Raw genomic sequence first — 72089 nt, forward strand, 5'->3', positions numbered from 1 at the left:
TACCCAAAACATAAGATTCACCAGATTAAGATATTTAACAAATTATCAAATTGTATGCAACACCACTGACTCCCCTACTATCAAAATACAATCAGATATTAATAGTGATCATTTAACAAATTTCTTTTCTCTGAAAAACTTTTCAATCAAATTCTCCCAAACCTGTTCATCATGTTCAGCACTCGGATTTTTGAAAATCAGCTCTTCAATATCAGTTGTCGAAAATCTTTTTGGATTTTTCAAAATTTTATGCTCAAACACACTGAAAATCTTTTTGGATTTTCTGAAATAAATGAAATGAAATGCAGTAAAGAAATATTTACATACAATATTTTTGTGAGTCTGTGTAAGAGGATCATATCAGTTTATGAGACAAATCACCAACACCATTAAGCTTTAAACATTTTAAGTTTTAAGCGATTCACTTAGATTGTCAGTATACTGATCCACTTAAATTTTCACACAAAGTTCAACTGTTTCGAGATACGAGATTAATGTCTTAGAGACTTAAACTTATTCGCGTGTTCCCACCTCAGAATATACTCCCGTATCCAGATCCCAATATTCAGTCTTACAGGTGAGTATACCTAGATGATATCTGTAAGGGGATAAATTGCGAAAACCGTGAGAGCTCAGCTCAGAACTTCCGTTCAGCAGAGAGATGACGGCTCGACTTTTGGTTGGTCCCCTTTAGAGGATCTTTTTTACAACAGCAATGACTATCAATTTTATTGTTTCATCAAATTGCTGAGGGCGACGCTGTATTTCAAGCTTTTTGCAGAAAGCCTTATCCGGGGACTAGGTCAGTATTTCCATACAGCAGAAGTCCCGGGATAATACCCCAGATATCACTAAGCATAAAGACCTAGTATCTCAGAATAAGGGACCTTTCAAACAAGATTTCAGGGGTTACCCATATATCCAAGAGATGTTACCCACGAATTAAGCAAGTTTCAAATTTAGGTTTATATCTCTTCACAGTTTATTAAATGTGCAAAAACCTACTGACACATCATCAGTGAGACCGTTTATCACTTTTTAACTTTCCATTTCTTTAGCATGCCGTGATCGTCCACTGATGTACTATCATTTCCTCTTTTATACAACAAAACTCATTTTTCATTTTATCATGTTTTTGGCTTTTTCAAATTTTCTAATGTTTTTGGATTTTCTGAAAATTTTTACTCCCCCTAAAATGCAAACACATTTTAGGAAAATTTGAAAATAAACTATACAATAAAGTGACAACTGATATCAAATCACTTCAAATCGCCATCCACTTGGCATAAACAATCAGAACTCCCCCTTACAAGAAACTATTTTCCCATTGTGATTTCAAAACACTTAAGTTTGTTTTAATCAAATGGTTTTTCCGGAAAATTAGTTTTGTTGATTTTCAAATCACTTGTAGATTAGGGGATAAACTCATCATTTGTTCTCCAAAATACCACTTGTAAGTATAGTCCAATCAAGTTCAAATTAATGACCTTGATTAACCACTTTGTCAATGAAAACCTCTTCAACCACTTGCAGGTTTACTTATCAACCACAATCACTTGTAAAACAAAATATAACAAATTAAGTATACCACCTGTACTTTACCAACTGTACCACTTGTAAGATTAATTGCTAAAAAGATGCTGATTCCTGCTCCACTCTTACCAACCTGGGAGCTCCGGCAAATCCTCAATTAGTAAAAATTTAACAAACTTTAAGATTCATTCACATAATAAATTTTAAGAAAGATGTCGATTCCTGATCCACGATTACAAACTTGGGATCTCCGGCAAGTCAGGTGTTTAATCAAACATAACATTCACCCAAGCCTGACCAGCCTTGGGTGATTTTGGAACACATCTGTCCCACCAACACTTTGATTTATAAAACTCTTTAGCACCCTTAACCTTCCTATCAACCATCTTCCCGAAAATGTGCTTGACTTTCCCGTTGAAAGCTTTCTCAACATCAAATTCTCCCTTATCAGCGAAGAATTGATTTGAGATCTCTACTTTTCCCACTTTCTTCATCAAATTTTCCTTTGACAATGGAGGAAAATTTTCATCGTTCACCTCAGGAACGGAAACCACAATCTTTTTATCAACCAATGACTCCTCTGATTTTATGGAATCAGATTCATTGTCAGAACTACTTTCTATTTTTACAATCCATTTTTGTTTACTCAAATCACCTCTTCTTTTGTAAAAACGTTTTGAACTTTCTCCTTTTTCAGAACTTGAATTTTCAAACAAATTACCATTTTTCACCAATTGTTCTTTTCTATCAACATAAATCTTTTTCAAATTAGAGTTAGAAGAAAATCCCTGTTTTTGATAATTGGTCTTGGGACAATTCCAAGCCATATGACCAACTTCTTGGCATTTGAAACAGGTTCTTCTGTCAAATCTTTGAGCAAACTTTCTCACATTCTTTTTCACTTCAACAAGAAACTCTTGGTTTGACTGTTTCCAGAATGGTTTCTTCTGTTTATCCTCTGAGCTTCCTCCTGAAACAAATTTTGTTTTTGGCTTATGAGTTTTCTGATTTTTATAATTTTCTGACGAACTAAAACCAAGACCTTTCTTTTTGAGATTACCATTATGGTTTGGTTTCTTTTGTAAATTATCACCACAACCGTAACCCATTTTCTTGTTTAGTCTTTGTTGAATCCTTGAAGTGTAAGGTTTTGGTTTTGCAGAAAGATTTAAATCTCTTATTTCAGAAATATTAATTTCTGTTAATTTGAAAACCTTTTTGATCATTTCAGTTTTAACACTTCTTATTGGGAATTCCTCATCAGAATATAATTTGTCTGAATTATTCAACATATATGCTACTTTGACTAATTCATCATTCAAACTAGAATTTGATAGCAGGAATTCTTTATTGTAAACCCTTGTAACCGGTGAACTCGGACTCTTCTCAGACGAACTCGAACTATCTGACTTAGACTCTGAATTTGACTCTTCATCCATATCCAACACCTGATCGACAACTCTCTTAACTAACACAGACTCATGATCAGTGTCAGATGCTGTGAATGTGACATCAATATTGTCTGGTAATTCATCAGTGATTTCAGACTTTAATTTGATGTTTAGAGCCTTGTCTACTTGTTCCTCATTTGGTTTCCTGGGGGAATAACTCTCAAAGATAGGAGGCGGACATCTGTTATACTTGACACTTGGTTTCTTACCAGTATCCTCTTCTTTTTCTTTCTTCTTCTTGAAAGCTTCAAGACCTGCAACAGTAGGATAAACCCGATCAATCAGATAATCACAAGTAGTATAACTCAAAAGTAATCGGTTAGTCCTTTCACTCTCAATTTTCTCAAGTTCCAGCTCCTTCTTCAGCTTAGCACAATCTTCGATGTAATCATTAATGACACTTTGCTTTGTCATCAAAGTTGCACCCATTTTGTCATTTGCTTTTTCAACTTCTGAATTTGTTCTTTTCAACCCATCAACAGTCCTGTTCAGTACATCGTATGACTCTTTCACGTATTTCACATCAGACAATAAATCTTCCTTAATCTTCTCTAACTCAGCAATCTTTTTATCTTTTTCTATACAAACATTGCAAGATTCTGAACATTTCTCACAAGGCTTCGTGACTTCAACCACCTTCTCAATTATCTTTTCAACTTCGACAGTCTTTTCAACTTCAACAAGTTTCTCGACCTCAACAATCTTTTCTATTTCAACAATCATTTCAACAATTTTCTCAACTTCCACGAGTTTCTCGACTTCGACAATTTTCTCCACTACTTTCTCTACTTCAACAATCTTTTCTATTGCAATCTTAGCAGTTGCTTCATCTTTTGTTTCTACAGCTTCAGTCTTTGCCTTTTCATCAGCAAGTAACTTTGCTGCTTCTAGCTCTCTCTGCAATCGAGCGATCTTCTTCTGATTCAGCATGTCAACTTTATCTGCATGGAAAAAATTAAAGCTGTCAGGATCAATGCTTTTTCTACATTTGTTAAGATACTCTTCCTCATCATCCGTATCAACATCACTTCCAAGATCTGGAAATAACTCGAATCCTTTTCTGACACTCTTCATTTTCACCCAAAATTCTGATAACAAGAGCCACACCAGGTATAGTCCCACCAGGTATGTAATTGTCCCAGCTGAATCCCTCTATAACAAACTCATCACCTTGATCGATTATCCCAAAATAAGCTTTCTTATTTGCTTCTTCAATCATTTTCCCATGAGCAGTTTTCTGTTCTTTTTGTTGAGGTTGTTGATCGATCTGATGAAAGATTGATTTCTGATAATAATTGCTCTTTTCTTGACCCCCCGTTGATTCTTGGTTTTTACACTCCCGTTTAAAATGGCCTTTTCCTTCGCATCGGAAACAGGTAACCTTTGACTTGTCAAAACCAAGTGGAGAGGTAGCCATTCCTCGAAACTCGTCTCTGCTAGTAATCTATTGAAATTTTTCAGCTCTCCTGCAGGCACTAGCTAAACACCACTTCACATCCATCAGCTCAAGCTCTTCTACATCGATTTGGTCGTAATCTTCTTTTGTGAGCATCGGATTACCAATTCTTCCAGCAATCAAACTTTCATACGACTCTAACATGGCTACAAGAGATGCCATGTGTTGCTTAGCCACTTCAGGAGAAAGATGTTGACCATTCTGAATGTTCAAGGTCACATTGCATTGCAGATTCGTAGAATTTTGCTTCTGAGGGCTAGGTGTGTTGCTGTTTGGATCAAAGCTTGAGAATGATGAAGTATATCCACCACTTTGAGTTGTAGTACTAGCATTTGGACTTGCAGAACCATCAGCACTGAATGCAGTACTAATATTTGGACTTTGACTGGGAGTGGCCTCAAACTTGTTTCCTCGATAGTACAAACTGACATCCTGTTTTGCATTTGGATTTGTCATGGTCGCAGTCTTTTGAATATCCAATTCTTGCTCCTCAATTTTCTGAATAAACTGAGCCAAATTCATACTCTCAGTCTTTCTCATGAGTTTCACAATCATCAAATAAGTTCCCCATTTCTGTTGGGGTAAAGCCTCAGCTAACTTATCAACCCACTCATCATCTTCTTTCTGAATATCCAATCTTCCCATTTCTAGAACCAGATGACAGTATCTATCTATGGTTTGCTTCGTGGTTTCATGATCAAATGCAGTAAACATGTCAAACGACTTCTTCAATAAGGCCTTTTTGTTTTTTATCATATCAGCACTTCCTCTGAATTTCTGAATTAAAGCCTCCCAGATGGATCTAGCTGTTCCGTTATGTTGAAGTAAGACAAAGATGTCTTCTTTAACTGCTTGCTGTAAAATGCTGATCATCATCTTCTCACTTGTGTATTTCAATTTGTCAGCTTCTGTAAAGTCATTAAAACCCTTTTCCAAACCGCGTTCATTCTTTGGCCTCTCGTAGTCTTTTAACAAAGAACACCAAGCATCGAATCTGTAGGCTTGAACCCAATTCTCAAATCGATTTTTCCAACCCTGAAAATCTTCAATATACATCAACTTTGGTGGTTTCTGATGAGTACCCGTCTCATTCTCACTGTACACTGTTTCAGCAGCAGTGACAGGTGCAACCGGTGTTGCAAAAGCATTGTAGAACTCTTCGGCCATGATTTGGTAGCACGTTTTTCAAAATCAGTCAATTTCGAGCGAAATAACAATTTGGGGGCGAAATCAGAAAGCTTGGTTTGACTGGAGCGAAATCAGATTCTTTGTTTGACTGGAGCGAAATCAGATTCTTTGACTGGAGCGAAAACAAGTTCTTGGTTTGACTGGAGCGAAATCAGATTCTTTGACTGGAGCGAAATCAAGTTCTTGGTTTGACTGGAGTGAAATCAGATTCTTTGACTGGAGCGAAATCAAGTTCTTGGTTTGACTGGAGCGAAATTAGATTCTTGAATTTGGAGCGAAATCTTCAAATTTGGAGTTTGGAGCGAAATCAGGTAAACCACTCAAGCGAAATCAGACATCCTCGAGCGAAATCAGGCATCCTTGAGCGAAATTAGACAATGTGTTTACGAACGAAATCACTTCACGAGTCCATTTTTGCTATTTTTAGGTTAAATTTTGACGTGAAACTTTCAAGGATTTGTTTATGTCCAATTTTAAACAGTCTGTGAAAATTTTGTCCAGTTCTGACCGTGAAATCTTCCTGAACAGAAAAAAGAAGGTGTAGAAGACAGAAAATGATGTTGTTTTGGCAAGAACTCCTCGTCCCGAGCTCTGATACCACTTGTAGGATCGCGTGCTGACCCAAACGAGTCAATCGGAGTTGTTCTAATCTGTTTCAGGTGCGGAAAACAAGAAACGGACACGGAAAACAGCTTGTTTTACTAAATATTGCCTTGTATATTGATTTCACAGCTTTTACAAGTCAAACGGCACTTCGGCAGCAGTTCGGTACCGGAAACAAGACATGTATATCTGATTTCGCACAGCAGGTATTTATAGGGGAAGGGGTTTCGCCCCTAATGACATGTAACCATTTGTAGCGAAATCAGCTATATGCTGATTTCGCTTGAAACTGCTTGGGGCGAAATCACAACCATATCCTGCTAGGAGCGAAATCAACATCCAATAACCCTAAGCTTTGACATTTTTCCATACAACATGCCCTAATCTAACAATACTAAACTAAGACTCGATACAAGATGAAGTCGACAGATGTATGCACCAACACGGTGCTGCCACCGTATTCTTTGTCGGGAGTCGCCGGCTCCACCGGTGACTCACCGGACCAGCTCCTCTCTCAGCCGCTCCCTCTTCTCGATTTCGTCACCGGTGAACACATCGGAGGGCAGTCTATGGGCGGGGAATAATCAACGACCGATGGCCGGAGATATGGCATCGACAGCCGGTTCATAGGGGTAGAGCAGAGATAATGGGGGGGGGCTTGCGAGTGTGTGTGGGACCGGGACTTCGAAAACCACCACCGCCGCTACGGCGGCTCAACCTGGTGGTTCGCCAGTCTTCGAAGACAAGGGGGGAGAGAAGTGTACCAGGGGGTGTTTATGAGCATTTGTGTTGAAGGTGAGCTATGTAAGAGTTTGATTTTGGATGAGGTCTTCATATGATGAGTTTAAAGAGAAGGCACAGGTTTGTGGATGCGGCTGATTATGTAAAAGAGATGGATTTAGGGTTTTGACCACGCTTATTTATACTTAGGTTAATCCTTTGTTTTAAGTGGGCTTGGGCCCAAGGCCCACAAGCCCAATCCCGTGTTTTGAGTGGCCCAATCGTACTTGCGAATTCTTTTTCAAAACTCGAAATCATCGGAACGTCATAATATATAATTTTAGTTTTAAAAATATGTAAAATTGTACCGGTAGTCATTGCCGTCGCGCTTGACCATCAGTTGCGTTAAAAGCGCGTAAAAACACGTCGTTTGACGTTTTTATTCCGTTTTCGATTTGATTTTCTAAAAATAGAAAACGAACTTGAATTTTCTAAAAATACGAAAATACGAAAATACGAGGCGTTACAGTCTCCCCTACTTTAGAAAATTTCGTCCCGAAATTTATTCAAGAGGAAGACCTTGGGGAAAGATGGCATTTTCGAAGTGTGTTTTGGGTATAACCAAGAAATAGGTGGTGTGTGATCAAAGTTTGTATTCAATAAGATATGGGGAAACACCGAATTTCTCATGGCATGTTTTACGAAAGTTTGGTAGTATGGTAGGAACACTTATATATAGGAAGTACCAGCGGCGTATCCACTATGTTCATACCATAATACGTCCGTTCGCTTTTCGATGTCATGTTACGTTCCGTGTTGCGATACACAGTAGAACCTACTATGGTTTTCATGTGCCTACCAATATAATATGTATGCATCCGTGATTATTTTGGTTTGTGCATGATCCGCATAGTTTGTACTAGTAGTGTACGGGTCGGGGTATATTAACGTATTACAACTGAGAATGATAGCGTATAGAAATTTGAGTATGCATGCATGAATTGTATTTAAGTATGAGAGAAGTTACAAGTATAAGTATGATTAAAGTCTTTGTATGTATGAATGTGATCTCACTGGTCAAACCATCATGTCCGCAAGTATGTATGAATGTCTTAACATGACCGCAAGTCCATGCAGCGGGCGTTACTCCTATAGCGCTACACGAGCGCTATATATGTTAAGGTGAGGCTTCATCCGAAGTTAATGACAAAATGTCAACCCAACGTTTAACGCAAGCGTCATCTAATCATAGCACATGTCATCATTTCGTTGCTATGAAAAGATCCGTAAAAGTTTAACTTAACATGACCCCAAGTCCATGAGGCGGTGCGCTACTCCTATAGTGCTTCACAAGCACTATATATGTTAAGGTGAGGTTCGAACAAATCGAACCAACGTGTCCGCTAGTATCATCTCTATAGCACATGTCATCATTTCGTTGCTATAAAGACCGTAAAGTTTAACTTAACGTAACCACAAATCCATGTGGTGGTGCGCTACTCCGATAGTGCTTCACAAGCACCATATACGTTAAGGTGTGGCTTCTTACGAAGCTAATGACCAGTTCATCACATAAAGAATGTCCAGTAGTCCCGAATCAAGTATAACGTATCAGTATGCGTGTATTAATTTATTGTGTAAAACGATGATTAGGTAACAAGTATTAAATTGCATAAAAGTTAAGTTAATATAAAAGAGAGGCTTGTTAAGTATTGGAGTGTTTCGGGTTTAGAAACTTCGACTAATCCAAAGTGAATCGCAAGTCCTTCCGAGTTAGGGAGACATGCTTTAGCCTAATAGGTATAATACTCTCGTCGCCAGGCAATTAACGGTATTTTACTCTTCCAGTTAGTACATGTCCCTATTTTGATTGAAAATACGAAACTTTGGCGAGATTGAAAATCGTAGAGCGGGACCAGTCACCAAGGTGTGGATATCAATCCTAGCTTGGCAATTTCGTCCCCAAAACGTGGTTTATTGAACGGAACAAGATAAAATCTCGTCTCGTCAATAAGGAACCACTAGAGTATGAAATGGAAATTCCCATCAAGATATGGATATCAGTCCTGACTTGATGGTGAAATTTCATGCAAAATAACATGTAAGGTGGATTGAATCGTCACCAAAGGCGGGAATCACCCTTATTCTAGTGAGTCGTTTCGATTGTGGAATATGAGTATCTTCAAGAAAGTATTGTGTGAAATGTTTTAGAAAAGACACATTGTTTATTTAGACAAAAGAAGAGGTAGAAGCAAGTAGGAAGAATTACATTTAATAATTGATTTTTTTACATTGCTTGAACTAGAAATACCACAATTTTGAAATAAATAAAATACAACAAGTATTCAAGTAATTAAGTTCCATTTCATTGTTTAATGGTCTAATACAAAAATTGGAAAAAAAAATAAAACATGTTTGGAAATAAATTACAATACAACGACTATTAAAGTTAAATGTGTTTCTAGGCAATCCTACTAGATTCCTTGCAGCTTTAATTTATATCAACAACCTGCAATACATGTTAAAACATAGTTCAATACAAAAAGTATTGGCGAGCATACAAGTTTGGATATAAGTATAAAAATGTTTTAAACAGATTTTTTTCATGGCAATGACTAAGTATAAGCATATGAATTTAAACACGTATGATCGCAAGTATAACACGTATGAGCATATATAGAGATTATTTGTATAAAAATTCTAGCATGTTTGTGTATTTGATTCAAAGTACATGTATAGCATCCCAAAGGTAATAAAGCGTAAAAAAGGGATCGAGTATGCTCACAGTGTTTGCGTATGGGGATTCCTTGAAATAACGCGCGAGGAAAAGATAGGGAAAACCGAACGCACGAGAGTGATTACCCGAACACGGTGCTGCCGCCGTATTCTTTGTCGGGAGTCGCCGGCTCCACCGGTGACTCACCGGACCAGCTCCTCTCTCAGCCGCTTCCTCCTCTCGATTTCGTCACCGGTGAACTCGTCGGAGGGCAGTCTGTGGCCGGGGAATAATGAACGACCGATGGCCAGAGATATGGCGTCGACAACCGGTTCATAGGGGGGAGAGCAGAGATGATGGGGGGGGGCTTGCGAGTGTGTGTGGGACCAGGACTTCGAAAACCACCGCCGCCGCTATGGCGGCTCAACCTGGTGGTCGCCAGTCTTCGAAGACAAGGGGGAGAGAAGGGTACCAGGGGGGTGTTTATGAGCATTTGTGTTGAAGGTGAGCTGTGTAAGAGTTTGATTTTGTTTGAGGTCTTCATATGATGAGTTTAAAGAGAAGGCACAGGTATGTGGATGCGGCTGATTATGTAAAGGAGATGGATTTAGGGTTTTGACCACACTTATTTATACTTAGGTTAATCCTTTGTTTTAAGTGGGCTTGGGCCCAAGGCCCACAAACCCAATCCTGTGTTTTGAGTGGCCCAATCGTACTTGCGAATTCGTTTTCAAAACCCAAAATCGTCGGAACCTCATAATACATAATTTTAGTTTTAAAAATATGTAAAATAGTACCGGTAGTCATTGTCGTCGCGCTTGACCGTCGGTTGCGTTAAAAGCGCGTAAAAACGCGTCGTTTGATGTTTTTATTCCGTTTTCGATCTGATTTTCTAAAAATAGAAAACGAACTTGAATTTTCTAAAAATATAGAAATACGAAAATACGAGGCGTTACATGGCAATCCTATGGTCTAATGGCAAAAACAAATGAAGAATACTAAACTACGGGTTGAAATATGTACCAGGGATGCTTCAATCGTCGAAAATACGGCTCGTATACGATCCCAGCCGCGTATTTTCGTATATGTAGCGTATGTGTGTGTGAGTGTTTGGTTTGGGTGTTATGCAGGAGCGTCTAGGTCTCCCCCTGTTATACGAGGCCTAGACGTGTCGTATAGACTTAGATGACCCGTCTGACCTTTTTGGATAATTACCATTTCACCCCTGTGTTTCCCCCAGTATAGGTCACATTCAGGGGTAAAATGGTAATTAACCATTCCAAAAAGATATTTCTGAAATGGTTAATTACCATTTTACCCCTGAGTGTGGCCTATACTGGGGGCAATACAGGGGTAAAATGGTAATTTACAAAACCTTTTTAATTATAAAAAAACCCCAAAAAGTTACCGCCCATCGTATATGACCCGTTTAGCTCTATACGCGGCGTCTACTTTTTAAAATTACCTTTATGCCCCTGGTTAAGGCCTATATTGGGGGAATCTCAGGGGTTTAATGGTAATTCAATAAAAATTTTTCAAAATTCAAATTTTAAAAAAAGAAATCTTGCTTCCCAAAATAGACGACCCGTCCAGAGCTATACGAGGCGTCCACTTTTTTGAAATTTATTTTACACCACTGGTTGAGACCTATACTGTGGGAAACTCAGGGGTAAAATGGTAAATGTTCAAGTCATTTTTAAAAATTCAAAACCAAAAATGCCGCTCAAAACTACGCTTTTAGCTCTGTACGGGGTGTCTGGGTTTTGTGAAATGACCTTTTTGCCCCTCGTTTAAGCCTAGACTGAGGGTATATCAGGGGTAAAATGGTCTTTTGACCAGCCATAGACGACCCGTCTAGCTCAAGACGAGGCGTATATTTGTATTTTTTTGTAATTATAAGAAAATGATAAAAATATGAGCAAAAATCTTATTAAATTGTTTTAATCAATTCTAATTATAAAAAAATGATAGAAATTAAAAAAAAAGATCTTATTAAATTGTTTTATGCAATTGTAATTATAAAAAAAATTATAGAAATTAATACAAAAAAATCTTATTAATTACAATAAGAATAATTATCGATACAAAAATCCTATTAATTACAAAAATCATTCTTCCGTATCACTGTCGATGTAATTAAGACTGGGGTTTGATCTTGGTGGCGGATTCATTATCGATGCCTACCATTCTAGACGTGGCAAGTACATATCTTCCCATTGTTCCTTATGGGGTCTTCGGTGGTTGAACCATAGCCCGTGTGTCGGTGGCATTGGATAATCCCCTTCCAGCTTAACATGCATGAAGTGGTTCTCATTAACATGTGCAAGCGTTATGAATAGTGGTTGTTGATTAGTCGGAGGACTTAGTATCGGGAAGAAAGTGTAACTCGCACCCATGCTTAACAGGTGCACCCCAATACCGTATGTTTGTGCAATAGAAGCCCTGCTAAGGGGAAGTCCATCCAGTGATCCGGGGAACAACCGGACACTGAATCCCAAATTAGGCCCTAACGATGCATGTAAAAATATCCTTCATCCCATGCTTCAACTATTGGGAACCAGATCGATTCGTTCTGATCCATTTCTTGGACAATGTCCCTTCGAATGAGCCCCCCTGAACTCTGATCCATACCTAAGCCCACAGCCACAGATCGAAACCCACAAAGACCGTCCGGCCTCACATCTCGTATGCACGAGATGTGCGGGTGAAACACTGGCGGAATGGCAGACTTAAACTGTTTGATGATTTCCACGTTCTCGTCCCCAATTATTAAAGGAAAACTGTGATCATCTCGTGTCTCTTTCTTCTTAGAACTCTTTAAACGGCTTAGGATCGCTTTGGGTTTTTGAGACCTTATAACCGACTGTTTAGAGGCCTGTGACGGAACGTACGAGCTGTGGCGAGGGTTATCGTAGTTACTTTGTCGGGAACCTTCAAAGCACGTGTTTGCAACACCGAAGGAGCTTCTCCTCAATTCTTCGTCTATACGAGAGGCCTCGTCCAACCTTTGTTGTACTTGCTTTGTTGTTGGTCGGCCACGAGTATTTTGTTGGACAACCGGTGGTTTCTTGGTAGATTTATGTGGAGTCAACACCGCTTTAATCTTTAACATCAGGCTTTTTTCCTGAGCTGGGGGTGCGACTCTAATTGTTTTCTAGCAATATTTAGCTCTTCGACCACATCAACATCATCGTCTATCAATTTACAACTTTGGAAGTTAAGCTTCCGCCAGAAGACGTCTATGTCTTCGAGTTGAATCGGACGCTCTGCAGGGTTAAAAACAACATTGTTTAAGTCACATGATTAACGGAAATATATCACACAAGTGTTGTACGTTTAACAATTATTACCTGCACGCATGTACTTTTCTAGCCTACAAGCACACGGCAAAACACAACTGTACCACATTTGGCAACCACATGATGAATGATAGCGCTCCAAGACATCTAGCTTCCTAAGTGCCTCTCCACTCAACAAGTCAAGGGCTGTATGGGATACTTTTCCGAGTAGGTGTTGAAACAACGGGTGTCTATGGTGGTTCATTCTTTTTTCGATGCAGTCTCGAAAACTCTTCCTTATTTCACCGTACTATGTCTCAACTATATCCCGGACACAACCAACTACATGGTCCAACGAGCTCTTATCTAGGACGTATCTCTTTAAGTTGGCGTGTTGGCTCTCAACTCTGTTTGTGGTACGATTACCAAAGTTGCGCCTCTTATCAGTCGACGCAAAGATGAACATCTCCTTATAGTCTTTTATCCAGTTATCATACACGTAATTGAAGACCCCTAAAAAGTAAAAATAATTTATTAAAATGTACATAGGTGAGTCGTATGTTATTAAAAAAACTTACTAGAACGTTTGCACTCCACAAGTCGCTTTTGCAGATTGCGCAAGTGGTACTCATAGATGGGTATGGATGGAGACTCACACAATGACCCCTAGAATGACAAAAAATTTTCCCAGTCTTCTTCTATGAAGGTACTCTTGAAGTGCTTCATAATATTTTGTTGTATGTGCCACCTTCAAAGAGGCCTAGAGGCGTCTGGAAATACTTTAGCACACGCGCCCATAAGGGCCAGGTCTCGATCCTTTACAATCACACGTGGCTCCATACATTCATCCAACATTGACTTGATCCTCTCAAGCACCCACACAAAGTTATCACCCCGTTCTTTACTGACAACGGCATGCGCGATACAAAACGAATGGTTGGTAGGCGTCGTACCAATAATCTAGACAAATGGCATATTGTATAAGTTTGTCTTGTACGTCACATCGATCAGCAAGACGTGGGGGAATGCATGCCACATGTCTCTCGAGTACCGATGAAGAAAGAAGATCTCTGTTACGACCTCTGTTCCGGGTTCCTCCCGTGTCTCGTAAATAAAGTCGTTGTTTATCAGCACGTTTTCTAGTGACTGCATGGGAGTCAATCCGTGTCTTTGTTCGGCTCTAATCTTCGCCACAGCGTTTTGAACATCTTTCTGAACATGAAACCTGTCGGGGTCCTTCTTCCTTATCGATTGAAAAATTTTGCGAGGCTCCATGTTTTGAGCTGTCAGCTGCTCGATCAGTTTCTTTTCACTTAGAGTAAACCTTCGCACAAACGCGTGGGCCGACAGATCCTCATAAAGTTCATGGTTATGTTCAATTTTTCCTTCTTTTATCTCCCAGGTTTCATACGGGTGGTCTCGCACAACCAGCAGGTAAAACGGGCAACCGGTTTTTTTGCTTCCGGCTTTTCTAATTGTTGTTGTAGTGTGGTGCTCACCACCACGGTCACATTCAAGCCATACCCTCCCGGTTCTTCCCCCAATTTTGATTGATCGACGTGTGACAATAACGAAACCATCCGCGTTTGCTATTTCTTGTATACGTTTCTTTAGTTCATCTAAAGAGTTGAAAACCTGTAACATCGACAATAACAACAATATTAATAACAACAACAACAACAACAATAATAATAATAATAATAATAATAATAATAATTGTTATACAAATTTCAATAATAATAATAGTAATAATAACAATTAATTTATCTGACATAACAAAATAAAATTGATACCTGGTTTTTTAAGTACGTATTGTCCGGGATGGGGGGTGCCTCACCACCATATCCTCCAATGTCCGGATTGTTTTGATAAACGTAAGGACCGCCTGGGGAAATGAATTGCTGATGACCACTATCTCCTCTGTATCCACCGTCTACTCCATATCCACCATCTCCTCCGTAAGAATATTCACACCCGTATCCATAATCCGGATACCCTTGTTGCGTCGGATAACTTGGTTGACCAGCATGGTATGAATCATCTACAAGGGATGTTTCATCAACAGGGCGATGCGTGTTCAAATCTATAAACGGTCTGTTTTGTTTTCCTTGTATACTAGACAAAACCTCCTCTTGCTCGTTAGAATCGGGAACGCCAGACTCCTCCAAAAAACAGTATCATCATTAGTAAATAATAAACTAAAACAACAAGTAATTAAAATAGTTAAACTAATAACTATTACCGTGTCACACCCCGATATTTCCACATATTACCGGTGGGCCCGACGGGGAGTATCGTGACGTAGCTGATATCATCATAGTCAAATATACAAAGTTTTTTGCACAGTGGAAGTCTTGGTAGAAAATACTATTACAAACCGAAATGTAAAGTACGAATAAAATATTGTACAGATGGTTGTAATATAGGATCCACAGGCGGATCTAAAATATAACACAAAAACATTGTTCAACAGACTTTAAGCATTAAGAACTTGCAAGATTCTTTAACTAACATCCAGAGCTCCCAGCCAATTACGAATAGCACCTGTCACTTAGTATTTTTGAAAAATACATCAGTTTACACTGGTAAATACAATTAACCGACTCTTTTGAAAATATTTATGAAAATTGATTTAAATGCACAAGGCACAAATATTCTTTTATAACTTGGGACAATTATATAACGATAATCTTATATCAGATTCACATGTTTGTCATACATTTAGGGCCAGGATAAAAGCCGAACAAGATTAGTCGACACACCACTAATATAATCCCACGGCGAGTTATCCTCAATAAGTGGGTATATCTTTTTACATACGCACTTCAGGTGTATGGCTACACCTCGTGCTTAAGTAGTGGCCATTTACGATTTTAAATGAGCCGAGGATATCCAGGACACGGTCGTTAACCCCCGATGTATATTTGTTATCAAGCAACACTGATTAAAACGGGATTATGCCATTTAACCATACTCGATTAAGTGTTTTTACATCCGACCAAGCGGTAATATTTTACCGTATCCCAAGCCCGTATAAGGGAAAATAAGTTAAAAGTATTTACCTGAGCTTAAAATGCAAGTTTTGTATATTCAGCCATATAATCTACTCAAACAAGTGTAAGTAACTTCTACTGGGGCTCCTAATCTGGAACAAAGGTTTTATTAACTTATTAGATTACTAACGGGTCTTATTTAATTTGTAAACTTAGACCGGTTAGTTTAAAGAAAGGCTTACGGCACAAAACACTAGATTAAGCGATGACCGGATTGGAATGTGATTTAGACCCGACAAGTATGGAGACTTGTATGAAGTTGGTAAGCTAAATACTTTCTGGATTTTGAAGTAAAAATGATAAGAATTGACCCGTTTCGGCTAATTTATGTAAACTAGTTAAATAAACCGTACCGAACGCGTATATGCATAACAAGTAGCCGGATGAGTCATGTACAAGTTCCATAAGTTATTATGCTTTAAATATGTTATGATATCAATAGGATATCAACAATTATTCCCAAGAAGATTTTAAAACCAAATTAAGTCCCGTAAGGGTATTTTGGTCATTTTAAGATTTATAAAAGAGGTTTAAACATAAAATGATGTTCTGGTCTAAAACATTCTGAAAAAATATTTATTTTATAATGTTATAACAGTAGGATATCATACATATGTGTGGTTTACCATTTATGGCCAAACTATGCACCGTAGGGGCATTTTGGTCATTTCACATATGTTTTTAAGGACAAAATTGGAAGTCTGAGTTCATGACTTATACCTACTGTAAAAATATTAAAATTTATTTATAAATTCAGTAGGTAACAAGTCTTAAGTGTTAAATATGGTTTTAAACCATACTATGCACCTAATTAGCGTAAAAATCGATAATTGACGATATTTGCGATGTTTATGTGATTCTGAGATTTTGACTAGCCTTGGATGGTTAAAATAATTTATTTAACATATAACATCAGTAGGAAAAGGTTTGGTATGTTAATCATATGCAAATCACAATTTATTAGCAAAAAGGGCATTATCATCAGTTATATAATTTATACGAGAACTCAATGATATGATCAGTATATAATCTGACCCAACATTCCAAAAATCCCTAAAAATAATATCATAACAGTAGGTAATGAGTTTGGTGCCAAAATTTGGGTTTAAACGTGATTTATGCACAAAAGCGAAATTAAATTATAAAAAGTTAAATTTTACGATATCTTGCATAACTTTAATTTGAGACCAGAAAATAAAGTCAAAATAACTTAGTCATATTTAAATATCAGTAACTAAGTTATTTGCATACTTACATATTCAAAAATCTCGTTCTTAAAACATAAGGGCATAATGGTCAAAGTTTAAGCATAATAACGGAAACAAACAATAAACTCAGATTATTAAGAGACCATGTAGTATAACCTCAGAGGGTTATACTAACATATAATATGGTCACAAAGGAACCTTAAGGAATTCGAAAACTAAGCTAATTCGGGTAAGAACTGAAAGTCAAAGCAAAAGTTAACTTTTGCGACTTTCGGTTGCGAACCGAGCCTAAACTCAGAATTGTCGGGTTGAACATGTCTAGACATGTTCTAATAATATTTACCATGTTATTAAAGTGATAAAACATATTTTATAGCTTCTACATTATCAGATATGAATTTTTAATAAAAACTGACTCGTTTGAATTTTCTGTTAATTACTTTGACCCGACAATTGACTAAGTAAACGTGATAATAAGGAGGTGCCCTTTTGAGGGATTAACACCTACTTAATTACCAACACATTTCCACATTCGTTTAGAACCAAGACTGGACCGTTAATGATTAAAGTAAAAGTCATAGCAGAATTACGATAACTTTGACTTTCGGTCCTTATACTCATAAAAACTGAACTATAGAGGCTAAGAACACTTACACAAGGTCCTAGCACGAAGTTTGAACTTATGAGGTTTCCTTTAAGACCAGGATGCTCCAGAGAGTGCAAGCAAGAGAGTAGAATTCAGATTTTTGAAATGAGCAAGTTCTAAAGCTCCAATTTGAGCTCTATTTATGGTGATGGGGGATGAATTAAGATCAATCCAAGTGTCCTCAGGTGTTATTTGATGCTTCCATGTATCCAAATGGTATTTCAAAACCATTTGCATGCAGCTGAATTCGAAACAGGTTGCAAAAGATCCTGAAAGATTCCAGGTTTGCATGCTGGCAGCTGCCAGTCATCTGCTGGAAATTGATCCCGCCCGCGACACGCGCAGGAAGATCCTGCGCGACACGCGGGGGAGTGCAGTTTCAAAACTTGCTTTGTTATTTACAAGTTTGGTCCCTGCACTTATATAACTCGTATAATTTTCATTATCAGCATTAGGTGTCACACCCTGGCTTTTGCGGAAGCGTGGGTTTAGTTGGTGTGACTTCTCAATACCATAGCAACAATCACAACATGCTATATGATAAAATATTTGATGTTCATCCATTAAAATAATTGAAAATGCATAACATATTGTTTTGAGACAACATCAACCCCAAGATACGTTTACAAACATGACTTGTTTAAAAAAAATGAGTTCATAAGACTCGATGAAAAACTACCAACAACACAAAGATTTGAGACAATGCAACTCGTCCAGGAAGGAGTTACACTTCCCAAACCTACGACTCCGGATGACATCCTTATTTAGTACGCAGCTAAACATGCATCACTTGCCAGATCCAACATAATTTCCTGAAATACATGTAGTTTAAAAGTCAACAAAAGGTTGAGCGAGTTCATGAGTAAGTCTTATGTAGATAAAACCGTTTAGTACGTCTGTAAGTAAAAATTTGTCCCTGGTATGTAGCAATAAGGAAAAAGAGATCACCGACGGTTTGCAAAGCCACCGGTATGTGTGAACAGGTGCAGGGAAACTCAAACCTAGCATATTTGTTACCGGGCTTCCGGCTGGAAGACACAGTCACCACTATGGGCCGCCCCGGCCTCACGGGTGTGGGCTTGCTACACCCAAATAGATCTATCACTCTTGTGTCCCTCGGTCCTATAACGAGGATTAATGGCCTCAAGTGTTGTGCCCACCCTTCACATGATCTAGTAGTGTAAAACCCTCCCTAAGCTAACCATACCATGTATATAAAAGTCTGAAATAATTTGTAAACATGTATTCCACCCCCGAAGTATAAAACTGAAAACAGTAAAGGAATAGGGGGTCATGAACTCACCTTAGTGCGTCTTGACTCGAACTTAAACTCTTCCCGCTACACGACAACCTACAACGTACTAATGTCTATTAGACGAACGGGCCGTGCCTTGGCTTAGAGTTTAGTGTTTTGATTTATGTTACTTAGGTATTATTTTGTTAAAATAATAATAATTATTTTAACTTAAATAGCGTTCGTAGAAAAATAGTTAGACAACTATTTCGTATCTATTTTCTCGAATATTTTACTAAGTGTTCGGATTCTCGGAAAATTTCGGCAGAGTCTCCTCTCTAAATAGAGGTGTCCATGCTTTAATAGCATATCATTTTCTTTTATATAAAACCAATAGTTCATTTACAATAGTCAAACCAACATATAGACATACAAAACTTTACATACTTCATTTCAGCTTTATTACTCGAAACAGGGCTGTTTTCGAGGATTTTTATAAAATAGTTACCCTTTTCTAAAAATCACCAAATTTTTACAGAATATGACATATGTTCCAAAGTTTATTGTGTAAAAATATCAAAGTCCAATTCGTTACCCATATTTTATAAAAAATCATTTTCTTGACTGCAATCAGATTTGTTACCTTCTGATCACAGTTTACGGAAATATTCGCTAAAAATCAACCGTAAGTCCGTTTGACGAAATTCCAGTTGGAGGGTCGTCCTGACAATGGTGTCTATCTACTGTAAAAATTTCATGAGTTGATTTTATTCAGGTTTAAGGTTATGACTCCGAAAGTAACCCACTTTTTCTGCAACAAAAATGCAGCTTGAGCTGCTGTCCAAAAATAATCTTTTAAAAATAGTAAACGGTCTCGAAAAATTATGATTCCAGTGCCATTTGTTTAGTTATTCCAAAACATTCATTTTAGGCTTTTGAAAATCCACTTTTCGACTTAAAATGACCCCGTTACAGCCTGTTGAAGTTGGCTGGAAATCCAACTCAGCAAGCTGTTTGAGTTTTTGTGTGTGAAGAACAATCAACAATCGAACAAGAATCGAAGTGAGACAAGAGTATGAATGAACTTACTACTAGCACAAGGCTAGGGTTGTAATCTTAGGATGAGATGACAAGAAATGATGGTGAGAAAGGCCTTGAACAAAGCTTCTTGAGAGCACTTCAACTTCTTACTTCTATGGAGGGTCTTGGAGCTTTGAATGGAGTTTACTAGTGAAAGAGATGAAGTTGTGAAGGTATATGAAGATGAAAATCAGTTGTGGTGAGATGGGGGGGGGTATGGGCCGATTTTTAGAGGGAGAGGAGAGAGAGTGGAGTAGCAATGATGGAAGTTCTTGGAAATGTACATTACTAGCTCCTAGGGGAATTATGCCAATAAATTTGGCCAATGAAATAAAGATCTTCTTTACACAAGATTTAACCAAAATATATGCTAATGATTATGGCAGATTTTCGGATATGGGGGGGGGGTAAAGTGTAAATATTTTGTTAATTAGTAGGTATTTACTAAAAGCTTAAGGGTATTTACAAGTAGTGGGTGTATGTCATGTTTGCATGATGCATGGGGGTTTTTGTGACCATGATTAATTTAAAATACTAAAATAATATTTCTAACAATATTTTCATGTCCCGGGTAATGTCTGGTTGTTCGGTTTCGCATCGTTCCGTTAAAGCGTTTAATTTACCCGTAAAGCGTCTTTTGTGCATCTTTTTGTAACGAAATTAATTCCAACACTTAGGAAAGTGTCCAGGACTACTTGGTCAATATTATGAATAATATGAGCGTGTTAAAAACTGAATTGTTATTAAAAATGTGGAATTCTGTAATTAAATTGCGTTTTAGGCACTTTCCGGCACTCAAACTGTCACCTAGTGACATAGTCTTATATTTCTCACTTCCCTATACTCCATACTGGTGTAGTGATTTAACTCTGGCCCACACTGGCCTAAAAATAGTATCTGTCTAAGTGCTGGCATTGTCAGCATGTGTCTGAGTTATCCGCTTACTGCGCTAACTGTGCTTTGTGCATCCGGTTTGACACTAAGAGTCTATATGAAATAATTGGAGTGACTGTATGTAAATAATGCACATGTATGTATATGACATAAATCAGTAAGCAGTTAAAAGTGTCAGATGTAATCAAGCACAGTCATTAAGCACATAATTAGGGTTAATTAATCTGTACAGTACCTGTAATTTTACGGGTTGTCACATTAGGGGCCCACATATTCAGGTTTCACATGATCTTGGGAATAAAACCAAATATTGTTAAGTTTCGGATTAGATAAAACGGTCTCCCGGGAGTAGAATTATCATATTGACACTTTCAACCCTTCTTCTTGGAATTTGCGAATTAAATCATATAATTGTACTGAAACTTCATGAAATCATTATCCGACATTCGTGAGAGTATAATAAAACATTACAAAGCCTCGGGATCGTTAAAAGGTCACTCAGAGGTAAGAATTAACATGTTGACACGTTTAACCCATGTGCTTTATAAACATTCGATTTTAATCACAAACGACTTCTTGCGTCCGACAATTTATTCATTAAAGAATACGAACATCGTGTGAGGTCAATCAGAGGCACAAGTTTGGCATGTTGACGCTTTTAGTCCTTCCACATACATCTTTACACTGTTTGTCAACTTTAGTCTCTCAAAGTTAACTTTTTACATGATTAGGGTGTATGACACGTGTCATCACTATATTGGACATGATTTTGCGAGTTGTTACATACTGGAACGCTTTCGGGCACCCAGTTGTCACTAGAATACTGCCCGAAGACATAGTTGCCGTCCCAGTATGATGACATTTCAATACTTCGGGATGATAAGAACACGAATGCAAACAACAAAAGTTTGTTTCGAAGAGATAGTAGAAGAAATAGAAAGAATGCTCGGGTGGACCAACAATGCACTGTAAGTTGCACTTTATATGAAATATAGACGCCTCATACTGTAAGTTGCACTTTATATGAAATATAGACGCCTCGTATAGGGCTATACGAGGCCTCTTAGTACCCCCGTATTGCTCCCTCGTACCGGCCTAGACGCCCCGTCTGATGTGACTTATGTGACGTCGTACAAGGTTCAGTGGTTGGTCGGATAAAGTAACCCTAGACGCCTCGTATAGGCCTATACGAGGCGTCTAGAAGGGTGTAGAAATAGAGAGTTGAGTGTGTGAATATGCAGACCTTAAGTTACTTCTAAATGAGACACATGTACCATTGCAGTCCAATCGTGTCATTGGATACGTATACATATTATTGTTATTTCTCAAAATGATTGTGTGGTTTAGTCCTACATGTGACAAAATTTGTAAATTCAAAGAGTATATATGGTTACCATTCACACCGTAAAAAATTAAAAAAGTGACCTTTTTGAGAATTAATATTTATCAACTGTGAGTGTATAAAATAAAAAAAACAATAAAATAAATATTTGTAAGTAAATTAAAGATTGAAATAAATAAGCTTGTAAAAACTAAAAAATGTTTAGATAAACAACGTTTCTCAATTAAATTATATGGATGAAAAAACATGAAATGTTAAAAAAAAAAAAAAACCGTGCTACATAGGTTTTCATGTTTTTCCTCCATCCATCTCTATAAATCCCTCCAGCAATCTTGTGGTTTATCACCCACACATCTATCCATAATCTCTCTGTTTTAACATTTCACCATCGATCAAAAAAAATGGACGTTCGCCCGCACCCGGTCAAGAACCAACCGCGCCACCGATCGGCAAAACCCGCCACTTCCGGCGAACTTCTAAAACCACACAACCAACCAAAAGCCTCAGACGCACTCCCACTCCCACTTTACTTCACCAGCGGCCTCTTCTTCACCATGTTCTTCTCCGTCATGTACTTCCTCCTCCAGCGGTGGCGCGACAAGATCCGAAACTCCGTCCCACTCCACGTCGTCACCTTATCGGAGCTTGCGGCAATCCTCTCCCTCATCGCCTCCGTTATTTACCTCGTCGGGTTCTTCGGTATCGACTTCGTCCAATCCATCATCCGCCCTTCCCCCGATTCCTGGGAAATCGAAGACGAAGATAAGTCTGCCCCATGCGGGCAGACACTAATTATGCCGACAGTGGTTTCAGAAAATAAGAAACCACCGACAGAACATAATTACGATGAGATTTTAAAAAATATGGGCCCAGGTTCCATTTCTAACCTCAGCAAACAAAAAAATAAAAACCCACCGACATCGTCCGACCATATGTTGGACGATGACGACGAGATAGTAAAAATGGTCGTCCAGGGTACATTCCCGTCGTACGCATTGGAAACAAAGCTCAGTGACTGCAACCGTTCTGCGGCCATACGCCGCGAGGCGGTTCAACGGATAACCGGGAAGTCGTTATCCGGTTTGCCACTTGACGGGTTCGATTACGAGTCGATATTGGGGAAGTGTTGTGAGATGCCGGTGGGGTATGTGCAGATTCCGGTGGGGATTGCGGGGCCGTTGTTGTTGAATGGGGATGAGTTTTTTGTGCCGATGGCTACGACTGAAGGGTGTCTAGTGGCAAGTACGAATAGAGGGTGTAAGGCTGTATATGTTTCGGGTGGGGCGACTTGCGTGGTGGTGAAAGATGGGATGACTAGAGCGCCGGTGGTTAGGTTCGGCAGTGCAAAGAGAGCGGCGGAGTTGAAGATGTTCTTGGAAGATCCGTTGAATTTTGAGACACTTGCCGTTGTGTTTAACAAGTTAGTATCTTTTATGTTTTTTTTTTAAAGATAATGAATTTTTTTTGGTGGTTTGTAAAAAAAAACAATACTTTACTTGATAAACAGAGAAATTTTAACTTGGTTTTATATGTTAGGGGGAATATGTTTAATATTTGGCGAATTGGATTTTATATATAGGAAGTATGATTTATTAACCAATAATAATTTATATTGGCACTTTTTTACAAGTAGTAGTCATGAATTTCATCTTTGTTACAATGGTCAATTTAAATATAAGAGTTAACTGTCATTTTCGTCCATGTGATTTGTTGAAAAATAACACTTCAGTCTAAAAAAAAAATTGCGTCAGTTTTGTCCTCAATATTTTTGAAACGTGTCATTTCAGTCCAAAAAGGACAGGCCTTGCGTCAGTTTCGTCCTGAACGTTCTTAACTGTGTGTTATCTTTTTGAACTGAATGACATGTTTTAAAAATGTTGAGGACGGAACTGGCGCAAATTTTTTTTTACTGAAGTGACATTTTCTATCAACCCATAGGAACGAAAATGACAGTTAACTCTAAATATAATGAAGTAACTCCCGTCTTTAATTAATTATAGACTTATTTTCTTTATCTAATAATGTTATAAATGTCAATGGACGGTACTTCCTTAGTAAAAGCAAAAGACATTTAAACACCTAAGTTGAGTTGTGGGAGGGAGGTTTTGGGTGTAAGTTTTACGGACGGACGACGATGTCTTTAATTAATGATAGACTTATTTTCTTTATCTACTAATGTTATAAATTTTTTTTCATAACTAAACTGAATTTTAGACAGTTACGTATATAAAAATAAATAAATAAACATGTAAGAGCATTCATATCCTAACCATCAAATTATGTGAGGAGGGGTTTTTATATCATAAAGGGTATAAAAAGTGGTTGTGAGTAGAGGAGAGAAAATGTTACTGTTCATCTGTATATTTAGGGGGACACTGTTCATCCGTTATAATTTTTTAATATATTTTGAAAGTGGTTGTGAGTGGAAGTTAGAGAAAAATATAATGATAATATTATTTAATTGAAAGGAGAGAGAAAAAGTATTTGTTTTTAGTGGAAATATATTGATATATGAGTTGTTTTTTAATGGAATGTATGTATAATTTGATGGATTGGATGTGAATGCTCTAAGATGTCAATAAGGGACAGACCAAGAATAGAAAGCCAATGCTAGGGACCCAAACATCTTAACTATAGAAGAAGTTTCATTTAACCTTACCCGAAATATGGAATGATAGGATATATTAAACACTTTCAACTAATCAACTAACAATAAAAAATGTTTCTAAACATAAAATAAAAAAATAGAAGCTTATAATATATATATATATATATATATATATATATATATATATATATATATATATATATATATATATATATAGGGGAAGGTTCATTTGAGAAGAAAATTAATATGAGAAAAAAAGAAAAAGGACATAATGGTAAAACATTAAATAGTTTATCATTCCTCCATTAATTATGTTATTTCTCATTAATAAAGCAAAAAAAACATTTTATCCTACACATTTCAAAATTTATCCTACATATATCTTACACTTAGCGAAATTTACCCTACGCGTATCTAAATTTATCATACACGTTTAAGAATTTATCCTACACATACTAAAATTTATCCTACACATGTCGAAAATTGTCCTTCATCCTAAATTATTTTATCTTGAAAGAGTATATTTAAAAGGGAGTTACAATTTTAATTTGTTAGCTAATTAATTACAATTAGAAATTTACTTATATGCCCTTATTAATAACATTAAATACACATATTAAATGAAGTAAAATGGAGCATTTCTATTGGTTTAAAACTTATTCTTTTTATTCTTACAAAATTTTTCTTCTCATTTGAACCCTCCACTATATATATATATATATATATATATATATATATATATATATATAGAGAGAGAGAGAGAGAGAGGGAGTTAGGTTAACTTACAAGAGCTCTTATCCTACATTACGTATGCGATTATCTCAGCCGTCAGATCTTCATCCCACATTGAAATCGCATGTTGGTTTTTTGTATCAATTTCGCATGTTGGTTTTTTAACATGCGATTTCATCAAAATTACCACATGCGAAATTATTACAAAAAAACCAACATGCGATTTCATCAAAATTATCACATGCGATTTTATCCATGATATTTTCTAACATGCGATTTCACATCCCGCGTACGTAGCGTACGTTAAGCCATTTTGTACACACTTTATATATATATATATATATATATTGTGAGGTTCATTGGGAACATTAAAAAAGTGGGAAAATGGGGAGCACTCTTAAAAAATTAACTTTACATGTTAAAAAACAATTTCTTTTTTAACTTTTTTTCGATGCTTTTCCTTATAAATACTTGTAGAAGCATTTAAAAAAATCAAAAACTAAAAATATAAAAAAGACAGTTAAAAAAAGCTTATTTTTTTACAAAAATATTTTTTTATTGGAATAGTTTCTACACAGAAAAGCGCTGAAAAAGATTTTTAAAAAATTGATTTTTAACTAAGTTAATTTTATAAGATATATATTTTTTTAACTGGTTTCCAAAACATTTTTTTATTTTTTAATTTTTGATTTTTTTATTAAAAATGTTTCTACTTGTATTTATAAGGAAAAACGTCGAAAAATATTTAGAGAAAAATGATTTTAACATGTTAAATTGAATTTTTAAGATTATTCCCCGTTTCCTCACTTTTTAGTGTTCCCCAATGAACACTCCCCTATATAGATATCATTAGTTTTGTAAATTAATAAGGTTTCCAAACGAAAAAGATCAACAAATATTTTCAAATATAACTCTATGTTTTTTTTTTTTTGAACGACGAAAATTTTATGATTATAGAACAAGGGCCAGCAAGCTGTAAAACCCAAAAGTACATGAGACAAACAAACTAAAAGGAACTAAACAGAAACATGAAAATACAATCCTTACTTTATGATATCTCTAATATTGAATTATTTCCATCTCTCCCATACTAAGTTCTTTATTCTTGCTCTTTCTTTGATCCACAGAAACGATAATTTTTTTATTCTATCTACCGTATTTGTTACCAATCCTTCCTTTCTATTGAATTCCACGTCATTTCTAGACTTCCAAATTTGCCACAAAGTTGTCATAACTATAGCCTTGATTATTTTCTTCCATTCTTTCGATCCATTGTATGCTTCTATTCGTTCGAATAATTCTTCACATGATGCAATATTTTCTTGTATCGGCAGTTTTAACCAAACCATGATGTTCCACCAAATTGCCCGGGACTTCAAACAATTTATTAGAAGATGTTCCACCGACTCCTCCTCTTTTTCACACCTTGAGGATATCCGATCTTCCAACTGTATTCCATTTCGTGCTAGTTCCACTTTGACCGCTATACTTCGTTTTATTGCTCTCCAAACAAAAAGGTTTACTTTTGGGGTACCCATTTATTCCAATGTTTCCACGGAACATCTCTATCATCCAATGAAGTTTTTGCAATTTCATCTCATAATAATGCCACTGATATAGCCTCACTTTGTTTCGATCTCCATCTCCATGTATCTTCCTTAGCTTCTGTCTTGTGGCCCATCAAAATTTTTTTCAGTTCCTCATGTTGTTGCTGCTCCTGTTCACATCTTACCCCTCGGCTCCAGTCCCAGGCCCAACTATGTTTATTCCCTTCCAATATAACTCTACGTAAAATAAATATTTTAAAGATTCCATTAAATATCTCCGAATGTGATACAAACTGATTGTTCAGGCCCATGACATTATAATCTAATGGCATTTTAAAAGTGTGATAAGACTTAGAGAATATGAGGTATGGGTTCGATTCTTAAAAGGGGATTTTCTTATATTTGTGATAAGACATAAAGAACATGAGGTTGTGGGTTCGATTCTCAAAAGGGGGTTTTCCTATATTTATTGGGTTTCTCCTTGGTATATAAGCATTATTGCCTAGTGGAGATGGATATGATCGTATAGTTTTGCTGGTGGCATGATGATACTACAGTGGTCCGTCAGTGATCCAAATTTCCCATTAAAAAGAAAAAATTGATTGTTCTAAAAAGTTTAAATTAAAAAACAAATTTATTGGGTTTCCTCATTGGTATCTAAGTATTATATTGTCTAGTGGAGATGAATATAATCGGATTGTTTTGCTGGTGGCACGATAATACTACAATAGTCTGTCAATAATCCAAATTTTCGGTTAAAAAAGCAAATTGATTGTTCTAAAAAGTTTAAATTAAAGAGCCGTCTCTTCAAACAATAAATAACCAAATATTCAAATTACTGAAGACACTTTTATTTTATAAATATGATATGTAAAATGGTACATCTAATCTATATATAAGTGTTCAAACGGATATTGTGATTTTTGTATAAAATTACTATAATATTGATTTTGTAATATCATATTATGGCATTTTTGGGTAAAGAAAAAAGAAGTCTTACGTTTGTGTTGTTGCTTCAGATCAAGTAGATTTGGAAGGCTACAGAGCGTTCGATGTGCGATTGCGGGCAAGAATCTATATGTAAGGTTTTGTTGTGCAACCGGGGACGCAATGGGGATGAACATGGTCTCGAAAGGTGTCCAAAATGTCCTTGATTTCCTTCAAACCGATTTCCCGGATATGGATGTTATGGGTATTTCTGGTATTAATTTTCTTCTTTTTAACTTGGGATCAAACATCATATAATCATATAGTGACTGCTCATGGTTACATATATTAACTTGTAATCAAATATTGCTTTAGGAAATTATTGCTCGGACAAGAAACCTGCTGCGGTAAACTGGATAGAAGGGCGTGGGAAGTCTGTTGTATGTGAGGCGGTGATCAAAGAAGAGGTGGCGCAAAAAGTTTTGAAAACAACGGTCTCCGCCTTGGTGGAGCTTAACATGCTCAAGAATCTTACGGGGTCCGCCATGGCTGGTGCACTTGGAGGGTTTAATGCACATGCTAGCAACATAGTCTCCGCTGTGTACCTAGCCACTGGACAAGACCCTGCTCAGAATGTTGAGAGCTCACATTGCATCACCATGATGGAAGCCGTAAATGAAGGCAGAGACCTTCATATATCGGTCACCATGCCATCCATTGAGGTACGTACAAGTTTATTTTTGATTTTTTTTACGTGTATCTATTATATTATCTTATATTATATTATATGAAATGCAAGATTTCATGAGTGGGGTGAGGTCCTGTAAAAAGGACCTTTTTTCGTGAGAAGACATAGAAATTGACATGTAGGCATCATGTTTTAAACTTAGACATGATGTTTTGAGTTGTTTTGGTAAAAAAAAAAAAAAACACCAAACATAACAATTTAAAACACAATGCAACATATTATGGACATGAAATCTAAAACACCTAAAACACACTTCTTAACACTTAAAACACACTACTTAACGTTCTTGGCATGGTGTTTTAAGTTTTAAGCCTAGAATTCATTGGATTGTATCTTAACTTGTTATATTTGGTGTTTCTCTTGCTAAAACAACACAAAACATTATGCCCAAGTTCAAAACATGATGTCTACATGTTAATTCTTATTTCTTCTCACACTTCTCACGAAAAATATCATTTTTACAGGATCCTAAGACTTCATGAGGGTAACTTAGATATGCCACAACATATATATATATATATATATATATATATATATATATATAGGGTCAGGATTTAGGGAAAACGGTGAAAAGTGTGAGAACAGTGAGAACGCTTATGGATCGTCGGATCAAAACAATCTATGCACTAGATTGGCCCAGTGGCGTTTTCGTAAATAACATCAATTTTATTTCGTGGACGCGCTTCATTAAGGGTAAAAAGGTCTTTTGACTTCTCTACACAAAACGCCAAACTCATGAATAAAACGCCATTAAATTCTCCGGCTTAAAATACAAAGCACACATCATCCTAATCTAAAACGCCATTAAAATATAAAACGTCAAACTTTGTTTTTAAACGATAAAGCTGAATAAACAGTAACTGAAACGACGGAACTTAATTACTAGAAATTTATTATAATAAAATCCCGCCTAAAATACGCGCCTAAACATCCTATATAAACAACATATTAGACCTTCCATTAAACGTACCAAACCCAAAACGCCATATTTTACTATATACCATTCATTTTAGAAACGCCAAAAAACCCAAAAATCAAAGATTCCAAAATCGACGTTTCTTTGAGATACACTATTTTCTCGGTAAAACGCCAAAAAATTAAAAAATCAAAAATGGCAAACATCGTTTCTTGGATATTCAATATTGTTCTACGCGAAGTTTGGCTGAATGGATTGTTAGCTGAGGGGTGTAACTCAATAACATTTTGCTGCATGAGATGGACAAATCTTCAAGAAAAAGATACTGATGACAGACTTATATCATTTTCTGTGCTTTGTTCTTGATGTATATTTGAATGGCATGAAGACACGGATGACACTAGAGAGTGGGATGAAGTTAAAGATGAAGATAAAGACAAACTTCAAACAAAAAACCTACGTCATTTTGTGCTTCCTAACGGCCACAAAAACTACTTCGACAACAAAAAAACAAATGAATCATACCAAAGTCAAAACGCCAGTGAAGATGTTTCAAGAAGAAAGAGATCGGTGACAGTGAAGATTTGGAAAATGAACTGTTTCTATTTTTTTTTCTGTTGTTTATTATGTAATTTTCAGCTAAGAACAAATACATTATTTCTCTAAAAAAAATATAATAAAACGCCACACAGACAAATGCTTGTGAAACGCCATGCCATAAAACGCCCAAAACTCCCAAACTATAATAAAATTACTTTGTACAAGTATTATTAAAAACTCAAAAAGAAAGTATAAAAAAGGTACAAGAGAATAGAACAAAGTGCCATCTTTATCTAAACCTCATTAAAAATACAAAACGTCAAAATCTTGAAAAGGTAACTACAAACAGTAACTACAAACAGTAAACTGAAACGATAAACAGATGAAACTGAACAAACAATAACTACAAAACAGTAAACTAAGCGACGGAAACATTATTATTAACATTTATTATATTAAAAGCCACTGCATGGGAAATTGGATTTATTTATCTTTTCAAAACGCCATAATTACCTGTTGAATTTATTAATCTTTTCAAAACGCCATAACTACATGTCACTTTATAGACTGCATCCTACATGCGCGGGAAAAAAAGGCATTATAAAAGTAGAACATGAGAACGCAACTTAACACGCCAAACATTGTCTAAAATGCCACATATTGTCCAACACGCCAAAAACTTAAAAAAATGGCCAACGTTATCGTATGGAGGTTTGAAAGGTCGGAGAGACGTTTCACCCTAAAGTTCTCTAATAGTAGAAGGGTGAAGGTCAAAACAATCAAAGCCTTACTTAGTATGGATGAAGGGGTTCAGATGGATATTCGGGCCCTTGGGGTTCCAATGGACAACGATTGTGAAAGAATCAGAACGGTAATAAGAAGATTGGAGAGAAAATTTCCAGCAGAAAATGATGATGATGATGATGATGATGATGATGATATTAACGATACTCCTCTACCAACAGTTAGCAGTTGGGTGGTTAATGAAGAAGCAGGAACGGTTGAGGTGACTTATCGACACGGGGTGAAATATTCATTGCTGATGGAGGAAATGTTGAAGACAGAGAGGCTATATCTCCTTGAACAACTTTGTGATTTCGCACCTTCGATCGATGCAAGATCCAGGGTTACAATGATATTTAAGTATAGGCTGCAACAAAGAAGAGACGAGATGATGGCGTTATACGCCAATGCACAATATGATGATGATGAATTTGAACAAAGCGATGGGTACATCTCTGATGTAATCCCATACACAAAAGACTATTAGGTTGTTTTGATTTCGTATTATTGGTTTTAATGAATGGTAATGAATTATTAACAACGCCACGAACCCCAAAAAAGTTGACCTGGGAAACACCATAACGCCAAAAAGAATATCTATGTGACACAAAAACAATTAATTGAATGAGACAAATCCAAATTCAACGAGACAAATCCAAAAAACAGTAAAACGCCAGGTAGTTAATGAATCTAATTAACGCCAAAATAATCTTAGACGCAAAAAGTGAAGCAACATGTGACACACGAAATTTGGAAAAAAGAAGATTAAAAAGATAAAAAAGCCTCTCGCAACCTGATTATGTCCCGCGCCACATGTTCCATTAGGATGCGTTCTCACCGTTCTCACACTTTATGGCGTTTTCTCCTGATCACGTTTCTCTATATATATATATATATACATGAAATGCAAGATTTCATGAGGGTAACTTAGATATGTCATAATATATAGAGGGAAACTAATCAAATCAGTATTTTTTTAGTAGTTTTTAAACATGGTTGGGTACAATTGTCAAATGTGGGCATCTCTATTACTTTTTTTCTTAATTTGAACGGCAAATTTATTTTTATTTTTATTTTTATTTTTATTATTTGAAGTCATGAAATTTTTTAGGTAAATTGGAAAATAATAATCTCATCTTTCTGAAAAAATTGGTCGATAATAATCTCAACTCAGTTATTAACCAATAATAATCCGACCTCGTCCAATTTTTTTGTAAAATAGAATGCCGTTAAAATAAGCCTAACGGAGTTAAGATTTTTTCCGAATTACAAACCCATGTTTTAGGGCTTTTGATCAGAACGAGGATACGAGTCGATTGATGTAAAATTTACCTCAATTGTGTTCGAAATGGCTTGAATTTTGTTAATTGGAAGTTAAACACCCGAATTGAAGCACCGTTTTCGTGGGTTGGGGCAGTATTTTGAGGTAAGTTTTACATCAATCGACTCGTATCCTCGTTCTGATTAAAAGCCCTAAAACATCGGTTTGTAATTCGGAAAAAAACTTAACTCCGTTAAGCTATTTTAACGGCGGACTATTTTACAAAAAAATTGGACGAGGTCGGATTATTATTGGCTAATAACTGACTTGGGATTATTATCGGTCAATTTCAGAAAGATGGGATTATTATTTTCCAATTTGCCAATTTTTTTATATTTATTGTTATAATTACTATTCTAACTTGTACTAATATTGTAAAGTATTATTTGAAATCAGAAAAACTTTATGTTATTTATAATAATTATTATTTTAATTATTAATAATTATAATAGTATATATTAATTAATAAAAGTATTGATTTTCTATATTGTTCAAATAAATATTAGTTCAGTTAGTGTGATAACAATATAGATTATTTATTTAAAATCAATAATAATTAAATTTATTTATAATATTTATAATTCTGTATAATAAAAGTAGTAACAATTAAAATTTTCATACGTCAAAAATTTTGAGGTTGTTTATAATAGTTATTATTTCAATCGTAATCAGTGTTTTGTAAGAATCGCTAGGCGCTAGTCTGGTGGTGGGGTGCCGATTAGCGATTAGTCGGGATTAATAGGGATTAATCGTAATTAATCGGATTGAGATTTTTATATATAATCTTTAGTTATATATATACACACACATATTTATATGTAGTTTTTTAAAGTACACATGTTTTAAGCCCTCTTTGACCCATTTTTTAAGTAATTGGAAGGAATTTATGAGGTTTGGTCGAAATTTGGTCGACGTCATGTCAAAATGTGGCCAGAATAGGACCGCCATTGACCGCCTAGCGATTAATCGGCCATTAATCGGTGAACCTCCGATTAGTGATTAATTGCGACTAATCAGAGACTAGTCGGAATTTTTACAACCATGATCGTAACACAAAAAATTAATATTAATCTTACTAATAATTAAATCAAACGAAATCGAACATTCATGATTTTCTAGAATGTTGTAACATGCTTTACCTGTATATTTTTCTAGAATGTAACATACTATTAAGCCATGTCCACTCTAATTAGTTGTGTTCACCTGGGACCATCAATTATATCTGAGTTCGAAAGATGGAGAAAGTACGGACAAATTCTAAAAAATAATTTTGCTGGCCGCTTTAATTTGATTATTTTGAATATATCAATATTCATAAGAAAAATAATTTATAATAATACTGAAACATGATCAAGACAAATTGTTTTAGCTTTCATAATTGGACTATTTATTTTCATGTCAAACTTGGAGTAATGTTTCGAAATGTTAATTCTTTGAATCATATAATTAATTAAGTAGCTTAAGAAAATATTAAAGAACTCAAAACAAATCAGCTTCTTGTCTGCATTTTAGAACTACCATATCTTTAATTAAACAAGAAAGCTTATTTATTTTTGTATTAATTACGGTTCAGGTTGGAACAGTTGGAGGGGGCACACAGCTTGCATCACAGTCAGCATGTCTAAACATATTAGGTGTCAAAGGTGCAAGCAAAGATGAACCAGGGTCAAACTCACGGGTGTTGGCCACAGTAGTAGCTGGTTCAGTCCTTGCAGGTGAGCTCTCTCTCATGTCAGCAATTTCAGCTGGTCAACTGGTCAAGAGTCACATGAAATACAACAGATCTACGAAAGATATGTCCAAGTTAACATCCTCTTAATTAAGGTTTCATACATCTCCTAGAGGTATTATGATTTATTATTAAAGATAGGGTAGACGCGATGCAAGAACACGCACATACCTTACCTAAATCTGGTTCGCGGTATATTTAGGAACATTTATGTATGTTTGGAATAAATTCGGCATAGAATGGCAAGACCAAGGGTAGATCATGGATGGATTAAGGGGATGTGTATGTATGATATACTAGTAGGGTGCCTGCGCGATGCGACGGGTACCACAACACTTAGGGTTGTGCTCGGGGGAGTTGGGTTCGGTTTGGAGCCATAACCACTAACACTCAAAGTTTAAAAAGGTGGAAATGGGCCTCGAGGCGTTTTCCCTTAGCCTCACGAGGCGTAAGCCTCGAAACATTATTAAAAATAAATAAATATATATATATATATATATATATAGGGAGGGGCTCATGCGAGAACCACCCTTATTGTGAGAACCTTGAGAACCAATGTGAACACAACCTAAAATAGCTAAAAAAACCTAACCCCCCCCCCAAGCTAAATGCTAAAAAAAACCTAACCCCCCCCCCCCAAAAAAAAACCTAACCCCCCCCCAAGCTAAAAACTAAACCCTCAAAAAACCTAAAAAAATCTAAAAAAAATCTAAATTTTTTTTTTTGAATTTTTTAATATTTTTTATGTTAAAATCGCTACTTTTAGAAGCCAAAAAAAATTTTAGAAGCCAAAAAAAATTGGTTTTCGCGGTTCTCACAATAAGAGGTGGTTCACATTGGTTTTCGCGGTTCTCACAATAAGAGGTGGTTCTCGCATGATCTTCTCCCTATATATATATATATATATATATATATATATATATATATATATATATATATATATATATATAATAAAATCACAAATTAACATAAAACCCACTTTAATAATAACACAAACATCATAAATAGTTCAACAAACAAGGTTTAACATAAAACAAATATCATAAGAGTAAATTTCAAAGTTCGTCCTTTATGTATGTCTAATATATCAAAGTATGTCCTTTATCTTTAATATCTTCAAGAAACATACTTAATGTTTGCAAATCCTTACATGTTACGTCCTTTAGTCCTAATCCAGTTACTTTTCATGGTTAAATTTGACTAAGTCAACCCCACATAAGGGTATTTTAGTCATTTTGCCTTGAACATTAAAATAAATAATAAACAAAACAATTTAAAAACACATAAATATAAATCCCTCTTTATCTCTCTGAATTCTGTATAACCTTCTCCTTTTTATCTCTAATTGACCTAACTCTACCTCCACCTTAACTCCACCACCATCTACTACCACCACACCTCCACCACCACCTCCACCGCCGCCTCCTCAACTCCACGTCCACCACCACTCCACCTAACATAACTGCACATCAGCAACCAAAACGCATACACAAATCAACAATATCTCTAATCAAACACTCAACTCACTAAAACAAACACAGTTTAACCTCAGATCCACTACAATTACGCTTACAAAATCAACAAACACCTCAACCGTAAACAAATTACCAGATGAACAGGCACTTTGATGCGTTTGACAACCAGCACCTCCTCCACCGTACCTACCACCAGCACCTCCTCCACCGTATCATCACCACCCCAAATCCAAAATCAAATCAAATCAAACCCGTATCATCTCCTCCACCGTACCTACCACCAGCACCTCCTCCACCGTATCTACACTCGTTTCTTTATTCTTGAACATTAATCGAGATGGAGGGTGGTGGGTTTTTGTCTGAAGCAGAGAGAGAGAACGACGGTAGAACAGTTAGGGTTCCGATCTGAAAATAAAACCCTAAATGTAAAAAACACCTATATGTTTCAATAACCTGCAAAAAAGTGAAAAATTAGGGTTCCGATCTGGTAGAACAGTTAGAGAGAGAGAACGACGGCAGGTGGGTGGTGTAGCGACGGCGATCTGCAATGAGGTAGTGGTGGTGGCAAGTGGGTTGTGGTGGTGGTAGAATAGTTAGAGAGAGAGAGAGAGAAGCGGCGGCGGCAGGTGGGTCGTGGTGGTGGCAGGTGGGTCGGTTTGGTGGTTTGGAGCAGAGTAAACTTGCAGGTGAAGTGGTGGTGGTGGCAGATCGGTGGTGGTGGTGGCGGTGGCGGTGGCAGGTGGGTTGTGGTTGTGGGGGTAGGATAATTAGAAAGAGAGAGGGGGAGAAGATTATCTGTATATATACACACATATAACTCTAAATACATACATACAGACATATATAATTCTATAATTCTAAAATTGTTTTATTTATTGGTTTTATGATTATTTATTATAATATTTAGGATAAAATGACTAAAATACCCTTATGTGGGGTTGACTTAGTCAAATTTAACCATGAAAAGTAACTGGATTAGGACTAAAGGACGTAACATGTAAGGATTTGCAAACATTAAGTATGTTTCTTGAAGATATTAAAGATAAAGGACATACTTTGATATATTAGACATACATAAAGGACGAACTTTGAAATTTAGTTTGACAAACTTAAACTAGTAATGTTATGACATCTAAATATCATAGAACTCGTCTTCCTCCGCACCATCATCCACACTGTTTTCATCAAGCATGTATTTAGATCATTGTCGTCATCTTCATCAACCACATTGATTGCAATGCTTGGAGAAGAATCAAAAGTATCATAGTGATTAGGTCGGAAATTTCTAAGGTGATACTGCGTGAGTGGAGAAGATGGATGACTACGTGAAGAATCAGATGTGAATCTGTTATACGTAATGTGTTAGGCTGTTAGCGATTAGGATTTTTTAACCTAATAGATGTTTTTTATGTTAACTATTGGGTTGAGCCTCCAATTAAGCCCAATAAACACTAAATGGGTCTAAAATAAAGTCCATAAAACCTATAATTTTTCAATTCTCACAGGGTCTGGTGTGGCTTAAGCCTCACCGCCACGCCTCAGATAGCCTCGTAAAGCCTCAGATGACTGAGGCCTAGGTTTAAGTTGACCCCTATGAGGCTAAGCCTTTTAGGCATTTTTCATAGCATTAGCCTTTTTAAACACCGCTAGTTAAGTTATTTCAAAACCGATTGGTTTTGACTATTTCGGTTTTGGTTAATTGGTCTGTAAATGATCCGGGCCAAAGCCAAGGTCGGCTCGGCTCATGGCTTAGTCATTTGGCTAAACTAACATCGCAATTTTAGATTAACATTATATATATAGACAATATACAAGTTGATTAATAAATAGTAATTGTCTAATAACATACATATGGTTGGAAACTTTAGTGGAAACTTTAGTGGATGAACTCCTTGAAATCATAATATGAACTCTTATTGTGTTTGATGGACTCTAAAAAACAAATGCAGTAAAAAAGAATACAAGTACATGCTTATTGTATTTGATGTTTAAAAATAATAATATAAAAATTCAGGGAAAAACATACAAAGTAAAAGGCCATCCATCTATATAAGGAGAAAAAGCCATGTTTAGAAATTTAAATCTTTATTGCCCCTTGCTAACATCACTAAGCTCTTCTAGGATTGTGTAATGACCAAGCCTGGATGGGAAGTAAAATCAATAAACATGCATTAATATGAATGCCTCCTTTAACTTAAATTCGAAAACAAGAGTTACACGTATAGGTCCGAAATGTTAGGTTCTGAAATCCAGAAGAATACATGGTTTGTGCAGATTTCTCACCTAGCTAGCTTGTATTCAACCACGTTATCCACTTCTTACCTAGTTTGTATTCAACCACATCTTCCAGACATCCACTAGAGCAAAATAGTACATGAATGAAACGGATCTGATGCAAAAACTGAAAGATTCGTATTTTGAGCATTTAATTAAAAGCAAGTGGGCTAGAAAAAAGGTCCAACTTAATACGCGCATAACTTATGATCCGTTTAGAGTTATGGGAGCCTATAAGATACCTTGACCATGACAAAGCAAAATAAGCAACCACGTTATGCGCCTTGCAGCAGCTTGTGATGCTCATACTCTATTCCTTCAAAAACCTACAAAACATATTTTGCTAAGCAAAATGGTATCAAATATGGGACCCGTAAACTTAGTGATAATAATAATTGACTAAGAATATTGAGAAAATTAGATTTTCGCTAGAGGATGTATCTCTAAAGGGCTCCTAGATTGGCAAATGAAAATTATGATGCATAAGTTTGTTTCTTTGGCCTTTGATAGTGGGTCGTTTTTCGTTAATAAAAGTTGTCGTTCGAAAAAAATAATAACTTTAAATGGTTGAAGCTAGAAGGTAAGTTCCCAAATAATATAAGTAAAACCTTGGGGAGCCAACCACTTAAAGCATAAGCTGCAGTAAGGTTGATGGGGTATTGATTCCATTCCCATATTGTCGGGGAGCTTTGCACGTTGCAGAGTAGAGAGCAGACAGATACACACATGCTGAAAGCTGCAATGCCCAGATACTTATTGTTGTCAATTGTAATGTGTCTATTATTCTATCTAAAGTCATATCACAATAGTCAAATGTCGTCATCATCATCATACTCAGTAAATCCCACCAATAGTAAAGCTAAGGTAGGGACTGAGGAGGGTAAGATCTAGACACCCTTACCTCTACCTCGTAGCAATAGAGAGGCTGCTTCCAGTGAGACCCCCAGCTCGATGGTAGTTTTGCATCAAACCTTGGACATAAGGCACATAACACTCGGCAATTAAGACATAGGCTAATTAGTGCATATACTCCCTTGTCTTTCGGCTATCAACGCCACCACATGATGTCTTAGTGTAAAGGTTTTGAGAATCAACCTCAAAAAGTATTGAGGGATTGATGTGTATTTATATTCAATTGGTACAAAAATATCTCCTGCAAATAAGGAGAGTAAATCACAAAATAAAATAAAGGAATAAAGACACTGAATACAATTTAATTACAAAATTATTTACTTAACACCCAATCGAAACGGTGGCGGTCTAAGATGAAGCATTGAGCGAAAAACTTCAAACTGAGCACGCGGAAGACTTTTTGTAAAGATGTCAGCCACCTGAAGATTGGTTGGAACGAACTTTTTATAAAGTTTGCCAGAATTTATCAGTTCACGAATAAAGTGATAACCCAAATCAATGTGTTTTGCACGCTTGTATGAAATTGGGTTTTGGGTCATGAACAAGGCACTTTTATTGTCACATAAAAGGGTCGGGCGATCAGGAGGTAAAGCATGCAGTTCTCGTAACAAGTGGGTAATCCATACAATTTCTACAGCAGTATTAGCCATAACACGATATTTAGATTCACAACTTGATCTAGAAACTGTTGGTTGCTTTTTAGCGCTCCATGAGACAAGATTTCCACCAAGAAATATAGAATAACCATAGGTAGAACGTCTTGTATACAGGCAACGGGCCCAATCAACATCAGAGTAGCCAATAACAGAGCAAGCATGAGGACGACTGTAAGTTAGACCAAACGAAAGCATGCCTTTTGTGACAACTGGCACTTTTCCATGCATTTCGTACAATAACTGAACAGTAATCTATGCTTTAATGACCGTGCATAATTTAAGTTTACAAGACGAATGGAATTCTGATTACTATTATATACATACAATGGCATTTCATGTTGCAAGACTTTTATCATTACTACATAGTTCAATTAATGCACAGAACAAATTTGGCACAGTTATCAGACAAACTAGAAGCACTGACGGGAGTTCAGTACTTAGGCAGACGTGATATTAAGACACAGAATGAGCCCCAGAACCAAGTAATACACTAGGATAGTGTGTAGGAAAGTAGGGATTTCAAAACTGCCTTCCTAGTGATGACATAGGTGCCGGAAAGTGCCAGAAACACACTAAAACTGCAAAATTCTGCATAAAATAAATAAATTCAGCAAAAATTCAGCTTTTAACATCTAAATATAATGCGGAAATGTGATTTAATGGTCCGGAATACTTTCCTAAGTGCCGGGAATCGAAACTGTCATAAAACACAACGTAAAGCACACTAAAGTGCACAATTTATCACTTTAACGAACAGTAACGAAACGAACAAACGGACACTACCCGAAACATCAAATTCTTACTAGAAGCATTGTTTTAGTGTTACAAAGCTAGTTATGGTCACCGAACATCATATTACATCTCATAAACATTAAATACATAAAATACCTAACTAGCACCATTGAATCCTAACTAAATCAAGTAACTTACCATTAAATGTTACACTTTACAATCCATTCCTTCACAATCTAAGCATCCTACAAGGTGTCTTAAGCATATTTAGGAGGGTTGGAAGCATTGGAAGTGGAAGGACCTCATCTAGGAGCTTTATCCACCCTATTTCTTCATCATCTTCATACTTGTTCTTCCCTAGCCATAGTGCTAGTAGTAAGCTTCTTTAATCTTATTTTTACTCATAATTTTAGTGGTTAAAGTTTGAAGTAACTTGGTAAACTAAAGAATCTCAAGAAACATCAAGATGAACATTAACATAAAGCTCTAAAACATGAAGATCAAGTTGTTCTAGTGTATGTATTGAGCTTGTTTGTTGATTTCTTATGTTATGGTGTAGATCACCATATGAAACTTGCTTGATGATGACTAAACACATGATCTAGCAAGTGTAAGGATAGATTTTGGGAAATTTGTAATGATCATCCTTTATGTAAATCATGAACTTAAAAATAAACTTGTTTTAGTGTATGATGATTATTGCTACAAGTTATAAGTCTTGAAAATAAAAGATTTCAAGAATAATATTTTCAAGAAACTAAAGTTTATTACAAGATTTAACATGATCATGGTATTTAAAGAAAGTAAACATGTTTTAAGTGTTAAATCAAAGCTAGAAACATATTGTTAACAAGAAAAATACAAGAAGAAATATTTTTAGAAAATCTTCATACAAGTTGTGAAGAACTAAAATCTACAAGAATGAGTTTTATAAACTATAAACCATGTTTTTAAGGATAACCAAACCTACTAAATAACATATGAAGTTACTACAAACTTTTACAAAGTTTCAAGTTCATGACATAGTGTAAATTTCATATTTTTGGCACATGGTAAGTGTTGAATGATTTGTTGATGATTGATGATGATTTTAAAAGAAAATGATATGCTTTGAAAGCATGGAAACCTCCATTTTTAAGGGGAAACTATGGCAAAATTTTTCTAGAAATCAAACACTTAGAAAAATAATTTTTAAACAAATATTTATAAGTATATTTTTACCACGGTTTTTATATAAAGTTTGCCAAAAGTTTTTGTTACAAGATTATAAATATTGGAGGTTGGTTTTTGTAAATAAAAGTGACTAAATATGTATTTAGGAAATATATATTTAGATGTCACCATGTGTGTGATTATTTGTATATTATGTGTATTAGTTATATTATTTTAGGACTTGAAATAATATAACTCACCAAAATACTAAGAAATTACACTCCAGAATACTACCAAAATTCCAAGAAATAAATACATAAATTATACCCAAAACATTGGTGAAAGTGAACAAGGAATATAACTTACATAAATATTCCGGAACTAACGTCATAAGTATATTTTGGTAACGGTATTTTGAAACCAAGAGAACAAAAATATGGTTTTCGTGAGTATTATAAAATAAATCATATTTTTGACAAAGAGAAAATATATTATTTTTGCTAAGTAAAAATATATATATTTTCTTGAAATTATTAGAAGATATATTATTTTTGGGAGAAAAATATACATTTTCTTAAATAAACTTTGGACATATTATTTTTGAGTGAAAAATAGATTTATATATATTTTCTAAGTTAGACTTGGAAATATATTAATTTTGAGACTTGTATGAAATTATAAATATTTTTGCTAAGGGAAAAATTACAAATAATTTTTCTAAGTAATATTCCTCAGAATATATATTTTTGGAAATATATATATTGATGTATTTTTACTAGAAATATTATTCCGGAAAAATTAATACAAAATTAAGTATAAGAATACTTAACAATTACAAGAAAATACGTATTCTCGTATGTATAAATACACTCCGGAATACGACACCAATACATGGGAAAAATATACAAGTATAAGAAAACAAATACAAATACACCCATCGTTGGGAAGGAAATACATGTATAAATACTTGAAAGGTATCAAGTTAAATTATATTGTTTTAACAATTATTCCAAAATTTAATAAATATAATTCAAGTTAAAATATTTATTATTTTAACAAATAATTATATAACTTGGAATAATATTAAGGACACAAAGAAACGTAACTCAAAGACACTAATGAATACTAAGTCAAGGCACGACCCGATGGTCTAGTAGACCGTAGTACGTTGTAGGTAGTCGTGCACACTAGTAGCAACTTGAGTTACGTCGGATTGAAGAACGCAAAACCGTGAGTTCATGTCCCCCTTTTCTCTTAACTGTTTTCGGCTTTATAACTCTCGAGGGTGGAATACATGTTGCGTACGTTTAAATGGTATGAATTGGCTATGAAATGAATTATAGATCATGTGAGCATAGGTTAAAACTGAAATGCCATTAACTCTAAATTAGGGACGAAGGTTAGATCTAACAGGTACGGCCGAGCCCCACTCATGGTCCTTATGTGACCATTTGAGTGCTTCGGTGTCCCAATCGAGGTAAATCGACAACGGTCAAGGGTAAATTGACATTGTCAAGGTAAATTGACACAGTCAAGGTAAATTGGCTCAGTCGAATGGGAAAATTCGACACAGTCGAGGAAATCGACGAGGGTATAAGCCTACTCATTTTGAGTGCTCCCTATGTCTTCACATGCTTTAATGTCCTTGTAAAACATTAATTTGATCTATTCATAAATGCTTTTCATACCTGTTTTCAAAGGAGTCTCTCAAAAGTTTACAAGTTTGTCAGTACTCATACAAAACGCATGAACTCGCTCAACTTTTGTTGATGTTTTCCAAAATTACATGTATTTCAGGTATCAAGTTGGATCTTGGGCACGGGTGTTGTTTCTAGAAGTAAATTCCAAGTTTAGATGTCATCCACTTTTGTTGATCTGTAACTTAGTCGAAGGTTGTGCTGTTTGAAACTTAAATAAATGGTGTTTGTAATACTTTAAACTTAATGAATGGATGAACATCGTTTTGATCATATAGTTGTTTATTATGATTGAATGCAACAGTATTAAACAAGTCACACATCATACACTTCTGCAAAAGTCAGGGTGTGACAGTTTGGTATCAGAGCTTCAATTGTAGTGAACTAGGATTCCTTCTCGAGTCTAGAGTACAATCACTAGGACTCTCTCACAAAAACATTTTACAAAAAGGTTTTTCATTGCAGTCACGTAAGCGTCAAGATTCATGAGTCAAACATTTTTCAAAGAAAAGACAAGGCAAGGACATTAGTAGGGAGGAGGATACCCTAAATTAAAGTGCCAATTAAGGCATAGTCTACGTGAGATAGACTTGCCAAAGACAAAATGACCCCCCCTTCGAAAGGATAAACGAGAGTTATATGTGATATGATGCATTTATTTTCCTGTTTATGCTAAGTAACATACTTATTTATTGATATATATATATATATATATATATACGTATAAGTGCATGGAATAATTATTTATGTGAACAAGATACCTTCGACTACGAATCCTATTATTGTTCTTGGCTCGCACGATGAGAATGACGACCTCGCGTTTATTACGAAGCTCATGACTGGAGTGATTATGAATCGAGATCCTAAGCTGGTTCCATAGAAGATGGCTGCTCTTCCCTCTCGAATGCGGAGGTGCCTGACTACGGTAGTGACGGCGAGGCGGAGGAGGCAACCTCGAATAACAACCTTATCAGCAGGACGAGATCCCTGTGGCTTTTGTGAAACAAGATTGACGACACACTTGACCAGACAAGGAAGATGAAGTACTCATCTTGAAGGTGCCCCTCCAACTACTAGGAAGTCTCCTTATTCCTATTACGATTAATCATCGTGCCTATTCGCACGTAACGGTAACGGATGTTAGCGCGTGGACCACCACAATGGTCCTTTCCATGTCAGAGGTATAAGGACAGTAGTGTCCCCTCTTTGGTTGATCATCTGCTTGAACGAGGGAAAGTTGGGGTGACCGTGCAAGACAATTTATTATTACGGGGCCCACGTAATAACGACTTGTAGTGCATGGGAATCCTGGTGGACTCTGCGGGTCAGGCTAATGATCACCATCCCTCCAAAAATAATCTCTAAGTGTTCACGCCTTCATCTAGTAGAACAATACCTAGACAGTTGCCTTAGCACTTTACAAAGTAGAAAACCTGTCTTTACCTACTTCATGTCAGTCACTTCTACCCATCTACGAGCCGTTTGGGAACTGATTTCTAAACAAGTGAAGATGGCTAACACGCGGGAAAGATTCAGTGACGTTACACTCTCTATCACCCCTATATGTACAACTCCCATCTCTTGGGAAGTATACCCGTCTTGTGAAGCTAAAAGACCTAAGAAAACCAATGTAGAAGGAAAATAACTACTACTTTCATATTACGAAACTTGTATGACCGAGGTGATGTAACCTCGAGTTCATTTTGTTTTCCCCGTTACAAACAATAAGTCAAGTTGTCAAGCACATATGAAAGCTCAGTAGTTGTTTCCTTACTTATACATTGTTGATTATATATGCATGTGCTATTGGATGATTACATGTTTACTTGTGGTAATATGTACCTCATAGACAATTATGGAATGTTGTCTAACCTACCCCCTACCTTTTGACAGACAAAAATGCCACCCAGACGTGACATGGACACAATTACGTTAACTATGGCCGAATACAATGAGCGCATTTCTCAAGTTATAGCGCAGTATGAAGCCCTCCGCTCCGAACGCAGCGGTTGCACTCCCAGAAGTAACCCTCCAACTGGCTGCACCTATAAACAATTCCTGGACTGCAAGCCATTGAATTTTGATGGCACAAGAGGTGTCATTGCATTTGTTCGTTGGGCAGAAAAGATTGACACCATTCTGAGAATGAGTAACTGTTCGCCCGAGCGGAGTGTTACCTTTATCTCAGGGTTGGTTTTGGATGGCGCACTCTCCTGGTGGAACATTCAGGTTCAGACCCTTGGTGAAGATACTGCTTATGCACTGAGCTGGGACGAGCTCAAGGAATTGATGCGGAAGAAGTACTGTTCTAGGTCCGAAATCCAGAAGCTTGAGATTGAGTTTTGGAATTTGAAAATGGACGGACCGAAGATTTCTGAGTACGTCCAACGATTTCACGAATTGTCTAGGGTTGTTCCCTACTTAGTCAATCCAGAATTCAAGAGGATTGAGCGATTCATTTGGGGACTTGCACCTCAAATTCTGAGCATGGTTACTGCCTCAAAGCCTCCAACCATCATAGAGGCTATCGATTTGAGTGTCACACTTACTGAAGAAGCTCTACGTATGGGAAATTTTTCGGGATCTGAGGCAAATAAGAAAGAGACTCATGCGGAGTGTTCAGGCAATAAGAAAAGGAAGTCTTCGAACCTAAAGATAGGCACCCAAGTCAGTTATGGAAGCTTTAAAGCAAACAAAAGAAGGGAAGTGAATCTACCTCGTGGCAGGAAAGCTTATGGAGCCACTAATAAGGCCGGTGGTAAGGTTTACTTGAGGACTAAGCCGAGATGCGAGGAATGCAATTTTCACCATGAAGGTCAATGTCTGAGGCCTAAGTGTGGAAGGTGTGGAAAAGAAGGGCACAGCAAGGATGCCTGTTGGGTGAAGTATCCAGACGGAAGAGATAATGGTAAAGTTCCAGGTTGCTACAGATGTGGTGAAGTAGGGCACTTTAGGAAAGATTTCCCTAGGAAGAACCAAACAAGGAAGGGTCTTCACGATCGGAGCTCGTGAAGCATGCTAGGATCCAGATGCGGTTACGGGTACGTTCCCTAATAACCAACTCTATGCATCTATTTTTGATTAATACTGGAACCGACTTTAACCTTGTACGCTTAGAACTTAAGAAACTACTTGGCCTAGTTTCGAGTAGAATAGATGTCTCGTATTCTTCAGAGTTGGCGAATGGAAGGTTAGTTAAGCGAAAGGAATGATTAAGGATTGTACTTAGGAACTTAGAAAGCGAGAACCCCCTATTACCGTTGACTTGGGAAGTCACGATATGGTAGTCAGCATGGATTGGATATCCAAGTGTAGAGCTGAAGTTGTTCGTTATAAGGAAAATCATTCGCATCTTGCGAATGATGAAACACTTATAGTACACATCCTTCTTGCAATAGGTGCGAGAGCACTAGGCCCCATAAGACGGTGAATTGGCAACGCCTAACATTGATTATAGATACACGAAAGAACCTCCGAATAGACTGAATAGACTGCATAGCCTTCCCTAACATTGATTATAGATACACCAAAGACATCCCCGTGGTGGAGGAATTTCCAGAAGCCTTTCCTAAAGACTTGCCAGGAATACCTCCACAGCGACAAGAAGAGCTTAGGATGAACCTAGTGCCAGGAGCAGCGCCAGTGACAGATGACGCCTTACCAACTAGTTCCATCCGAGATACATGAGCCTCCGATGCAACTGCAAGAGCTGCTAGACAGAGGTAATCTACCAGACCGAGCTTCTCACCCTAGGAAGCCCCAGTGTTATTTGTTAGGAAGTAGGACGACAGTTTTTACATGCGCACACAGACTAATCTGAGAGGAACTCAGAAGAATTAATGTGGAAAAGTATTACGCATAGGCTACATGGAGATAGACGACTAACCATCAAGAATCGGTACCCCCTTACCGAGAATTGATGACTTGTCAACCAACTACAAGGTCCCAGCTACTATTCCAAGACGGAATTAAGGACATGATGTCATTAGTTAAGGACACGAGAAGAAAGTTGGCAGTCTCCATTTTGCATCAACTTCAGAGAATTGGATATCAAGGACCGGTATCCTTTGCCAAGGATTGATGACATGATTGAACCAATCGTAAGGTTCTAATTACTACTCAAAGATTAACTTGAGGACAGGATGTCCTCAACTGCAAATACAAGAAGAAAGTATCCCTAAAACGAACTTTAGGGCTTGCCTTGAGCATTACGAGTTCCTTGTCGTACCGCATGGCTTAACACATGCACCGGCAGTATTCGTGGACCTCATGAATCGGGTGTGTAAGCCATACCCGGATAAGATCGTGATTATATTTTTGACTACATTCTCATAAGCTCAAAGACCAAGGAAGGTCATCAGCAACATCTGCAATTCATCTTGGGACTCTTAGAGAAAGAACAGTTATGTGCTAGGATGTCGAAGTGCGAACTTTGGATTCGCGAGGTAAGATTTTTAGGATACGTGGTATATAAGAATGAGATTCATGTCGACCCTGCAATCAAGAACTAAGGAGTCCCAAAGATGCAACTAAGAATTTTTGGGGATTGTAGGCGGTATCCGACGACTCCTAGAAAACCTTTCAAGGACTGCTCAACCGCTAACAACCCTAACCTAGTCGACACCTATCTTGTCTTCACCTGACAGTACCAATAGAGTTGCGGTTCTTGTGACGCTTCTCGACAAAGTCTAGATTGCGCGTTGATGCAACGAGACCAAGCCATCGCATACGTGTCACGCTTGTTAAGGGATCATGAGAAGAGACCTTGAACTAGGTGCAGTAATTGCACATTGCAGATTTGACGTCATTACTTGTATAATCAAATGCTGCACGATCTTTACTGATCACAAGGGTTTGCAGCACACCATTGTTCAGAAGGACTTAAATATGAGATAACGAAGATGGATTGAGCTACTGAATGGGTATGATTGTGAGATTAAGTACCACCTGGACAAGGCAAGCGTAGTAGCAGACACCTTGAGCTGCAAGAAATCACGCAAAAGCCTCTAAGGGTGCGGGCCTTAGAGATGACCATGAAGATGAATCCCGCTACTCGGATTCGTGAAGCTGAGCAAGAGATGCTCAAAAAAGAGAACCAACGAGCTGAAGCATTACGTGGAATGGGAGTATGATTCTTGCCTAAGGTAAACGAAACATTTTACTTCATGGAACGACCTTGGGTTTCGTTTCGCGGCATTTACGTACGCTTATTTTAGGACAGGGCTCATAGGTCAAGGTACTCGATCCACCCTGGATCCGACAAGATGTACCAAGACTTGAAGGATTAGTATGAGTGGCCCAAGATGGAAGCTGATATAGCTACATATGTGGGTAACTGTCTTACTTGTGCCAAGGATAAGACAGAATACAAGAAGCCATCAGGGCTACTGCAACAGCCTGAGATTCCCATATGGAAGTGGGAACGAATCTCAATGGATTTTGCTACAAGCTACCAAGAACCCAAAAAGGTCACGATATGAATTGGGTGATTATTGATCGACACACCAAGAGTGCACATTTCCTGCCAAACAGTGAGGAAGACAGCGTAAAGGAATTAGTAGAGATTTAGCCTAAAAAGATTGTGGCACGTCATGGAGTGCCTGATTCTATCATGTCTAACCGTGATGGCCGTTTTGTGCCAAGGACATGGCAGACGTTTCAAAAGGCGTTTAGGTCACGATTGGACCTTAGTACTACATTTCACCCTCAGACGGACGATCAGAGCAAACAAACGATACAAACTTTGGTAGACCTGCTATGCGCTTATGTGATAAACTTTGATGAAAAGATGGACCACTCACTAGCCCTTAGTGGAGTTTTCCTACAATAATACTTATCACACCGCCGTTTAGGCCGTCTCGCGCAAAGTTTTATAGGAACGTAAGTATCGGTCCCCTTTGTGTTAGGCAGAGACCAAGGATAAATAATTTACTGGCCCGAGATGGTTTAGGAAACTACAGACAAGATCGAGCGGATACATGATTGTATCAAGTCAAGCATGTGGTATATAGAGAATCTGCGTCGGCAAGCGGCAGAAATCGCTGGAATTTGAGTTCGAAGAAATGATATTATTGAAATTCTCGCCTTGGGAAGGCGTGGTGTGATTTGGAAATCGTGGGAGGTTGGACCCACGGTATGTTAAACCTTTCGAGATTATGGAAAGGTTCGGGACCATTGCTCACAAGCTGAAACTTCTAGAAGAACTTAGCAGTGATCACGACACGTTTCACGTGTCTAGTCTTTGGAGGAGCTTGACTCTAGGAACAGTCGTTATTCCCGCAAACAAGATTCATGCCAACGACAAACTCCAATTTATTAAAGGACTTGTTAAGGTTGTGGACTAGAAGCCCACGAAACAAGGAGAAGTCGTAATTGATTTGTTAGAGTTCGTTGGAATTCATATCATGGCCCAGAGTTTACTTGGGAACATGAAGACAAAATTAAGCCTAAGTGACCATATTTGATTCACAACTCCCGTGCGACCGATGGCATCGCTTGAATTTCGGGACAGAATTCTTTTAACGGGGGGAGAATGTGACAACTGGCACTTTTCCATACATTCCGTACAATAATTGAACAATAATCTATGCTTTAATGACTGTGCATAATTTAAGTTTACAAGACGAATGAAATTTTGATTACTATTATATACATACAATGGCATTTCATGTTGCAAGACTTTTATCATTACTACATAGTTCTATTAATGCACAGAATAAAGTTGGCACAGTTATCAGACAAACTAGAAGCACTGACAGGAGTTCAGTACTTAGATAGGCGTGATATTAAGACACAGAATGAGCCCCAGAACCAAGTAATACACTAGGATAGTGTGTAGGAAAGTAGGGATTTCAAAACGGCCTTCCTAGTGATGACATAAGTGCCGGAAAGTGCCAGAAACACACTAAAACTGCAAAATTCTGCAGAAAATAAATAACTTCAGCAAAAATTCAGCTTTTAACATCAAAATATAATGCAGAAATGTGATTGAATGGTCCGGGATACTTTCCTAAGTGCCGGGATTCAAAACTGTCATAAAACACAACGTAAAGCACACTAAAGTGCACAATGTATCACTTTAACGAACAGTAACGAAACGAACAAACGGACACTATCCGAAACATCAAATTCTTACTAGAAGCGTTGTTTTAGTGTTACAAAGCTAGTTATGGTCACCGAACATTATATTACGTCTCATAAACATTAAATACATAAAATACCTAACTAGCACCATAGAATCCTAACTAAATCAAGTAACTTACCATTAAATGTTACGCTTTACCCCCCCCCCCCCTTGATGGCTGGTTAGGGGACATGGGTCCCACTCTTGAGTTCTTTTAATTATAATAATTGATATGCTAGTGAATTATGGAACACTTTAACCAATATACAAGAATATGTTGGAGGTAACTTCTATTTAACCTCAAGACCTTACTCCTTTACCATTTCATCATCTTCAAGCTTCATAAACTCTCTTCTCCTTCCCCTAAACTCACGGCCCAAGCACCCTCTTCTAACCTCTCCATTTTCAATCCATTCCTTCACAATCTAAGCACCCTATAAGGTGTCTTAAGCATATTTAGGAGGCTTGGAAGCATTGGAAGTGGAAGGACCTCATCTAGGAGCTTTTATCCACCCTATTTCTTCATCATCTTCATACTTGTTCTTCCCTAGCCATAGTGCTAGTAGTAAGCTTCTTTGATCTTGTTTTTACTCATAATTTTAGTGGTTAAAGTATGAAGTAACTTGGTAAACTAAAGAATCTCAAGAAACATAAAGATGAACATTAACATAAAGCTCTAAAACTTGAAGATCAAGTTGTTCTAGTGTATGTATTGAGCTTGTTTGTTGATTTCTTGTGTTATGGTGTAGATCACCATATGAAACTTGCTAGATGATGACTAAACACATGATCTAGCAAGTGTAAGAATAGATCTTGAGAAATTTGTAATGATCATCCTTTATGTAAATCATGAACTTGAAAATAAACTTGTTTTAGTGTATGATGCTTATTTCTACAAGTTATAAGTCTTGAAAATAAAAGATTTCAAGAATAATATTTTCAAGAAACTGAAGTTTATTACAAGATTTAACATGATCATGGTGTTTAAAGGAAGTAAACATGTTTTAAGTGTTAAATCAAAGCTAGAAACATATTGTTAACAAGAAAAATACAAGAAGAAATATTTTCAGAAAATCTTCATACAAGTTGTGAAGAACTAAAATCTTCAAGAATGAGTTTTATAAACTATAAACCATGTTTTTAAGGATAACTAAACCTACTAAATAACATATGAAGTTACTACAAATTTTTACAAAGTTTCAAGTTCATGACATAGTGTAAATTTCATATTTTTGGCACATGGTAAGTTTTGAATGATTTGTTGACGGTTGATGATGATTTTAAAAGAAAATGATATGCTTTGAAAGCATGGAAATCTCTATTTTTAAGGGGAAACTATGACAAATTTTTTCTAGAAATCAAACACTTAGAAAAATAATTTTTAAACAAATATTTACAAGTATATTTTTACTACGGTTTTTATATAAAGTTTGCCAAAATTTTTGTTACAAGATTATAAATATTGGAGGTTGGTTTTTGTAAATAAAAGTGACTAAATATGTATTTAGGAAATATATATTTATGTTAGGGCTGGATTTTTATGACCTATGATCCTTACATGTGATCCTTATATGTGATCCTAACCAGTGATCCTTGTTTCTCTGGCAGATAGTGATCCTCAGAAGAATTCCAGGATCAGGATCACGGAGTATCCTAGGGATCCTCATACTAACGATTGTTCTCTTTGGATTTAATGTTGTCTTGCAGGAATTTCGAGAAGGATCCGCTCTTAGCAACGTAAACAAAAGACTCGTCTTTACAACTTTGGCATAAGCACAATCAAAGATGGACGTTGTGGACGATATGGAAACTCAACATAATTTAAGGGCGATAATTTAGGCTAGATTTACTTCTATTCCTAAAGGGTTAACGAGCTAATAGTTAGGTTATTTACCTAAAATACGACCACTCACACTTGTATAAATAGCACTCTTCCACATGCGGAAGACACAACACACTTCCCTCACGCTTTGACACACGATACTATAGTGATCCTTGTACTTAGCTCGTTACCATCCGAAGTTGTAACCTTTATTTGTTATATTGAAGTTTGGTGATCGGTAGTTTCCATCACCCGAGGTTTTTTATGCCGGAGATCATTCATTGATCAAGGGCTTTTTCCTCGTATAAATCCTTGTGTCACTCGCGTATTTTACACTAAAGTGATCCTATACTTTGTTCAACAAACCAAGCATCATTCCCCGTTTACATAAAGTTTGGTTGCATTATCTTAAACTGATTTTTGACCAAAACAGTTTGGCGCCCACCGTGGGGCAATTGGTGCTTCATTCATAAGGAAATTTTTCTGTTGGTGATCATTCCGGAAGTTTTGCATGGCTTCATCGTTGAAGAATACTTCCACAGCAATGTCTGCAGTCAATTCATCTAATGGCATTCCACCTTTGCCTCCACCACCCGCTGGATCTCAGAAAAATGCTGAGAAGAGACCAACTCCTATCTCCTCTAAACCATCATCTTCTGCTCTAACTTCTTCTGTTCCCAGTACTAGTGATATATTTACTTTGATTTTGCAGATGAGGGATCGTATGCAGCAGCAGGATGAAACTAATGACAGGATCCTCAAGGAAATCGGAGATCTCAAAAGGCAAAAGAAAACGGCAGAGGATCATTCCCCACTAATGCCCAAATCTTTGAATTTTGATACTCCGATGATTACTTCTCAGCCATCAGAGGCCCTAGACATTCAACATATGGGAGGATTAAGAGGAGTGCATTTCGGCCCAGCAGCAATGACTTAGGCATCAGGATCATATTTCCAACCGGCAGGATCCTACACTCAGCATATGGGATCCTTCATGAACTCAGGATCCTCCTTCGTTCCAGGATCATCCCAGGTTCAAGGATCCTCCTTCGTTCCAGGATCATCCCAGGTTCAAGGATCCTCCTTCGTTCCAGGATTATCCCAGGTTCAAGGATCCTCCTTCGTTCCAGGATCATCCCATATTCAGGGATCCCTTCAGATACCAGGATCCTTGAAGAATTTGCAAACAGGAAGTCCAGATGTCCATCAAGGAGATTTTATTCCAATGCAAACCATTGCTTCCACTGGTCCCTCCATCATCCTAGAATCCCAGCAACATGGATTCACATCCAATGTTCCTAACTTGAACCCGATGGGAGGTAACACTTTTAATAATTCTTATACCACTAACCATGGATTCGTGCAGGATACAGGTATCAATCATGCTATGGCCAGAGAACTACAAAAATTGAAGGATATGATATCAAGTGTTCCAGGGGTAGTCAAACCTATCCCGGAAATTGCAGATGGAAGCCATAAGGTATCTCGTTTTGCACCACCAATTTGTGATGCTGAGATACCCAAAAGGTTCCATATCCCTACTATGAAGTTGTATGATGGTACAACGGATCCTGAGGAACACATAGCACAATACAGGGAGAGGATGGAGATCAATCCAATTCCAGAAAAGTTAAAGGAAGCATGCTTATGTAAAGGATTTGGATCCACTCTTACTGGATCAACTCTTAAATGGCTGCTAAGTCTTCCCCCTTACTCTATTACCTCATTTGCTAATCTAGTTAATTTATTCAATAATCAATTCTCTTGTAGTAGAAAATTTGAAAGATTGACTAGTGATTTATATAGGGTAACTCAGGGTCATAATGAATCATTAAGGGATTATATAACCAAATTCAGTAAAGAATCCTTAGATATTCCCAACTTGGATATGGCCACAGCTGTTGAAGCCTTCAAAATGGGACTGCTTAGGGATTCGTTGTTCTATGATGATCTTGTTATGACACCATGCAGGAACCTAGATGAAGTAAGAACTCGGGCACTCAGGTTCATCCGGCTAGAGGATGACAAGAGGATCCAAGAGAGACAAGTAGGATCCTCAAAGCAAGAAAAACAAGGATCCTCTTTCAAAAGCAACAGATTCAAATCCTACAATAGGAATGACAACCAGAACGTGCATGCCGTTGACCAAGAAGAGGATGATGAGGATTATCCTCCGATTTCAGAATATTGTTCTTCCGTTGATAATCATGAACTAATCCTTGCAATGCAGAATCTAGGAGAAAAAGCCAGATGGCCCAGAAAAAACGACAAACCAACTGGAACTAAAGACAAGTCAAAGTGGTGTGCATACCACGAGGATTTCGGGCATTTAACTGAAGAATGCATCGCATTAAGAAAGGAAATTGGATATCTGCTAAGTAAGGGGCATCTAAAAGAGTTGTTGGGAAGAAAAAAGCAAAGGACTCAGGATCCTGAAAGGATCCCTGAGAAAGCTACAGCTCCTCCGACAGATGCACAAGTAATCAACTTTATTTCTGGAGGATCAGACATATGTGGTACATCCTTCTCGGCAGCTAAAAGGCATGCAAAGGAAGCTAAAATGGATAACGGAGAAAGACCTATTCGAACATCAAGTGTCTCGAAAGGAAAAGTTATAACCTTCGATGAGGATGATAGAATTAACATCCAGGATCCTCATCATGATAGTCTAGTCATCACTCTCTTTATCTCTAACCATTTTGTCCGCAGGATCCTTATCGACGGAGGAAGCTCAGTAAACATTATCCAGCTTGATGTTCTGAAGAAGATGGGTATCCCTGAATCAGATATCACACCAAGATCCTCCGTACTTGTGGGATTCAGTGGCGAAACTAAGAAAACCCAGGGGGACATCAAACTCCCAATTTATGTGGAAGGATTACATAATTATCAAAAATTTTGTGTTATTGACTGTTTGTCTTGTTGTAATGTTATCCTTGGCAGACCCTGGATACATGATATGAAGGCAGTCCCATCCACCTACCATCAATGTGTGAAGCTCCCTAGCCCATGGGGAATAATCAAGATCGACAGTGATCAGCAGGAGGCTAAGGATTGTTACACCTCGTCAATGAAACCAGCCTCGAAGCCAAGGGAGCAATAGCAATTACAGTATCCTCCAAGGAATGTCTTGGAGGCGAGAGAACAAGATGTGGACGAAATCCTTTTGGATCCTAATGATCCTGAATCAAAAATCTATATAGGATCAGGGATCCTTGGCAAGATGAAAGAAGACATAGTATCCTTCCTCAAAACAAGAAAGTCTACCTTTGCATGGAAACATGAGGATATGACAGGTATATCTAAGGATATTATAACTCATAAACTTGGCATTGACAGGACAATCAAACCAATCCACCAAAAAAGGAGGAAGTTTGCACCGGAAAGAAATGCCATTATCCAGGAAGAAGTAGAAAGATTACTTCGAGCAGGTATGATTAGAGAGGTAAAGTATCCAAAATGGCTAGCCATTGTGGTCGTTGTTCAAAAGAAAAACTGAAAGTGGAGGGTATGTGTCGATTTCATTGATTTGAATAAGGCATGTCCCAAGGATCCTTTCCCATTACCCCACATTGACTCCATGATGGATGCAACGGCGGGGCATGAACTGTTAACCTTTATGGATGCATCATCTGGATTCCAACAAATTCAGATGGAGCCATCTGATCAAGAGGATACAGCTTTCATGACCCCAACCGGTTTATATTGTTATATTGCTATGCTTTTTGGATTAAGGAATGCAGGTGCAACATATCAAAGACTGGTAAACATGATGTTCAAAGATCAAATTGGACAAACTATGGAAGTATACATAGACGATATGGTTGTAAAATCCAAGAAGGCTGAGGATCACCTAAGGGACTTGGAGGAAACATTTGATATCCTTGATAATTATAACATGAAGCTTAATCCTTCAAAATGTCACTTCGGTGTTAAAGCAGGCAAATTCTTAGGATATATGGTAACTCAGAGGGGCATTGAAGCAAGCCCGGAACAAATCAAAGCATTGGTGAATATCAAATCCCCTGCCAACGCTAAGGATGTGCAAAGGCTAACAGGCAGGATAGCAGCTCTAAACAGATTCATATCCAAATCCTCAGAAAGGTGTAAAGAATTCTATGATATCCTAAGAAAGAACAAGAAATTTGAGTGGACTGAAAAGCATGAGAATGCTTTACAAGCCCTCAAAGAATACATGTCCTCAACTTCAGCATTGATGAAACCAGAAAAGGGAGATGTGTTATCCTTATATCTGGCGGTATCCTCAAAAGCAGTAAGTGCAGTCCTTGTTAAGGATCATGAAGGTACACAATATCCTGTCTATTATGTAAGTAAGAGTTTACTTGATGCTGAATCCAGGTATTCACACCTTGAAAAACTTATCCTTGCATTAATTATGGCATCTACTAAACTAAGACATTATTTTGAAACCCATGTTATTATTGTTAGAACTAATTTCCCAATTAAGAATGTCCTCAGGAAACCAGAGATGTCCGGAAGAATGGCTAAGTGGGCAGTAAAGCTTAGTGCCCATGATATAAGATATGAGCCTAGAACAGCCATTAAATCTCAAGCACTAGCAGACTTTGTGGCTGATTTCAGTAGTGATCTAAAAAAGGAAGCAGAATTGGAGGTCCAGCAGCTGGATGAGACCAAGGATCCTTGGGTACTACATACTGACGGATCCTCAAATGTCAAAGGCACAGGGCTTGGTATACTACTAAAATCGCCACAGGGGGACATAATACCCCATTCCATAGCTTGTGAGTTCCAAGCCACTAATAATGAGGCTGAATATGAAGCCTTAATCACTGGCTTACAAATTGCTAAGCATATGGGGATCAGGTATCTTGAGTTTGTCACAGGTACCAAGGGAGGAAAATACAGAAGCTGATGCATTGGCCAATCTAGGATCATCTTTGAAGATCCCAGAGGATATAAGTATCCCCATCATCCATATCCTGGCTCCTGCTATTGAAAAACAGGTGGCCATGGAAATAGAAGAGGATACTGCAATGATCCCTAGCGAGGATACTCAATCTTATTCAGGATCATGGATCTCACCAATCATGAGATACTTACAACACGAGGAGATTCCTATGGGAGAAAATCCTAGGGCTTTCAGGATTAAGGTATCTCAATTCACAATCTTAAATAATGTGTTATATAAGCGATCTCTTGCAGGACCATATTTAAGATGTATTGAGGATCCTGAAATTCAAGAAGTGTTAAAAGACTTCCATGAAGGAGATTGTGGAAACCACACTGGGGGCAGGGCATTGTTCTCAAGGATCCTTAGGACAGGATACTACTGGCCAACTATGAAGAGGGATGCTGTGGAGTATGCTAAGAAGTGTGATCCTTGTCAAAGACACAGCAATATCCTTCATCAGCCGGCTGAATTTCTATATCCTATACCATCCTCTTGGCCATTCATGAGATGGGGGATGGATATAGTTGGCAAGCTCCCTAAGGCACCTGGTGGAAAAGTATTCATGCTTGCCATGACTGACTACTTCTCCAAGTGGATAGAGGCCGAAGCCTTTGCCCAAGTCAGAGAAAAGGAAGTGATATCCTTTATTAAAAGAAACATTATAACTAGATTTGGCATTCCTTCTAAAATTGTATGTGATAATGGTTCCCAATTTATTGGGAGCAGGACTACTAACTTTTGTGACAGTTGGGGGATTAAGATGATAACATCAACACCAGTCTACCCACAAGCCAATGGCCAAGCAGAATCATCCAACAAGATTATCATCAACAATCTTGTTTTGCTCAAAAATCACACAAGGATAATGCAACCAAACTTTATGTAAACGGGGAATGATGCTTGGTATGATGAACAAAGTGAAGGATCACTTAAATATAAAATGCACAAGTGACACAAGAATTTATACGAGGAAAAAGCCCTTGATCAATGAATGATCTCCGGCATAAAAAACCTCGGGTGATGGAAACTACCGATCACCAAACTTCAATATAACAAATAAGTGTTACAACTTCGGATGGTAACGAGCTAAGTACAAGGATCACTATAGTATCGTGTGTCAAAGCGTGAGGGAAGTGTGTTGTGTCTTCCGAATGTGGAAGAGAGCTATTTATACAAGTGTGAGTGGCCCTATTTTAGGTTAATAGACTAACTATTAGCTCGTTACCCCTTTAGGAATAAAAGTAAATCTAGCCTAAATTATCGCCCTTAAATTATGCCGAGTTTCCATATCGTCCACAACGTTCATCTCTGATTAAGCATATGCCAAAGTTGTAAAGACGAGTCCCTTGTTTACGTTGCTAAGAGCAGATCCTGCCAGACATTCCTAAAAGATAACATTAAATCCAATGAAAACAACTGTTAGTATGAGGATCCCTGTGATGGTCCGTGATCCTGATCCTGGAACTCTTCTGAGGATCACTATCTGCCAAAGAAATAACAAGTAGTGAGCAAAGTAATGTAAGCATACTACGAGCAAAGTTCTATGCAGTTCTAGCAAGCAGGTAATAAACATAAACCTTATTACCTAGTATGTCGAGTCTTGCACGTGGAGCGAAGCGTCGTTGTGGATCGTTGAGAGCACTGTTCTGGTTATAGTCTGGTTTTAATAAAAACGTTTTCCCATATTAAAACCAAGTTCTCTATAACCAATGGCTCTGATACCAATCTGTCACACCCCCAAAATCCACATGCGGAGTATCACCGCTTGGGAGCGTGACTGACCAGGATCAAGCCACCAATCATATTGAACATGTAATTAATATCAAATATAATAAATGTAAACCAATCATTCAATACGATAGGTGTTCAAACATAATCATAGTTTCAAAGTATAGCGGAAGCATAAGTACGAAAACCCAAGTATGTAGCATAAGTTCAATAAGTTTCAAAACATAATCCATGCTCCACAACGACCCGCTCCTCCTTGTGCAAGCTCCATAAGTATCTAACGACCCGCAAGGCATGTAACAGAGGATCAACAACTAGTTGAGCGAGTTCACAGTTAACAGTTCAGTAATAGTATAGCGTGAGTAGTAGTATGTTCGTTCGTTATGCCATGTATTGTATTAGTTTCCATCGCGGCCTCCCAGGCAGGTATGCGAAGATATTAGGGGGATGTTCATCCCGTGTATTCTAGACTAAGTTTACCTGTATCGCGGCCTACCAGGCAGGTGTGCGAAGATTAGTAAATTCAGTTCGCGGCCTTCCAAAGGCAGGTGTGTGAAGTCAGTCATAATATCGCGGCCAACCCTTGGCAGGTGTGCGAAGATCAGTTCAATAAGTGTTACTAGTCTAGTCGTAGTTCAATCAGCGGAGTATGTACCATAGTTCATCAAATCACATCACTACGTTCCCGTATAGATAAGTACCAGTAAATAATCAAATCCCATTCCCACCCTGGGAACCCCATGCCTTGGCTGTGTGAACTCACCTTGGGTTTGCTCGGTATGCTAGGTTATGTGCTCGCAAATAAGTCAATCACGTCCTAGAGCATGCACGTATATAAAATCAGTTTGTGTTCAAGTTGTTCACGTATAAGCAGGTAACACGTAATCATAATCATACTAGTCATGTTTGACATTTAACAACAGTTAGGTATTCCAGTTATCACTTAACAGAATTAACCCAAGTTACTGTGCTGATTACACCTTTGGTGAACATACATTCGGCGAAACACATACTTTGGCGAAACACAATAGTTGGCGAAACAAAACTCTATTTCGTCGACAGTCCTTGGCGAAACACATTCTGTTTCGCCGAGTATTCTGTTTCGTGGACTAGTCAGTTACGTCAAAGACGTACAACAGTTACAATTTTCATCACCGAAAACCATAATCATTACTAACTATCCAGCAAGAATAATCATCATACTATCATCATCAGTCATCTATTAACATCAGCTAGTAGATATAGATCATCAAATATTCGACATATGTTTTAACACCAATAATTACATGATCTAACAGCAGTAACCGCGATTACAACTATCCAGCAACATCACGTGATTGTATCATATTGTAATTACATACAATAATATTAGTGACATGCATATATATTATATTAACAAACAATAATGACTTCTCACGTGCATGGGGTGACATACTAGATTCATTCATATATAAGTCTCACACTTTCACATGCCATTCATCAAAATTGGTGGATTGTAATTATGAAAGATGAGCTAACACCCTTTTTCTTTTCCTGACTTCACAAACACATGCACAGAGAATCGGTGGCAGGCAACTATATTCAAATATTAACTTCATACATCATGATCATCATCATCTAAAAGTCGGATCAATGGTCTCCTTTATAAACTCGGACCAACACAAGGGACAAGAAAACTCGGACCACCAAGGGTTAAAACTCGGACCTGGTGAATTTCTATCACAAACTCGGACCACACTTGTTGAATGCAAAACTCGGACAACATATAAGAGAGTTTAAAACTCGGGCATGTCATGCTATAAAACTCGGACCTCTTTCATTTCATAAACTCGGGCCACCTTTTATTCATTAAACTCGGACACAAATCTTTTTGGCATGGAAAGTCGGACAAGGGGTATGCCCCTTTGAAACTCGGACACCCCTTGCTTAATCAAAAAGTCTGACTAGTTTTCAAGGGTTAAAACTCGGGCATGCTTGATTGATTTAAACTCGGGACCATACTTAATGAATGAAACTCGGGCAGCACTTAATCAATCAAAAGAGTTCGGACCAGAAATATGTAAAGGAAACTCGGACCTAACATGCCCTCATTAAACTCAGACAAGAGCATCCAATAAAACTCTGACTAACAGCAACATACATACAAATGATCAAGTTCGACAGGATTATATCAGTTACGTTTCTTATATTCAACCAGTTACGTTTACATGAAATCAAAACCCTAATTCACATTACAGAAATCATAGGCAGTCAATCGATGATTACAATAACTATCACAAAACAAACGATCCATCCAGCATACAATTAATCATCATCGTCATCACAGTAATTCCGAATCAAATCAATAATCACAGCCTATCTCATGAAGAACTAGGGTTTTAACATCAATCAATCAATCAACAATTAATCATGAACAATGATTAAACAATTACCTTGATTCGATTCTAGATGGATTGGCAATCAAACTTGATGCAAAAGAACTTGTGAATCCAAGAATGATAAGAAGGTGGTTGTAGAGAGGATTAGAGAATGTGAGGGTACGTGCTTTGATTCTTGTGATGATTAGTGAATGATTAGGGAAGGAGATTAGGGTTAAGTATTATTTATGTTTCACTAATGACTGTTTACACCCTCTATTGTTATATTTTACACAAGTACACCATCTCACAACAATTTCACAGTTTCATCACCAAGTTTATATATATGACAAATCTTTCATAATTAACAAACAACCATGTACAATCACACACTACGGTTTATTGCACCAAAGCGTATACAATTTCATAGCCAATTATTTGCACAATTAACAACTAAACAAAACAAGGACGTGCAATAAATGCGAATTAGAATCTTGGAAATTCGAGTTGTCACATTATCCCCAACTTAAAAGAAATTTCGTCCCGAAATTTGGTACGCACTCACTGAGGAAGCTAGGTAAGCTGTATTGTTCACTGGTTTTCCTGAGGTGTCACATCATCCCCCCGTTGATTTGGAATTTCGTCCCGAAATTCAGTAGTAGTAGCTTCAGCCTCAGTAGTGGATGCATTGGTTCTGAATAACTGGGGGTACTTTTCTTTCATTTGGTCTTCGCGTTCCCAGGTGTACTCTGGGCCACGTCGAGAGTTCCAACGAACTCGAACAAGAGGGATTCTCTTGTGTTTGAGGACCTTAACATCCCGGTCCGTGATTTCAACTGGTTCCTCGACGAACTGCAACCGCTCGTCGATAGTGAGTTCCTTAAAAGGAATGATAAGGGTCTCATCTGACAGGCACTTCTTCAGATTAGACACGTGAAAAACATTGTGAACTGCACCGAGTTCAGCTGGTAGGTTCAATCGGTAGGCTACTGGGCCTATTCGTTCTATAATCTCAAATGGTCCGACATACCGCGGATTGAGTTTGCCTCGTTTGCCAAAACGAACCACACCCTTCCAGGGTGAGACTTTAAGTAAAACCCGGTCCCCGACCTGAAATTCCAACGGTTTCTTACGCTTATCCGCGTAGGCTTTCTGACGGTCGCGTGCTGCCGCCATGCGTTGTCGTATCTGTGCAATCTTTTCTGTGGCGTCCACTACAATCTCTGGACCCGTAATCTGACTATCCCCCACCTCTGCCCAACAGAGAGGTGACCGGCATTTGCGCCCGTACAATGCCTCGAATGGAGCGGCTTGTATGCTGGTGTGATAACTGTTATTATACGAAAACTCCACTAACGGGAGATGCTTTTCCCAGCCGTTGCCGAAATCGATAACACACGCTCGAAGCATGTCTTCTAGAGTTTGAATCGTGCACTCAGACTGCCCATCCGTCTGAGGGTGATATGCTGTGCTCATGTCTAAACGAGAGCCAAACGCTTTGTGCATCGCTTGCCATAGCTCTAACGTGAATCGTGCATCCCGATCCGAAATGATGGAGGTGGGCACCCCGTGTCTCGAAACAACTTCTTTAAGATAGATGTCTGCGAGAGTGGAGAACTTATCCGTTTCCTTTATAGCCAGGAAGTGTGCAGACTTGGTGAGTCGATCCACGATCACCCATATAGTATCATTCCCACGCTGGGATCTGGGTAAGCCTGTAACAAAATCCATGGAAATCTCTTCCCATTTCCACTGTGGTATCCTGGGTTGCTGAAGTAGGCCTGCGGGTTTCTGATATTTAACCTTGACTCTGGCACAGGTCAAACACTTGCCAACATAGGTGGCGATGTGGGCCTTCATGCTTGGCCACCAATAAGTAGTTCTGATGTCGTGGTACATTGTGTCCGACCCTGTATGTACCGAGTAGCGAGACTTATGTGCTTCGTCCATCACAAGCTCTCGTAAACCGCCATAAAGTGGGACCCAAATACGCCCCGTTACATAGTATGCACCGTCTTCCTTTTGTTCCATTCGTTGCCTTGAGTCGCGTAAAGCTTCAGCTTTGACGTTTTCGGGTTTCAATGCTTCTATCTGAGCAGTTCGTATCTGTGCGGGAAGACTGGACTGAATAGTGAGCTGCAAGGCTCGTACGCGTCTAGGTAGCGTGTCCTTTCGACTGAGGGCGTCAGCCACAACATTGGCTTTGCCTGGATGATACTTAATAGCGCATTCATAATCATTCAGTAGTTCGACCCATCTTCGTTGACGCATGTTCAAATCCTTTTGCTTAAGAATATGCTCGAGACTCCTGTGATCGGTGTAAATCGTGCACCTGGTACCGTACAGGTAGTGTCGCCATATCTTAAGCGCGAAAACAACAGCTCCCAGCTCTAAATCGTGCGTCGTATAATTCCGTTCATGAACTTTGAGTTGCCGCGAAGCATAAGCAATAACCTTATCCCGTTGCATCAATACGCAACCAAGACCCTGTATCGATGCGTCACAATAAACCACGAAGTCATCTGTGCCCTCCGGCAATGAGAGAATAGGTGCACTACAAAGCCTATCCTTTAGGTACTGAAAAGCGGTCTCTTGGGAATCTCCCCAACGGTAGGTGACACCCTTCTGTGTAAGTAGTGTAAGCGGCTGCGCGATCTTCGAAAAGTCTTTAATGAATCGTCTGTAATACCCCGCCAAACCCAAGAATTGGCGTATTTCCGTCGGTGTACGCGGTGCTGGCCAGTTCCTGATCGAATCTACCTTGGATGGATCGACGTGAATCCCATCCCTGTTCACCACATGGCCTAAGAAGTGGACTTCACGAAGCCAGAAGTCACATTTTGAAAACTTGGCGTACAGTTGTTCCTTTCGAAGGAGTTCCAAAATCAATCGTAGGTGTTGCTCGTGTTCCTCCTGACTCTTGGAGTAAATCAAAATGTCGTCGATGAAGACAATGACGAACTTGTCAAGATAGGGTTTGCACACCCTGTTCGTAAGGTCCATAAATACGGCAGGTGCGTTCAATAATATCAAACCATCCATCATATCAAACATAAAATATAGTAAGTAAAATAATTCATAAAACCCAATACGATTAATGTTCGAGCCAAACTTTGTTTGAGTAGCGTAAACATAATAATGAAAACCCAAGATAAGTTATAACTTCAAATATCGTTCATTGCGTCTCCTCGTCCTAACACGAAAACTCGACCTCTTGCCTCGTTGCCATTGTTGTTGTTGTTTCCCCCGTTGTTGTTGTTGTTCTCGTTGCCCTGGTTATTGTTGTGGTTCTGATTCTGGTTCAACTGAGGGCAATCGCGTTTGTAATGACCTTCTGCCCCACACTGGAAACATCCCCGGTTTCCACGCTGTGGCTGCTGGTGCTGGTTCTGTGGAGCTGGCAGTGGGAGTTGCTGGTTCTGATTTGCTGGCCGAGAGCTTCTATAATCCTTAGCCTCATGACCCATCTTGAGGCATCTTTGACAACGTTCCCTACGACATCTTCCGCTGTGGTGTCTGTTGCACTTATTACACAGTGGGTGAATTCCTCGATATCCACCCTGCCCCTGACTACCAGATGATTGCTGACTCGAATTCTGATAGTCATTTGTCTTGCGCTGCTGAGACTGAACAGAAACTGATCCCTTGCTGGAATCCCCCTCCCATTTCCTCTTGTTGTCAATGGGAGTAGCAGAAGTGGTGACAGCAGCAGTGGTAGCCTTGACACGTTTTGGCAGCCTGTTCTGATCCACTGCCTGATCTGTAATACGATGAGCAAGGCGCTGAATAGCCTGGATATTATCAAGATTAGCCGATGTCACATGGCTCTGGATCTCTGGCGCTAACCCCTTGAGATACAACTCAATGCGCTTGTATGGAGGGTCCACCATGGTTGGACACAGAACGGCCAGCTCGTTCGACCTCTTAGTATAAGCTTCAATCTCTGACCCAACCATTTTCAAGTGATACAGTTCATCTTCCAGCTTGTGAATGTCTTCACGAGTGCAGTATTCCCTTTTGATCAATTCCTTGAAGTCATTCCAAGGGGTGGCGTTAGCAGCTGCCAACCCTAGGATCTGTACTTGCGCGTTCCACCAAGTCAACGCGATTCCTTCCAAAATGCCAGTGGCGTACTTAACCCTGCGAGCCTCAGGGCATTCACACATTTCGAACACATATTCTAGCTTCTCGAACCAATGGAGGAGTCCCACTGCCCCCTCGGTGCCACTGAATGAGCTTGGACGACAGTCCATGAAGTTCTTGAATGTGCAGACAGGCTGCTGCGCGTGTTGACCTATTGTGTACGAATAGGACAAAGTTAAATATGAGAGTTAATGTAGGATCTAAAGATCCTAGTGTGTGTCTATACTGCAGGGTATACTACCTGCTTGAGCAGCTGCAAGTGCCGCAGCAACTTGAGCTTGAACGAGAGCCTCTAGCTGGGCTTGAGTCATGTTAATTCGTCCGGCCATTGATCTTCACATCAAAGGCAACATAAGTGAGAAAGGTTCGCGAATAGTGCGATGACAGAAGAGTGTAAGCACATAGGTGTTCTCAAGCAATAACAAGTAGTGAGCAAAGTAATGTAAGCATACTACGAGCAAAGTTCTATGCAGTTCTAGCAAGCAGGTAATAAACATAAACCTTATTACCTAGTATGTCGAGTCTTGCACGTGGAGCGAAGCGTCGTTGTGGATCGTTGAGAGCACTGTTTTGGTTATAGTCTGGTTTTAATAAAAACGTTTTCCCATATTAAAACCAAGTTCTCTATAACCAATGGCTCTGATACCAATCTGTCACACCCCCAAAATCCACATGCGGAGTATCACCGCTTGGGAGCGTGACTGACCAGGATCAAGCCACCAATCATATTGAACATGTAATTAATATCAAATATAATAAATGTAAACCAATCATTCAATACGATAGGTGTTCAAATATAATCATAGTTTCAAAGTATAGCGGAAGCATAAGTACGAAAACCCAAGTATGTAGCATAAGTTCAATAAGTTTCAAAACATAATCCATGCTCCACAACGACCCGCTCCTCCTTGTGCAAGCTCCATAAGTATCTAACGACCTGCAAGGCATGTAACAGAGGATCAACAACTAGTTGAGCGAGTTCACAGTTAACAGTTCAGTAATAGTATAGCGTGAGTAGTAGTATGTTCGTTCGTTATGCCATGTATTGTATTAGTTTCCATCGCAGCCTCCCAGGCAGGTATGCGAAGATATTAGGGGGATGTTCATCCAGTGTATTCTAGACTAGGTTTACCTGTATCGCGGCCTACCAGGCAGGTGTGCGAAGATTAGTAAATTCAGTTCGCGGCCTTCCAAAGGCAGGTGTGCGAAGTCAGTCATAATATTGCGGCCAACCCTTGGCAGGTGTGCGAAGATCAGTTCAATAAGTGTTACTAGTCTAGTCGTAGTTCAATCAGCGGAGTATGTACCATAGTTCATCAAATCACATCACTACGTTCCCGTATAGATAAGTACCAGTAAATAATCAAATCCCATTCCCACCCTGGGAACCCCATGCCTTGGCTGTGTGAACTCACCTTGGGTTTGCTCGGTATGCTAGGTTATGTGCTCGCAAATAAGTCAATCACGTCCTAGAGCATGCACGTATATAAAATCAGTTTGTGTTCAAGTTGTTCACGTATAAGCAGGTAACACGTAATCATAATCATACTAGTCATGTTTGACATTTAACAGCAGTTAGGTATTCCAGTTATCACTTAACAGAATTAACCCAAGTTACTGTGCTGATTACACCTTTGGTGAACATACATTCGGCGAAACACATACTTTGGCGAAACACAATAGTTGGCGAAACAAAACTCTATTTCGTCGACAGTCCTTGGCGAAACACATTCTGTTTCGCCGAGTATTCTGTTTCGTGGACTAGTCAGTTACGTCAACATCAGTTACGTCAAAGACGTACAACAGTTACAATTTTTATCACCGAAAACCATAATCATTACTAACTATCCAGCAAGAATAATCATCATACTATCATCATCAGTCATCTATTAACATCAGCTAGTAGATATAGATCATCAAATATTCGACATATGTTTTAACACCAATAATTACATGATCTAACAGCAGTAACCGCGATTACAACTATCCAGCAACATCACGTGATTGTATCATATTATAATTACATACAATAATATTAGTGACATGCATATATATTATATTAACAAACAATAATGACTTCTCACGTGCATGGGGTGACATACTAGATTCATTCATATATAAGTCTCACACTTTCACATGCCATTCATCAAAATTGGTGGATTGTAATTATGAAAGATGAGCTAACACCCTTTTTCTTTTCCTGACTTCACAAACACATGCACAGAGAATCGGTGGCAGGCAACTATATTCAAATATTAACTTCATACATCATGATCATCATCATCTAAAAGTCGGATCAATGGTCTCCTTTATAAACTCGGACCAACACAAGGGACAAGAAAACTCGGACCACCAAGGGTTAAAACTCGGACCTGGTGAATTTCAATCACAAACTCGGACCACACTTGTTGAATGCAAAACTCGGACAACATATAAGAGAGTTTAAAACTCGGGCATGTCATGCTATAAAACTCGGACCTCTTTCATTTCATAAACTCGGGCCACCTTTTATTCATTAAACTCGGACACAAATCTTTTTGGCATGGAAAGTCGGACAAGGGGTATGCCCCTTTGAAACTCGGACACCCCTTGCTTAATCAAAAAGTCTGACTAGTTTTCAAGGGTTAAAACTCGGGCATGCTTGATTGATTTAAACTCGGGACCATACTTAATGAATGAAACTCGGGCAGCACTTAATCAATCAAAAGAGTTCGGACCAGAAATATGTAAAGGAAACTCGGACCTAACATGCCCTCATTAAACTCAGACAAGAGCATCCAATAAAACTCTGACTAACAGCAACATACATACAAATGATCAAGTTCGACAGGATTATATCAGTTACGTTTCTTATATTCAACCAGTTACGTTTACATGAAATCAAAACCCTAATTCACATTACAGAAATCATAGGCAGTCAATCGATGATTACAATAACTATCACAAAACAAACGATCCATCCAGCATACAATTAATCATCATCGTCATCACAGTAATTCCGAATCAAATCAATAATCACAGCCTATCTCATGAAGAACTAGGGTTTTAACATCAATCAATCAATCAACAATTAATCATGAACAATGATTAAACAATTACCTTGATTCGATTCTAGATGGATTGGCAATCAAACTTGATGCAAAAGAACTTGTGAATCCAAGAATGATAAGAAGGTGGTTGTAGAGAGGATTAGAGAATGTGAGGGTACGTGCTTTGATTCTTGTGATGATTAGTGAATGATTAGGGAAGGAGATTAGGGTTAAGTATTATTTATGTTTCACTAATGACTGTTTACACCCTCTATTGTTATATTTTACACAAGTACACCATCTCACAACAATTTCACAGTTTCATCACCAAGTTTATATATATGACAAATCTTTCATAATTAACAAACAACCATGTACAATCACACTCTACGGTTTATTGCACCAAAGCGTATACAATTTCATTGCCAATTATTTGCACAATTAACAACTAAACAAAACAAGGACGTGCAATAAATGCGAATTAGAATCTTGGAAATTCGAGTTGTCATAGCTCCGGAACTCCCCGCACAAGGATCCTAAGAAGAGCAGTCCCTTGAAGGGTCAAGGGATCATCAAGGATTCTTCAACTAAGAGGTGTTGTTTTACCGACTCTCAGATTGATAAAATTCGTCATTGCTTTCCGGCGAGCACCCTCTTTAAATCTTTTGATCCTACCGCTTTAAGTGACTTCATCTCTGATACTTGGGTAGCCTTTCCTGTTACTCCGTTCTTGATAGGATATTCATATCCTTTCCCTCAATTCACCCTGTCCTTCTTTTCCCTTACCGGCATCTCCTACATCCAGGCCATGCCAATGATCTGGAGGGTTTTATATACCCTTGAAAGGATCATTGAGCAGGAAGGGATTGACATAGGAATGGCGGAGCTGGCTGAGATGTATGATCTCACAACGTTTGGATCCCATCGGTATCTGTTTAAGCGGAAAGCTGGAGAGGATCACCCTGTTCTTAAGGTCACCAAGAACGACACAAACTGGAAGCGTCGGTTCTTTTTTGTTAGGAGGGATACCATCCCTGATGGGAAGGATCTGCCCAAGGAGTGGGCTACTCATGGTAGGATAGAGGATCCTGGAAGGATCACCATAAGGTTTGTTCCTTAGGATAAGGGTCACTAATATTTTCTTTGTTTTTTGTGCAGCCATATCCGTTGCTCATCTCAAGTTGACTCCTGCTGCAAAAGAGAGAGTTTTAGCCTTCAAGAAGCTTGATCACGAGATTAGAAGTTTTCAAGTTGCCACCCAAGATTCACAGGAAGTATCCTCCGCATCTGCCACAATGTCAAGTAAGTATCCTTGTTAAAAAGTAGTTCTATGTAGGATTTCTAAATTAGTTAGAATACTTATCTTATTTTGGTTGTGTAGGCGCTGGAAAATCTGCTAAGTCTGCTTCAAAATTTGGCGTTGAAGATCTGTCCAACGTCAAACCTTCAAGGAGGAAGAATCCTGCCAGCCCGAGTACCTCTGTCCCCAAGGCACCTGTCAGGGGTAAAGGAAAGAAGAGAAAGGCCTCTGAGGATCTACAAGGCCTGCCCCTGCTTCGCCAACAGTTTCTGGACTACTTCAACGAGGTAAGGATCACTGCCCCTGTTCGTTATCCTGACAATTTTGAGGATCACTTGTTTCTGACGTTATGCCTTGTTTTCCTTGCAGAAATTTGCTGAAATAGAAACTTATGTTGGCCACGTCGAGGATCAAGATCGCCAAATTGCTGACCTCCAACAGATGGGTGTGCTGAAGGATCTCAAGATTGCTGATCTTGAGAAGGAGCTCCGGGCCACCAAGGATAAAGCTGCCAGGATGCTGATCAATTTTGATTATGAGAAGCATGACATTACCCAGGATGCCAAGGTCTCTGCTGTGATAACCATGTATAAGATCCAGCTGCAGATAGCTGCGGAGGCTCAGGATCCTTCCTTCGACAAGAGCACATGGGACGTGGAGGGCTGGAAGGCGAGGCTGGCAGAGTTGGAGGATGATGAGGAGGCTGAGGAGATCCCAATGATTGAAGGTGGTGATGCTGGCAAGGATCAGGGGGAAGCAAGTGGAGCTGGTGGTGATGGTGCAGCGAAGGTTTGAGCTGCAGAATTGGGCGATGAAGGAAACTTCTAGACATAGCCGGAGCCCAATTTTTAATTTTGGTAGTGGTTTCTTTTGTGGTTGTGATGTTTTAAACAATGATGGTCTGTAACTTTAAACAATAGTTTTAGGATTAGGGATCCAGGATCCTTCAGACAATAGGTAGGATTGCAAATGGTGGAGGGATCCTCTGTTTGGGGGATGAAGCCATTGTGATCCTGCCGCCTTTATATCCCTGCATAACTTTTGAACCTATTATCATGGACACCCTTTACCTACCCCAGCGGACGGGCCACGTATTGCTGGTAGATGCTCGGGGTAGGTAATTTTGTCAACCTTTGAAGGGTTACTCCTTTCGTTTATAAATAAAATCTTAAACTTTTGTCGCTTATCTTGTGTTATTATCCTTTTTGTTCCTTTAATTCCCCATTGTTTTGGTGTACATTTATTGAATAAGTAATTTTGAATAAGTCAGATTGAAAACATTTAGGATATGATCCTTGATCAAATATCCTATAGTTGAAAAATCCCAAAAAGTAGTACATATTTTAAGGGTCACAGGTTTAGTTGTCAAATTTCAAGGGTTAGCATAAAGAAACAATAAATAGGATTAAAAACAGTTAAGGATCATACCTGAGAATCCAAGTTAGGATCCTAACCTTTAATCAGGATAACCGTAAATGAAATTTTAATGGATAATAAGGATTAAGGATCCTTAATTGTTTTAACTTCGAAAACCTGAAAAATAGAACATAACTTGGGACTAAGCCAATATAAAAGACAAGTTAGTAACTGGGGACAAGCCCAAAGGATAACTGGGGACAAGCCCATAGGATCACTGAGGACAAGCCCGAAGGATAACTGGGGACAAGCCCAAAGGATAACTGGGGACAAGCCCGAAGGATAACTGGGGACAAGCCCAAGGATCGTATGTAAACTGGAGTATGGCCCTTACTGGCGACAATCCAAACTTAGTGACATGAAAATGCCAAAACCTTAGCTAACGTGAAAACGTTAGAAACCTTAGGAACGGATGTATGGTACGTCTACCATTATACGTAGGATCCTAGGTATAGCCAGTACGATGAGGTTATCAGCCCCTGGAGTGGGTACTGGTCCCAAAGACATGAACTATACCAGGATCATCGTGCGCTACAGGTGAAAACTGGGGACAAGCCCAAGGATAACTGGGGTTGAACCCAAGGATCTGAGATGCTTTTGAAGGCTATCAATAATATGCTGAGGATACCTGGACTATCAAAACTCAAATTCTCGTGAGAGGAGGATGAAGGATACATGATCCTTATCCTTTGGTAAAAATAAGAAAATGGAATAGTTTAGGATTAGGATATTACCAGAGTAAGGATCATTGACATTATCGGGATCCTTCGAGGATGCTTTCAATGTAAGGATCATATGTGCCAGGAGGATCCTGTTCACATGAAATATTTCTTTAAGTGAACAGCATTCCAGGCTCTTGGTGTTAGGGCTGGATTTTTACAATACGTGATCCTTACGTGTGATCCTAACCAGTGATCCTTGTTTCTTTGGCAGATAGTGATCCTCAGCAGTGTTCCAGGATCAGGATCACGGACCGTCATAGGATCCTCATGCTAACAGTTGCCTTCGTTGAACTTAATGTCATTTTGCAGGAATGTCTAGAAGGATCCGCTCTTAGCCTCATGATCAAGGGATGCGTCTTTACAAT

The 72089-nt window shown here is 38.0% G+C and overlaps 3 protein-coding genes across 5 annotated transcripts; 2 read left to right on the plus strand and 1 right to left on the minus strand.

Moving 5' to 3' along the window:
• Window positions 1-11847: 11847 nt before the first annotated feature.
• Window positions 11848-12779, minus strand: LOC110913925. Its single transcript, XM_022158742.1, has 2 exons — window positions 12299-12779; window positions 11848-12173 (listed from the first exon to the last, which is right to left on the minus strand). Exons 1-2 carry the CDS (start codon window positions 12777-12779, stop codon window positions 11848-11850), a joined length of 807 nt encoding a protein of 268 aa, XP_022014434.1.
• A 9921-nt stretch (window positions 12780-22700) lies between these two features.
• On the plus strand, window positions 22701-43424 carry LOC110911984 (3-hydroxy-3-methylglutaryl coenzyme A reductase 2-B). Of its 3 annotated transcripts, XM_022156646.2 has the most exons (5): window positions 22706-23822; window positions 28309-28490; window positions 28592-28938; window positions 34098-34239; window positions 43252-43424. In XM_022156646.2, the coding sequence occupies exons 1-5, from the start codon at window positions 22804-22806 to the stop codon at window positions 43287-43289; spliced, it is 1728 nt and encodes a 575-aa protein (XP_022012338.1). In that variant the 5' UTR covers window positions 22706-22803; the 3' UTR covers window positions 43290-43424. The 3 variants fall into 3 exon arrangements, with proteins under 3 accessions (XP_035840570.1, XP_022012337.1, XP_022012338.1); XM_035984677.1 differs by lacking the exon at window positions 43252-43424 and having other exon boundaries at window positions 22701-23822; window positions 28318-28490; window positions 34098-34481; XM_022156645.2 differs by lacking the exon at window positions 43252-43424 and having other exon boundaries at window positions 22705-23822; window positions 34098-34481.
• Window positions 43425-69450: 26026 nt separating this feature from the next.
• LOC118487634 lies at window positions 69451-70770 on the plus strand. The gene is made up of 3 exons (XM_035984678.1): window positions 69451-69588; window positions 69668-69873; window positions 69956-70770. The coding sequence occupies exons 1-3, from the start codon at window positions 69582-69584 to the stop codon at window positions 70379-70381; spliced, it is 639 nt and encodes a 212-aa protein (XP_035840571.1). The 5' UTR covers window positions 69451-69581; the 3' UTR covers window positions 70382-70770.
• The last annotated feature ends 1319 nt before the right edge of the window (window positions 70771-72089 follow it).

The sequence above is a fragment of the Helianthus annuus genome, chromosome 15 (assembly GCF_002127325.2).
Source record: "Helianthus annuus cultivar XRQ/B chromosome 15, HanXRQr2.0-SUNRISE, whole genome shotgun sequence".
Classification (NCBI taxonomy): domain Eukaryota; kingdom Viridiplantae; phylum Streptophyta; class Magnoliopsida; order Asterales; family Asteraceae; genus Helianthus; species Helianthus annuus.

Coding starts and splice junctions, on each gene's coding strand:
- LOC110913925 (XM_022158742.1), bottom strand. CDS start 12,779: ATGTTAAAGATTAAAGCGGTGTTGACTCCACATAAATCTACCAAGAAA. Junction 12,174..12,298: donor ATCTGTGGCTGTGGGCTTAG/GTATGGATCAGA, acceptor ATGCATCGTTAG/GGCCTAATTTGGGATTCAGT.
- LOC110911984 (XM_022156645.2), top strand. CDS start 22,804: ATGGACGTTCGCCCGCACCCGGTCAAGAACCAACCGCGCCACCGATCG. Junction 23,823..28,308: donor CTTGCCGTTGTGTTTAACAA/GTTAGTATCTTT, acceptor TTGTTGCTTCAG/ATCAAGTAGATTTGGAAGGC. Junction 28,491..28,591: donor GGATGTTATGGGTATTTCTG/GTATTAATTTTC, acceptor ATATTGCTTTAG/GAAATTATTGCTCGGACAAG.
- LOC118487634 (XM_035984678.1), top strand. Junction 69,874..69,955: donor TTCTGGACTACTTCAACGAG/GTAAGGATCACT, acceptor TTTTCCTTGCAG/AAATTTGCTGAAATAGAAAC.